This window comes from Leptodactylus fuscus, chromosome 6, assembly GCF_031893055.1.
Source record: "Leptodactylus fuscus isolate aLepFus1 chromosome 6, aLepFus1.hap2, whole genome shotgun sequence".
In the NCBI taxonomy this organism is placed as follows: Eukaryota; Metazoa; Chordata; class Amphibia; order Anura; family Leptodactylidae; genus Leptodactylus; species Leptodactylus fuscus.
In genome coordinates, this window is record NC_134270.1 from 35705864 (window position 1) to 35762238 (window position 56375).

The following is a 56375-nucleotide window of genomic DNA, read 5'->3' on the forward strand; positions in this document are numbered from 1 at the left end:
TAACATGAGGACCAGGATATAGTATTATTCCCTCACACCCCTATACATAACATGAGGACCAGGATAGAGTATTATTCCCTCACACCCCCATACATAACATGAGGACCAGGATAGAGTATTATTCCCTCACACCCCATACATAACATGAGGACCAGGATATAGTATTATTCTCTCTCACCTCTATACATAACATGAGGACCAGGATATAGTATTATTCCCTCACACTCCATACATAACATGAGGACCAGGATATAGTATTATTCCCTCACACCCCATACATAACATGAGGACCAGTATATAGTATTATTCCCTCACACCCCATACATAACATGAGGACCAGGATATAGTATTATTCCCTCACACTCCATACATAACATAAGGACCAGGATATAGTATTATTCCCTCACACCCCTATACATAACATGAGGACCAGGATATAGTATTATTCCCTCACACCCCTATACAACATGAGGACCAGGATATAGTATTATTCCCTCACACTCCATAAATAACATGAGGACCAGGATATAGTATTATTCCCTCACACCCCATACATAACATGAGGACCAGTATATAGTATTATTCCCTCACACCCCATACATAACATGAGGACCAGGATATAGTATTATTCCCTCACACTCCATACATAACATAAGGACCAGGATATAGTATTATTCCCTCACACCCCTATACATAACATGAGGACCAGGATAGAGTATTATTCCCTCACACTCCATACATAACATGAGGACCAGTATATAGTATTATTCTCTCACACCCCTATACATAACATGAGGACCAGGATATAGTATTATTCCCTCACACCCCTATACATAACATGAGGACCAGGATAGAGTATTATTCCCTCACACTCCATACATAACATAAGGACCAGGATATAGTATTATTCCCTCACACCCCTATACATAACATGAGGACCAGGATAGAGTATTATTCCCTCACACCCCTATACATAACATGAGGACCAGGATATAGTATTATTCTCTCTCACCTCTATACATAACATGAGGACCAGGATATAGTATTATTCCCTCACACTCCATACATAACATAAGGACCAGGATATAGTATTATTCCCTCACACCCCTATACATAACATGAGGACCAGTATATAGTATTATTCCCTCACACTCCATACATAACATAAGGACCAGGATATAGTATTATTCCCTCACACCCCTATACATAACATGAGGACCAGTATATAGTATTATTCCCTCACACTCCATACATAACATGAGGACCAGGATATAGTATTATTCCCTCACACCCCTATACATAACATGAGGACCAGGATATAGTATTATTCCCTCACACTCCATACATAACATGAGGACCAGGATAGAGTATTATTCCCTCACACCCCTATACAACATGAGGACCAGGATATAGTATTATTCCCTCACACCCCTATACATAACATGAGGACCAGGATATAGTATTATTCCCTCACACCCCATACATAACATGAGGACCAGGATATAGTATTATTCCCTCACACTCCATACATAACATGAGGACCAGGATAGAGTATTATTCCCTCACACCCCCATACATAACATGAGGACCAGTATATAGTATTATTCCCTCACACTCCATACATAACATGAGGACCAGGATATAGTATTATTCTCTCACACCCCATACATAACATGAGGACCAGGATATAGTATTATTCCCTCACACCCCTATACATAACATGAGGACCAGGATAGAGTATTATTCCCTCACACCCCCATACATAACATGAGGACCAGGATATAGTATTATTCCCTCACACCCCTATACATAACATGAGGACCAGGATATAGTTTTATTCCCTCACACCCCATACATAACATGAGGACCAGGATAGAGTATTATTCCCTCACACCCCTATACATAACATGAGGACCAGGATATAGTATTATTCCCTCACACCCCTATACATAACATGAGGAGGGGTCCTCCCCCAGGTTACATTACTGCAGCCCCCCACTCTCCAGCCTGCAGCCTCTCCTATGACTGTCACCCTTTCAGAGACTGCGTGACGTCATCCCTACTCCGCCCCCGTGTTGTTCCGTCACCCTCTGAGAGGCGGTGTGATGTCATCCCAGCCCCGCCCCCTTGTTGTTCTGCTCTTCCGGCTCCGCACAGCCAGTGTCTGGCCGGCAGTTCTGGGGACAGAAGAGCCTGGAGAGGAGCAGCGGGGCCGGGGAGCCGGTATCGTGCTGGAGGGGCGGATGGGAGGAGGACGGGGAGGAAGATCGCGGAGGAAGGGTGTAAGTGTTCAGACAGTGCGGCTAGTGTGGGCATTGTTGCGGCTTGTCTTGTGCCATCTGCTCTGCTTGTTTACAGCTCACACTAAGGGCAGGGTTCACACCTAGCGGTTCATCACGGATTTGTCCTGCTAATGTCCCAGCCTTCTCCCTGTGGCCACTGATGGGCGCAGATCACAATGCTTGCAGTAAATGTCCCTGAGTGTAATATATATATATATATATATATATATATATATATATATATATATATATACAGTATATGTCTATCTATCTATGGATTGAGCCCCTATTGAGCACACAATGTAAATGCATTTATATATGAGATTGCACTGCGCTTGTCCCTGCAGACCGCCATATAGTCCCTGTATAATAGTCTTGCACCCATGACTTCGGTGCTTGCACCCTCACCCAGGAACTCACAAATCTCCTTCCTTCTGGAGACACATTGTGACAAACCCTGCAGCTCTGCCCGCCCTGGTCCAAGTACATCACAAGAAAGCAACTACTAAAGGCTTAACCCAAAGTCACATGGGGATTTGAACAAGAATACCAAAATATGGCGTAACATGCAGGGCACCGTGATCTAAACCGGATCCACTCCATTATAGTCAGTGGTGGTTATCAGGGCCCTGACTACTTGGAAACATAGGTAGCATGCACACAGCAGAGCGCAGTGTGTGGCGTCTGTGCGGGTCCTGTAGTGCAGATATACTGGGGCAAAGGCTCCGTTCTCGCTGCGAGTACAGATATCAGTAGAACGTGCTATTGGTTTATAATCAATGGGGGTCACCAATCCAGAGAATACAGGGGCCCCAGTGTTGGAAAAGTGCTGCATCCCTTTAACTATTAGCCCTGCACAGCAGAGCCCCCGCCACCCATTGTGCAGCCCACCCCCATTCAGATGAATAGTTCCCTGCACAGCTGGGACAATGCAATGTATGTGAATTTTTATTTCTTTTTTCACACAGTGTAGAAGTTTTATCATCCTGACAGTTTTTGTGTTGTGTGCCAGCAGGTTTATGTCCTGTCGTGTTGCACGTCTTGTATCTCACGTTCCCTTATATCACACAGGGTATCTGCTGGTGACTCAGACATGCAGCCCTGTGATTGCCTAAGGTGTGGTGTGAAGTCCTGCTGATGTTGGAAGGTGCACAGGACGGCAGGGACTCTGCACTCCTCCACGACTCGCTGCTGGAAAATGTTCACCGCCGCCTTGGTCCTGCTTCTGGTATGGACTGTAGAGGGGCTGCAAGACTCGCTAGCCAAGGAAATCCACCAGAAGAACGCCGACTTCAACCAGGATTATAATGACACCATCAATAGTGCGATACAGAATATATACGCCTTCAATCACACCATGCTGAGGAACAAGGTAAGAGCAGCCCTGACACCATAGACGGTCTGGAGCGGGCGTATTTATTAACCGTGTGCCCAGTAAATAATCAGGGCATGCATGGTATAAATGTGGGCAATAGGTGTATAGGAAGCAGGGGCTGTTTCTTAAAGGGGTCTTCCAGAGAGAACTCTTACCCTGTTTAGACAGGATTGATATAAGTGATCATTGGGGCGTCTGCCCACGGTGGATGGAACGGTTATGCACCTGCACATGCTCTGGGACCCACACCTCCAAAACGGAGCCCACCCTGTCCCGTGAAAGTGACCACTGCATCCAGGAGGTGCATGTATGTGCAGAATTCGCCATACTGTGCGCAGCCTTGTATTTGGAGTCCCCATAGACCGAGTGAAGAGAGCCATGCATGCCTGGCCAGCTCTCCATTTACAGCAGCTGCAGGAAGGGGGTCCCCGACTTTATTTTTTTTCTTAAATAGGTGCTGATCCCAGAGATGGAGGTTTTTCACCCTGGCCATTTCTTCAGGACTGCTCCCTAGCACTATATATACAGACATCTTAGTTGCTCCAGATTTCGACGCTTGTTGGAAAACATTAACCAATTTCACTTCCAGGAACTTCTTAAGTGTCACATTTAGAAATAGGATTGTGATGCAATGTTACTCTGGTTTCAAAGGGGAAACTAAAGCCCTGTTCCCACTTGCGTAATAGATTTGTGTTATTGTAGCACCGCAGTATGGGACAACTACATGCAACGTATAGAACGTCATGTAATGATTTCAAAATTGGGAGTATTCCGCTGGACCCTATTGAGTGGCTATGGGATCTTCCTTGGTTTCTGGTATTTTTGAGGGTAAAATAGCGCAGCACACTTACCCATGGGTTGTCTTTGATATGGCATCATAGCCTCATTAAAGTGAATGTGGCTGAACTGCAGTACCACGTATAACAGGTGTGCAGGGGTGGCGCTGTGTTTGGTAGAAAGGCAAATCGATAGGGAATGCAAAGATAGTAGTCACAACTAGGCCCTGTATTCTGAGACAGTACGTCTACCTCTTAAGAACACGTGAGTATTATAAATGATGGGCCACGTTATAGATTTTTGGATTGGTCCCAGCACCTTTTGGGTGAGGAAATGTCTGTTTTGTAAATGTTAGAAATGTTGCTTTGAGAAACCAATCAGTGTTATACAACAGATTGCTCCAGGGATTAATCCTCAGGGATTAGACTACAAACATGTATTACAGGCGGGGTAATGGCTGTCCGAGCTATAGGAGGTCCATTTTATTTATTGAACGTATTAACCCCTTACAGACCGCCCCGTGTGGAGACAGTATACATATAGGTACAGTCACAGGCTGCAGATGGGAACCCTTTGGTCTCCCTCTCATACCACATCATGACATGGGGCCCATCCTGTTCAACTTTTTAGAGGTAGCTCCGATTCCGGAAATTGTGGGTGACCGCTAAGTGCTTATTCACATGGCAGGGTTTCCTGGGGCCTGAGCTAGCTTACTTGCGTTTTTTAAAAAAAAATGTCAGTGAAATCCACAGAACAACCTATCCGGATGTAAAAGGAGAGGGAAAGACTAAACAATCAAACCAAGAGCGTTGCAGCACTGTCGTAGGCTAGTGTGTTCAAGGTCAGGGGGCAGCGAGTACAGTACATTGTAAACACTCAATGTCTTCACATTATAGGCCACATATAGTGGCGTAAAGTCTTGTGGGCCTTGGTGCAATCTTTTGTCCGGGCCCCCTACCTCATCCCTACAGCGAATTCTTGATAGCGATGGTTACAGGGGCTAAGGAGTTTAATCCACCCTAGTGTGTGTTCACACGACAGAAAATGAAGAGGAATTCCTGTTCCTCCTCCTCCGCCAGCATTTTTGCAGTGAAGGGCTCGCTCCTGATTGGGCCCGAATGAAAGTGCTTCATCAGGAGAGAGTCTTGAATCCAGGGTAAGATCGAGCAGGACGCTTCTTTTTTCTGCGTCCTGCTGCGATACAGGAGGAAACTGCTCCGGATTCGGCGGCAAAATCACACCCTTAGGGTCTGTTCATACATGCTTGGAGGGCCCCCCGAATCCAATGCAGATTCCTCCTGAATCCGCCTCCCATTGTTTTCAGTGGGAAGCATGATCGCAGCAGGATGTGGGAAAAAAAAAAAGAAAAAAAGCATCCTGCTCGATCTTGCCATGGATTCAAGACTCCCTCCTGATTAGGCTCATTCATCCGCGGGATGCTGCGAGAAAAAGCCAGCGCCGTGTGAATTGACCCTTAGTGTGGTTAGGGTTATCTGTGGATCTCCTTGGCTCATGGGCCAGATGGAAGATGCAATCTGAATGCTGATACCAGTGCTTATGGGCCCCCTAAGGCTCCTGGGCCCCATTGCGACTGCACCTTCTGCACCCCCTTAAATTACACCACTGGGTTAGAGCCTGGGGCACACAAGTGATCTAATATAACCATGTACAGGTATATGCTCAGTCAGTGGCGTAACTAGGATTGGTGGGGCCCCGAGGCGAACTTTTGACATTCCCCCCCCCCCCGACCGAAGACCTTGACTGGCCCCATCCTACGCATTCCTGCGTGCTCTATTATGCCCCATAGTGGCTCCTGCACACACTATTATCCCCCATAGTGGCCCCTGCACACAGTATTATCCCCCATAGTGGCCCCTGCACACAGTATTATCCCCCATAGTGGCCCCTGCACACAGTATTATCCCCCATAGTGGCCCCTGCACACAGTATTATCCCCCATAGTGGCCCCTGCACACAGTATTATCCCCCATAGTGGCCCCTGCACACAGTATTATCCCCCATAGTGGCCCCTGCACACAGTATTATCCCCCATAGTGGCCCCTGCACACAGTATTATCCCCCATAGTGGCCCCTGCACACAGTATTATCCCCCATAGTGGCCCCTGCACACAGTATTATCCCCCATAGTGGCCCCTGCACACAGTATTATCCCCCATAGTGGCCCCTGCACACAGTATTATCCCCCATAGTGGCCCCTGCACACAGTATTATGTCCCACTGTGGACACCCATAAACAATTATTATACTCTGGGGTCTTTTCAGACCCCAGAGTATAATAATCGGAGACCCAGGGGGAGAAAAACATAAAAAAATCTCTTACTCGCCTATCTCCTGTCTCCTACGCTGTCGGCCTCTGAAGTAGTCGATCTTAAATGATGTCAGACGTCACATGGCCCGGGACGCAGGCCCGGATCGTGGAGAGGTAAGTAACAGTGTTTTTTTATGTTTCTTACCTCTCCCGGTCTGCCAATCATTATACTCGGGGGTCCGAAAAGACCCCCGAGTATAATGATAGCAGCGGTAGCAGCTGTCACCGGGCCCCTAATGTCCCGAGCCCTGTGGCAGCTGCCTCTGCTGCTATGGCGGTAGTTACGCCACTGTGCTCAGTTATAGAGGTCTGGGATACTCCTGTCCGTCTCCCGCTTATATAAGGAGTGACTATAGACTTGTCCTATAGCATGGAGCCATATATAGAGTTACTAGAGAATCACACCACGGCCACCAGACATCTGGAGACTTCCCCTGCTCTTGTATCTCACTAAATTATAGAGAAGTTTTGGAATTTACCATCTTCCTTCATATAGGCAAAGAAGGAGGGCGAGGAGCTATCCATCCTACAGCTATCGTTTTACTAGTTTACAGATTCTCGTAGACAATGACCTTACAGCCGGTAGATCTAGGACTGTACATGTATGATATGGAAAATTACTCAGCGATAGCTCGCCCATCATCCACTCCTCCTACAGGGACTTTCCAGCCACTTGTAATGTTGTATTTATGGTCTGTAAAGATACTTGGGATGGGATGTCTTCCTTCTATTTGTTTACTTAGTTGTCTTTGTGTTGGCCTTGACACCATGCAGTATAAAATAAGATTCTGCAGGCACCTGTACTAGTTTCATCCTGAACTGCCTGGTTCATGAGCAGCATGTCAAACAATGATAAGGACTGACAAACAGGGAGAGAGGAACAAGAAGGGGAATTTGACGGAAAAATCCATATAGCAGTCTTGGATCTGGGGTTTGTTATTCTGTGTCCCCCGGCATTTCAGAGCTCCTGTGTCTTTGCAGCTCCACATCAGCTCTGCCAGTGACTAAGTCACAGCGGGAGGTTGTTGTCTCTGTAACTGGAGCTCATATTGCTCCAGTAACAGTGGAAAAAGCCTAATAATAAGGAAAAATAAATAAAGTATTTCCTCCACAGCTCTCATATGACATATTAGAAAAACAACCGTTTACGTCAAGGAACAAAAAACTAATTTTTGCAGTCCAAGAAATCAAAAGTTGAGAACACAAATGTAAAAAAATAATTTAGTATCAAGACACTGGTTGTTAAGGGGTTAAAATTGCAGGTGTAATGTTGAGACTTGTGGTCATACACCTTCAGAACTGGAAGTCTTCTCTCTTGTGATCTTGCAGCATTCCCCGATAGTCACAGGCTTTACAGTAATGTCTTAGGCTACGTGCACACCTGTGCTGGGCTCTCCGTCACTCAGGTCTGCCGTGGGACCCGAACAACTGAGAGCCGGACCACCAAACGATAGAGTATAATGGGGTCTGGCGGGTGTCCATTGGCTTTCCACTGTTTATATACTGAAACTGCTGGATTCTTCTCCACCGATTTTTGTCAGTTTCTGTGGAGAGGTCTCCATTGCAGGTGTGAACCTAGCCTTTGTTTCCAATCCTTTTCATATTTGGGGCACCATTGGAAAAAAAATTTGATTTCAGTTCTGTTTGTCCTGTAGACCTAACCAGACTTAACGTCGATACTTACTGCCATCTTGCCACCAGAGTGTTGTCGTATTTGGCGGCTTTCCACAGCACCCTGTTTGAGAATAGCTACCCTGGAGCAATACTTTCCAGACATTGTAACTCCAGAGAATACCTTTATATAGATCATTGACAATGGAAGCCATCCTGCTCTCTTACTGCCTGAGGCCATGAGTTCTGTATGTTCAAACAGTAGGAAACAAAATGCTCCTGCCCTGCCCTGTGCCCGGCTCCTGCCCTGCCCTGTGCCCGGCTCCTGCCCTGCCCTGTGCCCCGCTCCTGCCCTGTGCACCGTTCCTGCCCTGTGCCCCGCTCCTGCTCCGATTTGCGCCCTGCTGTGCTCCTGCCCTGTACCCTGCTCCAACCCCGCGCGAGAAATCTAAATTACATTTATATTTGCTGTAACCAACCTTTGCCTTCCTTCAGTTCTTCTCGGTACACTCATATTTTTGAAGGAACTGGGCAGGGAGCTTGTTCCCGCCATCTTGGAGAACTAAGCACAGATCTTCTGTGGATGTTGGCTTGCTCCAATCCTTGTGTCTCTTCATGTAATCCCAGACAGACTGGATGATGTTGAGATCGGGGCTGTGTGGGGACCATATCACTTCCAGGACTGCTCCTCTAATGGGTGGTCACACCAAATATTGATGGGATTTAGACTTCTCTTTTCTTCATTTTGTTCATTTTTCGGGGGGTTATTTTAGCCGTTTTCCTGCTCTGGGCTCAATGTTTGTACATAAATCCAATAAAACTTTAATTCTTGCATCGTGGAAGAACTGGCTCATCTGGTTTCTACATTATATCCTGGTTAAGTAAGGTGTTTCTCAGGGCTGGAACTACTATACCTATCTAATGTCATGGATGTTTATAGAAAATGATGTTTTATCTTCACCAAACATGTAGGAAGCTTTGCCAGGAGAATAGATGTTATCTTAGCCAAGCAAAGGTAAATGGCCCATGTCTCCTGAATGGGAGCTGAGCTGCAGTAACCTGGCACGGCCAATACACTGTGTATAGTGCTTAAAGCTCTCCACACTATACTGCGGTGCTGCAGCTGCTTGTATACGGGTACCCAGTAGATAGATAGGCAGACATGGGTGGGCACTGTCCATTGAACTTCATATGGGACACAAAAAATGATTTAAAAAAAAAAAATAGTGGGTATAGGAAAGTTTCCAAGTACTAAGAGCTGTAGGCATTGTGTGCCACCATATGGTGCCTCCATGTAGCACTAAATTATGGAGATATTACTTTGTCCCAGAACAAGTGGCCTAACTACAGGGGTTGCACTTGCGACCAGGCCCCTAATCCAGGGGAGCCTACAAGCCGCAATTGCCTTACTACCCCTGGCTACTGTAATGAATTGTCATTCCCTTCTCCCTACAGAGCGCTGACTCTTCTTCTATTCTCCATGGCTCCTGTGCCTCCTACTCTTATTGCCACAGGTTTTTTTTAAAGTTGGAGGGCAGGGAAGCCTGGAGGAGTCTAGAAGATACACGCTGCTGTATACAATGTCCCCACTGTGCATAGCGAAGATAATTATACTATTCAATATAGCAGGCAGTGGTAGTGTATATGTCTGTGTGTGTGTGGGGGGGGGGGGGGGCGGCACTGTGTGTCAGCTGGGGGGGCAGGACAGTACATGGGATAAGGAAGGAGAGTATTACCTATGTGGTGGGGGCCTGGAAGGTGTGTAAGAGGAGAGAGAGAATCAGCTGTAGGGGAGGGAACAATGATATATTGGGGCATTATTTCTTTTTGAGGGGTACAAAAGGGTACTGTTCCATACATGGAGCACAAAGGGGCACTATTGCCTTGTGGAATAGCAAGGGAAGCAATGTTGCCTTACAAAGGGCACTATTATTTTGCTCTGGGGACAAGAGGACATTGTCACCTTGTGGAGGTCAAAAGAGGGCTCTATTCATTTGTGGTCACAATAAACTTGTGGGGGGCTTAACGGATACCCCTGGTTATTAGCGCTGTATTAATTGTTTATTTAAAGAGGACCTTTCACCACTTCAATTTCTTTGTCTAGCCCCCGCAGTTCCCGAGCAACAAGTGTTGCCTGATCTGTAATGTTAGGTGGGCGGAGTCAGGTAGGGGTTGTGATTCAGAGCTCCAATCAGAAGCAGCTAGTGTCAGAGCTCAGAATCACACCCCTTGTCTGCTCCTACCTGACACCGCCCTCCTGACAGTACAGAGACTAAATAGTATTTCAAGCACCAAAACTGACAGCTTTGATTGCTCAGGAACGGTGGGGGCTAGAGAAGAAATTCCAACTTTACCAGAATCAGAGGAGCAGAAACTATTAATTGACGTCTCTTTAAAAGACCCAGCACTGTGGCTGAAAGTTACAGATCAGTATAGTGGCATGAAATATGGATGTCTAAAGCTTTCATTTCCAGTCGCATAACATTTAGTTACCAGACACTGATGCTGGGGTCAGACGCTGTGTCTGCAGGAATGGCGATGTTCAATTACGTAGGTTGGTAGATATGTATGCATCCCATCCGTATGGGATGCAGAATATTTTTATAAACTTTGTGTGTATTATAAATTGACAATAAAATAATAGTTCATATAATGTTCTTTGGATCTGATTACAGTCTTTATATGTATTAGTTTGATATAGAACTCCCTATGACTGTGGCATCTTTTGTGTTTAGACTGAAGGAGTCAGAGTGTCCGTCAAAGTGCTGTCCGACCAGAAAGGATCACCGCTGCTCTTTGTTGTCCGGCAGAAGGAAGGTGTCATGTCCTTCCAAGTACCGCTGACTCTAAGGGGTTTGTAAGTAGTCGCCATTCTTTTGATTATTTTTGTAGCGTTATAACCACATACAGTATAACGTGCCACTGTCTTTGATGTCATGGATTGTCTCTTTGCTTTAGAGCACAATGACACGTCAGATTTGACATGGATTTTGGCAGGGTTTCTTCACTGAAATCCACAAATGATCTGCACCCCTTGGTTGAGAATGGGGTTTCCATTGGCTTCCAACATACCATGTGCCAGGTATTCATCTGTAGAAACCTTCCTACTTTCCTCAGGTACCAACGAAATTACCAATATGAAGATGTCGGACGCACACTGTGCCAGCCACCCACTCGGGCGGAGTTGAAAACGGAGTCCTTCTTTGTGGACGTTTCTACCTTGTCCGAGAAGAACGCCACCTACTACTTGCGGGTCACACACGTAGATAGCTTTGTGTTGCGGTGAGGAACAACGTCCTGTATGACTTTTCACCTCCTAGATGGCGTCTGTATCAGAGTGAACTTCATGAGTTTTTTATCTTTGTAGGACAAAAGAACGGTTCAGTTTTAATGCAACTCCTGCTCAGCCTCAGGTATAATGTGACATGAGGTGACATGTTTGGTGAGGGGTCAGTGAGGCCTATGTGTGTGTGTCTGCTCTTGTCTATAACTGTTGTATAGTGTATACGTATCTTTCGAAGAGGAAAGGCATCAAAACCGATTTCTTAGATATATGCTGAGATATTCGATATGTTACAGGCCCAAAGCCTGAGGCTGTACTATTGAGATATTGTGAGAACAAGTCCACTTCTAATTTTTGTTGGATGCAGTGTTGTCACAGAGAACTGTCCTGAGTTTTTTCCTGGGCTCATGGCGCTATATATATATGGACCAGTGATAATACACGGGAATGTGTATGAGGCCATAGAAAGTATGGGTTTGTATGCTAGCTATGAAAAACATGGCTACCACACTGACAAAGCACATATTTGTGTGCATTGAGTATTAGTCTGATGATTTTTTTTTTTTTTTTTTTCATGTGCCTTTTCCAGTGGTAAATTGTTTTGTCTTGTGTGTGTATTTATGTTTTTACAATTGTTGTAAAGGTAACTTCAAGACTGTGTCAGAGGTCATATTAGCTGTATCATAACCTGGATTTGTAGTCCGGAGAATGACCCTGGATTTCCTGCTATTTTCTCTTGGACTTTCACAGCTGTTTGTATGATATTTTACAGTTACTCCTGGCAGAATTACATTTAACAAAACCAGTAGTAGTAGTAGTAATAGATTGAGAAGGCAGATTTCTATGCTTTGTTCATTGACCCTTCCTCAGATTGACCCTTCCTTTTATTAAGGAGATCTGATTCGATCTCCGCTTATGAAGATCTTCTCCTGCTCCTTATCTTCAATATGATCTGACGGCTTGCTTACATTATCTTTCTCCTTATTCAGCCTCTCACATGCAACTCTATGGAGCAGGAAGGGGCTGAGCAGGAATCTCCTGCCGGTTGGTTAAAGGGAACCTGTCACCATGAAAACGCAGTGAAATCTGTAGGCAGCCTGTTATAGAGCAGAAGGAGCTGAGCAGATTGATGTATAGGTTTGTGGACAGAGAGTTATAGCTGTCAATCACTATTAGATCGCCCACTGGACTCAATTACTACTAAGCATAGAAAGGACAGAGAAATAATTGACAAGTTCTGCAGAACTTTTCCCACAATCCTATACATCAATCTACTCAGCCCCTCCTGCTCTATAACAGGCCGCCTGCAGATTACACTGCATTCTCATGGTGACAGGTTTCATATACAGTCCTATGAAAAAGTTTGGGCACCCCTATTAATCTTAATCATTTTTAGTTCTAAATATTTTGGTATTTGCAACAGCCATTTCAGTTTGATATATCTAATAACTGATGGACACAGTAATATTTCAGGATTGAAATGAGGTTTATTGTACTAACAGAAAATGTGCAATATGCATTAAACCAAAATTTGACCGGTGCAAAAGTATGGGCACCTCAACAGAAAAGTGACATTAATATTTAGTAGATCCTCCTTTTGCAAAGATAACATCCTCTAGTCGCTTCCTGTAGCTTTTAATCAGTTCCTGGATCCTGGATAAAGGTATTTTGGACAAACAATTCAAGTTAAGTTAGATGGTCGCCGAGCATGGACAGCCCGCTTCAAATCATCCCACAGATGTTCAATGATATTCAGGTCTGGGGACTGGGATGGCCATTCCAGAACATTGTCATTGTTCGTCTGCATGAATGCCTGAGTCGATTTGGAGTGGTGTTTTGGATCATTGTCTTGCTGAAATATCCATCCCCGGCGTAACTTCAACTTCGTCACTGATTCTTGAACATTATTCTCAAGAATCTGCTGATACTGAGTGGAATCCATGCGACCCTCAACTTTAACAAGATTCCCGGTGCCGGCATTGGCTACACAGCCCCAAAGCATGATGGAAACTCCACCAAATTTTACAGTGGGTAGCAAGAGTTTTTCTTGGAATGCTGTTTCTTTTTGGACGCCATGAATAACGCCTTTTTTTATAACCAAACAACTCAATCTTTGTTTCCAAAATGAAGTTGGCTTCTCCAAATGTGCTTTTTCATACCTCAGGCAACTCTATTTGTGGCATGCTTGCAGAAACGGCTTCTTTCTCATCACTCTCCCATACAGCTTCTCCTTGTGCAAAGTGCGCTGTATAGTTGACCGATGCACAGTGACACCATCTGCAGCAAGATGATGCTGCAGCTCTTTGGAGGTGGTCTGTGGATTGTCCTTGACTGTTCTCACCATTCTTCTTCTCTGCCTTTCTGATATTTTTCTTGGCCTGCCACTTCTGGGCTTAACAAGAACTGTCCCTGTGGTCTTCCATTTCCTTACTATGTTCCTCACAGTGGAAACTGACAGGTTAAATCTCTGAGACAACTTTTTGTATCCTTCCCCTGAACAACTATGTTGAACAATCTTTGTTTTCAGATCATTTGAGAGCGGGCTGTCCATGTTCGGCGACCATCTAACTTAACTGAACTTGAATTGTTTTGTAGAAAGAAATGGTCCAAAATACCTTCATCCAGGATCCAGGAACTGATTAAAAGCTACAGGAAGCAACTAGAGGCTGTTATCTTTGCAAAAGGAGGATGTACTAAATATTAATGTCACTTTTCTGTTGAGGTGCCCATATTTTTGCACCAGTCAAATTTTGGTTTAATGCATATTGCGCATTTTCTGTTAGTACAATAAACCTCATTTCAATCCTGAAATATTACTGTGTCCATCAGTTATTAGATATATCAAACTGAAATGGCTGTTGCAAACACCAAAATATTTAGAACTAAAAATGATTAAGATTAATAGGGGTGCCCAAACTTTTTCATAGGACTGTATTAACCTATACTATTCATGTATGGAAAGTGCATTCCCTTCCATTGGCATCCATTATGATAGAAACCTAATGGGAACAGTATGAGTAAAAATATATTAAAGGGATTGTCTTATAGATGTCATAGAGGGGGCTATGGTCTGCAACCAAAATGGAAAGCGTATCTCTCTGAGTGGTAGAGGAAATGGCGCATGGGCTCTAACCAGCGCTGGCTAAATTTAAGAAGACCGTAGAAAGGCGTCAGTCTGGACACCGTTCTGACACTTTGGACTGAGTGACTGACTGAGCGCAACAAGTGACTGCAAAAACATTCAGGAAGGGAACATATCACCTAACCAACATACCATGAAAGGCATAGTCACATAGCCGGATCATTGTGTATGGTTGGCGACGGTGTCAGATGCAATGGAAGGTGTAATGACGATTTTTGCTTTAGTCGTTCTCTAGTCATTGACCCCCAACTTGGGTCAAGTAAATGACGTCACAAGTTTATAGGCTATGATATCTGATATTCTGCTCTCTAATTCTAGGATTCTGTTTGTAAAGAATTTCAGCCGACAATAGGATTTTTGATACATCATTTATTAGTCCTTTATCTGTCCCCGGGGCCGAGCAGTTTGACTTAGGCCATGTAACAGATACTGATGGCTGCTGTAAGTGCGGCCTGTAAAGGTTATCACCAGTTGCTCCTACATTATGGATGGGTTCAGTCAGCCATAACCTTAAGCAATCTTTACCGTACAAGTCTGTACTAGAGCCAGGAATGATCCGATTGGATGAATCCCCTGTGGTGAACCTTTTATACCACCTCACCAAATGTAAGGCCTTGCCCGCGGCTAGGCCTCGTTTGTCTGGTTACCCCATTTCTTTTAAGTGTCTTTATTAACCTAACCCATAAAACAGGCTCTAACATGTTCCTTGAAAATCTCAGCTTTCTTAAGATACCAAAACCATTCTAGGTGGTATAAAACCGGAATTAGTCATTTGACGTGACCGTCTCCCTTTGGTAAATCTTCTATTCTATGTACCGTATTACATTGAGTACAGGTGTAAGGACAGAGTCTCATTGGCAGTGTTTGGTTAGAGCATTGCTAATGGGAACTTTACAGCCTGTTCTCTGTTAAAAGAAAGTTTGATAGGTTAATGAAGTATATTACAAAAATGTTCACCGCTCACCGCATCACACAATAGCAACAATAAAATAGAACATAGGCTCTGATGGCCAATTTTTGACTGTATCCGAGACTATTTTATAATAAGTATTACGGATAGGACCGAGGATAGTTTGTTGGGTGTTAATTTATGTGGCCTATGTCTTAGATACTGACCACTTAAAGAGATTGTCCAGGCTTAATGTTTTTAATAGCCTGTACTCAGGATAAGCCATAAATCGGGTTGAGCGATCGTGTTCGGAAAAGATCGGATTCCAATTGGCGATCGAGAAAATTTCATGATCGCAATCTTTTTAGGTGGGATCGAGATCGGTGATTATTTCCCACAATGCTTTGCTACTGGCCAAGCATTGTGGGAAAAGCTAACAATGTTAGCCTTCACACTGAGTATAGGCTCCGCTCCGCTCATTCTGAGTGGAGTGTATACTCGGTGTGAAGGCTCTGCTGCGGTTCCATAGGAATGAATGGATGCAGCTGGCACACAGCCTTAACCCCCTGCGTGCCGGCTGCATCCATTCCTTCTAATGGGAGACTAGCTATCATCTCTAGTAGCTACTTACCTGCACAGATGGCTGGTCCAGTGCCCAGTGTTCTCGTTCTTCTTCGCCTTGCTGCCCCCGCCTTCCAGGTTAGTGTTAAAGAGCTAAGAAGAAGATGGGACTTGTGGCTTAGGAGAGTGTGGGCAGGTGCAGGGCGTGGAGACGTGACATCTCCCTTCCCAGTACCTGCCCACACTCTCCTAACCTGGGGGGCAGCAAGGCGAAGAAGGAGAACTCCGGGCACCGGACCAGCCATCTCTGCATTTAAGTGGACACCAGGGGGGACTAAGTAGCCAGAGGATTAAAAAAAAAATCCTCTGGCTACTTAGTGATTAAAAAAAATCACTACACAGCGTGGATTCTAACAATTAAAGCGTTCAATTATTAGATTCCATGCTGTATAGTGAATAGGATTGCTTTTAAAATCCAATCTCCGATTAGTAAAAAAAAATCCCATTGACTTGCATTGGGATTGGAATTGGGATCAAGATCGGGATCGAATGAATAATGATCGGAAATCGGATTTCAAAATCGATCCTGAAAAGTCAAGATCGGCTCAACCCTAGCCATAAATATATGATTGATATGGGGCCAACACCCAATCCCTGTATAGAGCCGCTTCTGGCGCTCTCCAATACACAATACAGGGCCGGAAGCAGAAATCTCAGTCTGTTGTCTAGCGGCCGGGCACCTTTATTGCAGCTCAGTTCCCAATGAAGTCTGTGAGCTGAGCTGCAGTGAAGGCGTTGGCCCGCTGTGGAACGGACAGAGCTTTCTGCTTCCAGATCCGTATTTTGTGCAGAAGTGGCTCTGCACAGATGATCGGTCCAAGGGTTGTGTGTCGGGCCCCTATCGATCAGGTATTTGAAAAAAAAATAGCCTGGACAACCTCTTTAATACTTTTTTTTTTTTTTATAGTAAACATGCTTCTAGACAGGTCTGTGGCGTCAGTAGGCCTCAGAACCAACTATGACTCCTTCACAGATATCTGAGAAACTTGATCAGTCAGAATCCGAACAAAAAAAAGCTGTTGATTGAAATCCTATGAAAGTAAATAAAGTAGTATATAATAAAGTATGGATCTAATTAACTATACAATATTCATAATATAATTTAACATATTATTGAGATGCCAGAATATGGATCAGTAACTTTTTTCCCAACTCAAACACTAGTCCTGACTCCAACTCCGACGCCATGGCCCTGCTTATAGATGACCGGGGCAAAAAAAATTTCTGATCCCATTAAATTATGACATTGAACATCAAGAAACTCTCTAGTAACAGTTGTGACATGGCTGTGTTCTTGCTATTTTTTGCACCAGCAACATTCATTCTACTTATTGGTCAGCGTCCTAGTAGTGACACCCACTGACTATCAATGACCTATCCGAAAAATTGAGCATCAGTGTAAGATCCCATAAATCTGATGCCTCTATGATACTTACTGGATGGTATAAAGATGTGAGACAGTATATGAATGTAAACTGTGAACGCGTGTTGGTGCAGAGTGCAAGTTATATGTCACTAGCTCATTCATTGCAAACTTGTCTTCAGTCTTTTATACTGTATTTCTTATTGTGTGTTTGCAGTACTTTAAGTATGTTTTTCCACCGGAGGTAGACTCTGTGATTGTTAAAGTCACTTCTCCGACTGCATTTCCTTGCTCCGTCATCTCAATACAAGATATCCAGGTATGTAGGATCACACGTGGTATATCCTCAAAGGTATACTATGATATTTCTAAATGTAATGAATATGTGGATATACGGTAATTGAATTTGATATTTTACCTTCACCATGTCAGTATGACGTCAATGGTGGTAATACATGGTCTGCTCACCAGCAGGGAATAGAACCTGCAGCTTATAATGTGGCATGTGACTCTGTGCCCCTGTGAGAATTGGGGTTCACAAGGGTATGGGTGGGAGCCCTCCATGTGAAAGGTCTGAGTACATTTATTTTAGACTGTGCAGCCATAGCCGTAACCTTCACAGGATTGGGTAGAGGCCACACGTTCTTAAGGTTTTGATAATGTTGTTTGAAGAATTGGTCAATGAATTCCATTGTGTTTGCCAGGAATATCCCATTCTCTTTTGTTTTTTTTTCTTCTTTCAGTGCCCAGTATACGACCTTGATAATAATGTCGCCTTTATTGGCATGTATCAGACTATGACCAAGCAGGCCGCCATCACGGTTCAGGTACGTTGGGTCTCCTCTGATACAACCATACTCTATCAGAGGGTCAGGGTATTACTCTTATTTGGTTTGTCTCCCCTGCATGACTCCATTCTTTCTATATGTCTTCTTATGGCCTATAGAAATCATAGACTAACACTTCTTGTCACCCGTCCAATCTAACATGTTCCGCCCATTCATGTACTACATGGTTGGTCATGGGTTTTAATGGGCGGCTTGGAATTGCATTTTTGTATCTTGCTTTTTATACTTTGGTTCCCTTTTAGGTTATTATTTTACCTTTGTACATACATTATAGTATCCAGGTGGAGGAGAGATCCATTTTATTAGGTCAAACACCTAATAGAAAATATCACTAGACGGCTCTCGTGGTTAGTGGGATATGCTGTATAGGGGAAAAAGACAATCTAGAACCATGGTTGTGTGTCTATGTAACTTTTCATTCATACTTTTTATGATTACTATCCTATCTTATAGACTCTTTTCTCCGTTTTATATCTCATATATTCTTTTAATTCCAGAGAAAAGATTTCAACAAAGGTGGCTTCTATGTTGTGGTTGTAGTGAAGACGGAAGATGAGGCGTGTGGTGGGGGGCTGCCTTATTACCCATTGAATCCAGGTAACCTGTTGTGTTCTTGCTTTCGGCTTCTGCTTTTGTCCAGATCACTCTTGTAATACTTGCACGTTCTATTACAGATACCCCGGTGGAACATGGAAACCGTCAAAAGACTTTGGACGTCTTGGTCAGCCCTGCCACAAGCAGTGAGTAGTGTATGGATACAGTCTGGTTTGGCTCTTCAGCCATTATAGTTTATATTTTCTGTGCTGAATGCTTTGGAAAAGGTTTTTCTGATCTTCTAATTCCAAAAATCGAAAAAAAAAAAATCGAAAATATTCTTAAGACAGGATCTAATTCTGTCTGTACGTTTAGTTAAATGGCTCTCACTTAGCCATTTGGGTCTATTTTCACTTGGCAGATGGGTTGCAGGAATTTCCGTGCCAACAATGTTAACACGTCCAGGGATTTACGACGGGCGTTCATTAAACATATCACCTGACCCACTTCCTGTGGACTGAGAGCAATGAAACTTGGCACAGTTATTAGTCTTTCTCTACATAGGAGCCACCTAGGGGGACACACTTCTCCCATCCCTTTAAGCAACTGTAAATACCTCGCTTGTAGTAGTCAACAGGTTGGTCCAAAAGCCACGTTGTGACTTCAGAAATCAGAGTCTGGAAAAGGCTTGCCCTTCAAAAATGACTTGATTGTTGGAAAGATTTGGAAGTCTGATGGTGCGAGGTCAGGTGAATAAGGGGGATGCGGTACAATTTCAAAGCCACAGGAGCATGCTTCCATTTGGGCAACATGTCAGTTGTGAACTGGTGCACTGTCTTGCAGAAAGCGGACACCTTTGGTGAGCATGCCACGTCTTCTGGTTTTGATGGCCTCCCACAATTTCTGCAGCAGTGAAGCATAGTATGCCTCAGTGATCATGGTACCCTTTTTCTAGGAAATCTATCAATACTACTCCATACTGGTCCCAAAATACTGTGAGCATGACCTTGCCTGCTGAGGGTTGGGCATGTGCCGCCTTTGGTGGCGGTGAGTGATGAGGCTTCCATTGCATCGACTGCACTTTAGTCTCAGGATCGTAGTAACGGACCCTGCTTTCATCCTGTATGATCAGTCTGTTAAAAAAGTCCTCCAGGTTTCCATGCCACATCGCCAATAAAGCATGAGAGCATTCGACTGCTTCTGGAAAGGTGTGAGCAGCCAGGGAACCCAAAGAGCAGATACCATGTGAAGATGGGCTTGGATGATTTTTTTTTTTTTTTTCCACGGACCCCACACTAATCTTGACATTTTGGGCTAGGTGGCAAATGGTTGTGTGGCAATTTTGCAAAATGGCGACCTCCACTTGCTGGATGTTGTGTTTATCAATAGGAGAGTGGGGTCGCCCTGGAATTGGAGTGGTTTCCACCAAAGTCTGACCAGATTTGAATTGACCGTTCTTGACTACATCATATGATGGGAATCCTCACCATAGACCTCTTTCATCTCATCGAACATCTCCTTTGGTGTGCGGCCTTTCAAGTAAAGGAACTTGATGACTGCTCTGTATTCTACTGGGTCCATTATCAAACCTCACACTAATTCAGCACCTATAAAATCAAGACCGTTATCAGTTCTGAGTTGTAACCTGTAGAGACTGTCAGGGTCTGGGGTGGTTAGGTGGGGTGGCATAGACACATAAGTCCAGTTTCTTTAGTCCAATACAAAGATAGTTTTATTTTCACTCAAAAATACAGTGCAGCAACAAAAGGAAACAATACAAAAATAAATCCCTGCCCGGCTAGGCTCTAACTAAACATAGAATAGGTTACCTCACCTAGAATCACAGAAATCCAAAAGCCAGTAGAATCATTCAGGACACAGCTCCAAAAATATGACCTCTCTGTTGACTCTGCAGCCAAGCTCTGCCCCAGTCTGCTGCTGGAGCTGACTTCTTAAGCCTCCTTGACAAGGAGACTCTCTGCCGCTGAGTCGCTGCCGGAACATCCCCAAAGTGTGGACTGGAGGGGGGTGGAATGACAGGTCCCACTACCAACTTACCTGCCATTCCTAAAAATCCAGCCCAATACTGAGCATTTACCAAAATGCTCAGAAGCTGAAAGTTGTCTGCTGAGAACAAACCTTCCTTCTGGAGTTTTCTCATCTCACCCACCTTAGTAGTCTGCGTGAGATGTACACCCCCTCCATTACCTGACCAGCCATCGGCTTACAAGTCTTATATCATGACACATATGCCGTTTGGTAAAGAGTTGTATACTCGTTTATATTCATGTGCGCTCGTTCATACAACAGTCTACAGGTGTTCTGCATGGTTAGCCTTAAAGGGGATGCCATATACCCTATTAGTCTGTTATATACGGTTACATGTCTATTGTTATATTGTTATATGCCACTTGGGATAGAAGTAGAATAAAATGCTGGTCCCTTTTAACCATGTGCTGCCCGTGTGTTTCTTTCCTCAGAGACCACTTACGTCGGGGGGATGCTCTTCTGTTTAGGTGTCTTTCTGTCCTTTTACCTGTTTGCACTTCTTGTATACTGCTGGGAGCAGTGGAGGTAAGAAACTAAAGATGGAGTCCCCTATATAATACATTTCTATAAGTATGAATCATGACAGGCAAAAACTACTGATATTACTATTCAGTGACTTATGCAGGTATAATCTCTGTGTAATCTCTGTTTATGGACCGAACTCTTCATCTATTGAAGTGAATGGGTCAGTGGAAAAACCAGGTATCACACAGGTCTATGAAAAAAAAATGGAAGAGAGTCTCGGCCGTAACCTCATTGGTTGCTATATCCAGTGTAGGATGAATATATTACTATAAGAAGTAGCACATCTGCAGAATGTCTATATGTTATGTGTCTTCTTCAACAGAAAGAACAAGAAAGAAGCCGGCTTACTCCATTCTGTAGGAGCCTTGAATGACGAAACAGGTAATATATACAATACCCCATCCAAAATTAGAATTTACAGAATGTGCAACATTGGTGTCATAGAATTATGTGATATTTATAGCGTGTCTCCATTTTCTTTAGTTGTGACCAGTTATAATGCTGTATATTCATAGTATTCAGTTTACGGATATAACATGGTCCATGTATTACTGGTAGACCCATAAATCTTACCTGACATGTTCTTGTATTCCCCATAAAATGGCAATTCCAGAACTTCTTTACTTATAACTCTGACTTGTGCCGTTCCTCTGTTAGGGCTAGTTCATACGTAGTTATTTGGTCCGGATTTTGACACCAAATCTGCGTCAAAATCTCAGTAAAAAAAAAACGCCTTCCATTGAATTCAATGGGAGCTGGTCATTTCCTTTTTCCGCGAGCAGTAGAATAAAAAAAGCAACCTGCCCTATCTCGGCCGTAACCGCATTGGTCTACGTCAAGACAATCCTTCCGGACTAGACCCATTCATTTGGGCCTAGTCTGGAGCGGAAAGCCGTGATAGTCACGCCACGGCAGGAGCATTTTAGTCCGGATTCTGATGCGGCTTCCTGACCAAATCTGGACCAAATAACTACGTGTGAACTACCCCTTATGCCTCCAAAAAACAAACAAACCCATAAATGGACGCTTAGGTGTTTCTAGCTACGAATACAACATACAGCGTGGCATAGTCCAGTCACTGCTGAGAGTGATAGACTGTCAAAAAGGTGTGGGAATGGTAACCTCCAGCTGTCAATTTAGTCATACACTTCCAGGAGGAATAACAGAGGAACGGCACAAGATAAAGCTCTAAAAAAAAAAAAGGCACTTCAGAATTCTATTATGGCTAATATATTTATTAAGTAAAGCACAATTGTCCGGTGCCCGGGCCTCTTTATTGACGATGTCTCATTGCGTTTCGCCATTATTCAGTACGTACATTTTTATATGACCTCTCTTGTATGTAGAAGTGCATTGGCTTGTTGTACTGCTATAGGTTAATGATGTATTTTTCTGCTTTTACCATTTACCGCTTCCAGCATCTCTGCTCGGTAAGAGATTTTTGGGGGGCGTCTCTAGTCTATGGGTAGAACTGCATGCAGTGTGCTAGGCTTGGCACAGTCCCATGCCAGGTTACCCGTGTGGCCATAACGTATTTCTGTGTAAGGGGAATTTTCTGTTGTCATTTGTGCTGATATTTTTCCTCGGTTTAGCTCTTGATCCGCTTAAATTGGACTTTGTTTAATATACTAACAAACAAAAAACCTCTAGCTCAGGGCTGCACGACCGACCCCGGTCCAAGGGCCTCATGGTTGGACTGAATCATTCCCAAGGGCCTCATTAAAACACAAAGGGATATTATTATAAGAGATATATCTGACATATCAAATGTTTAATGCATGTTGGTTCCACTTCCATGGCTACTACCTTGTCCTTCAGGAGGATGGGGGGTCACTTGTCCGTCAGGAGGATGGGGGGTCACTTGTCCGTCAGGAGGATGGGGGTCACTTGTCTGTCAGGAGGATGGGGTCACTTGTCCCCCAGTCACCATGTGGCTCTCTCCATTGTACTTCCTGTATGTTCACATAGAGGAACTTTGAGGTGGATTGTGCCTCAAAATTACCTCTAAATTGTGCCTGATATCAGCCTCCATTCATTTCAGTGGGAGACGGACCCTGATTTTTTTAATTTTTTTTTTCAGCTGGTGAATAAAACAAGTGTCAGTGGATGTTTACCTTAGGACTGCCATTGAAATGAATGGGAGGCGGAAATTTACTGCCTGGCCTGTGCAGACTTTGATTCGAAATTTGCAAACTCTGCAGCACAGTCTGCGGTGATTTTGGTAAAGCAGAAGAATTCTGCTTCTGGATTTTTCAAGTTCAATGGGTGAACTTCCCCTAAAATACAGTGAAGATAGCCACATACTAGCATTAGCTCCTCTCCACCTCATCTACTCTTCTCTGGATTGTCCCTCAGGGTCAGGAGACCCCCTATACTGCCAATGTATGACTCCCAAAGATGGCACCATTAGGCTGAGTTCACAAGGGGTATTTTGGGCAGGATTTTTAGGCCTCAAAATCTTGACCAAAAAAACGGTGGGAGCTGGTCAGTTCTTTTTTCCAGGAGCGGTTTGTTCCGGCTCCCGGAAAAAAGAAGCAACATGCTCGTTCTTCAGGCAGATTCACCTCACAACCTTCATCTTAAAAGACCTCCTTTCCGACTAGGCCCATTCATTTGGGCCTAATCCGGAGCAGAGTGTCGCGACTGGATGCCGGTGCACTGCATCAGCATCCAGTTGCGGCTACCCGTGTTTTGGACTGGAATCTGAGGCAGCCTCTGCGTCAAAATTCCAGTCCAAAATACCTCGTGTGAACCCGGCCTTAATTCTTATCCACCCGACTCCTGTTTGGCGGCCACTGATCTTGTCTCTGACATGGAAAATACATCAGTACGGTCCCGCACGGGCAGGCAGGTCAGAGACCAGATGGTTAAGAGCTGTGCAAAATGCCATTACAGGCCACATGTATCCACCGGGCACAGGTTGTGCATTCCTGATCCAAGTTCATGCATGGTTTGCTCACATTATTTTCAGTAAAACGAAATCTAACCGTGGTACGTGCCACATCCAGAACTTACCTCTAGTGGTGACGGGTCTGGCCTTTGTGTCTGGATGACTTCCAGTAGTCTGACATGCTGGAGATTACTATAGTGTGGACTACTGAAAGTTTCCCCGTTTAGTCTTCTGCATTTTCCGCTGCTGGATTTTTTTCTACAGTCTTAGAAATGCTACAAAAGCTGCAGGAAATATAAAGTGACTACAGATATTATGGAGGCCATTCACAGAGCTGGTTATTATGGCAGGAGTCTGGTCCTTTATAGATTGGCTTCTGTGCAGTCTCGGCCGATCTTACTAGATAATGGAGCTGTACTTATACATTACGGGACTGTTTCCTACTAAACATAGTCGTGCAGATTGGGGAAATGTCAGCTGATATTATCGGGATCGTCCGACTATCTGTATTGATGTCCTCACGCCTTCCTGACGTTGGGGAAAAGATGGCTCGCACTCTTAGCTAAGATAGAGGAACTGGGGTGTCAGCTGTCCCTTAGCACTTATATAACGTTTAGGGCATTTCTTAGACTGTGGATAACAATCCAGAAATCCTACTGGGGACGTTCATTAAGACCGGCGCTTTGTACACCGATATTAATGCGTCTGCTGTGCCACGGTTATAAGGCACAGGTCTCTTAATATTTGTGGCTCCTCTCGGGAAGTATTCGGGCCTAAGTAATGTCTTGAGCCATACATGCTGTAGATTGCCTCACTCTTGTCTCTTTTTAGGGAAGCCTTCTATCGATCAGAGATATGATGGTTGTGGCTATGGCTCCATAGGTAAGTGGACCTCACTGCTACATGGGAACAATCTACTGTATATACTCGAGTATAAGCCGAATTTTTCAGTACAGTTTTTGTGCTGAAAAAGCCCCCCTCGGCTTATATTCGAGTCAAGCAAAAAAAAAAAAAAAAGATATATAATATATATATATATATATATATATATATATATATATATATATATATATATATATACAATTTTTTTTAATAGTAATGTATAGAATCTCTCATAGAATAGTGAAAAAAAAAATAAAGTAAATAAAAGTTCATACATACAAAAGTAGAAAATGACTGTGAAACACATACACATTAGGTATCCCTGTGTCTGACAGTTCCCGGTCTACTGAATATAGGGGATCTGCAGTGCTCCTGTTCCATCGGAAAGGGGTTAATAGGAGCACTGCAGATCCCCTATATACAGCCAGACTGAATTCCAAGTGGGGGGAAAAAAACTCAGTCCTCAAGCTCAGGGAAGGGGCAGACAGACAACCAAAACACCCCCTCCCCTTCCCCTTTCCCAGCAACTACTGTACCCAAAAACTCCGACCATTTTAATTTTTGAAATTTTCCAGTAGTTGCTGCATTCCCCCCCCCCCCCCCTCGGCTTATACTCGAGTCAATTAATTTTCCACGTTTTTTGTGGTAAAATTAGGGGCCTCGGCTTATATTCGGGTCGCCTTTTACTCGAGTATATACGGTAATTGATATATTGCTGTATTGTATTTATAGGGTTAGTGACATCACTTATACGGTAACACCGTCAATCCAGTGACGTAATAAAACTGGTATATGATGGATGTTGTTCTTGTCCTTTGTTTGCAGACTGCTTTATGCAATTGCTGCTAATGCATTTCCCTACAATAGAAGTATTATGTTTTAAGGAAATGCTTACAACACTTCATTTTGGTTAAACTTGCATTACGCTTTATTTCGGAAATCTACTTTACGTCCTGGAATCCTACCATAGATTTTTTTTTTTTTTTGCTGATGCTCTGGTTTATCTTGCAGCAGAGAACAGTTCTGTTGCGAGTCCAGATGGTACGGAAAGTCTGATGTCCTCAGCAGAGGCCTCGTACAGTTATACAGGTAATCTACAAGGAGCTGCAGCAATCTGCCAGTTTTATTTCTTTGATCCATATTATAAGTGTCTTTGTTTCACTTTTTATAAATCAATAGTATAGACAAGTATTACAAACTTGGTAATATATCTTACAAAAAATGGCCTTATCTGACTCTTTTCTTCCTCCCACTCCTTGTAAATCATTCACTCAACCTAAACTCATTGCTGAATCTGTCTTGGGAGATGAGATGGACTCTCATCTCACTAAAGAATCAGCTTACACTTTTCTTAGAAGTATATGAGCGGGAGGTGTGAGAGACACCATAAGCGAGAATTAGAGAGGCTCGTGGACTCCAAAATTTTCATCTCATTTCATCTCTGCATGGAATGGAAGGCTATGTGTAGTAAGAAAAAAAACAAACCTATACCATAAAGTATACTTTCTTTGGATGTCCACCTATGGGGGATGGATACCACTTAGTGGCATTTAACATATGTTCCTGAGCTTTTCCAGCACATGCATTAAACAGACACATATGATGCAGTGTCGAAGTAAATATCTTATTGTGCCGAGTAGAATCTCCTGTTATCTCAATGTACTAGCTATGGCTGGGGTGGGCAATTAATTTTTCACATGGGGCCACATGAGATATTGAAATGGTTCTAGAGGGCTATGTGGACTGTAGCAAATTTAGCTCCACCCACTTCCACAATGACTCCGCCCATTCTCGTCTGTTTTTCCATGTGCCCCCACACAGTATACTTTATGGTATGCTCCTACAGTCACCCTAACATTATATGCCCCCACATTATAGTGTTCCACTCCAATTGCCCCACAGTATTGAGTCCCCAGTTTAATGTCACCCTCTATCAGTTTCCATTACCAGCAGCTTGTTCTTTCTGTGTAACTGTCTGACTTTGTGTCCAGCCGGAAAAAAAACGGTTTTCCCATGGAGAGACCGCAGGCGGACAACGGCGGTCACCTTTACAAGCCCTTTCAAGTTAATGGGTTTTTAAGTCCCTCCTGTCCAGTTTCGCTGGGGCTGAGGACGGAAACCCGGTGGAATGCACACACCGGACACGGAACACAAGTGTGAACGCCCCCTCACGCTCCTGCGTATCGCAGTAGGTTTACCAGCCGTTCTGAGTATAACATGTAGCTATCAGGATACCGTGTGACAAGCTCTCCTCCAGCCATTGTTTTATGATGATTAACCATTTTATTCAGGACTACTTTTTTGTCAGGTTGTTCTGTAAACCAAGGCCGTATCTGCCAGTCCTGTATACACAAGGATTACCTTGTCCCGGTCTAAGGGGATCCTCCAGATTCTCTCAATTTATATTAAAGATATAATGGGAAGATTTTCTCCTCCATGTTTATCTAACACATCGTTTCTCATTTTTAAGGTCAGGAGCAGTTCAAGCGCCGCTACCTGTTTGCTCTCCAGCGGCCTATGAACACATTATGTGGTATTACTAAAGGATTACAGAAAACTTCCTTACATAATAAAAACTGTTATCGTCTCAATCTCTAAAAAAAAGTCAGAGGCAGTCTGGGTTTAGAGAGTCAGTCGAGAGGTTACTGAGCGCCCACTGTGGTCTTGTAACACTGGTAAGATATTATATAGCTGTCATGTTAAAGGAGCGCTCCACTTGTCAAGAAGTTTCATATATTAAGGATTCAGATAAACTACCTATTGTCGTCTTTTCTGATCTTTGCAGTTTTTTTTCTCTCCAATTCCCAGTCCTGTCTTCATTTCTGTAAAAGCCATAAGACTTCTCTGTGCATACAGTGTGTTGGTAGTCTGCGGCACTCCCCCTGCCCTTGGCTGGACCATTGTGTTAGACTAGCAATGCCCAGTGAGCATAGAGAAGTGTGGGGTCCATTTTACATAAGTTAATTGGGCACTGAGAATCAGACAGATTAAAAAAAAAAGTGGTGTAAAAAAAATAGTTTCCTGAATCAGATTTTTTTCAGCCTACTAAAACCTTCCCTTAAAGAGGACCTTTCACCACCTCCACCAATTCAACTTCTTTGCATCTGTTAATAGCTGCTGCTTCACAGATTCCAGCACAGTTGCAATTTTCTCTCTAGCTCCCACCATTCCTGAGCAATCCATGCACTTAGTTTTGATGTGTGATGTGCTATTTAATCTCTGTAATGTCAGGTGGGCGGTGTCAGGCAGGGGGTGTGACTAGGAGCACCAATTGGAGGCAGACAGTGTCAGAGCTTAGAATCGCACCCCTTGTCTGCTCCTGCCTGACACCGCCTACCTGACAGTACAGAACCTAAATAATATATCAGGGACTATAACTAACAAGCATTGATTGCTTGGGAACCGTGGGGGCTACAGAGAAAATTCCAACTATTTCAGAATCATTGGAACAAGACCTAAGATACTAAGAACTAGAGGTGTTGAAAGGTCCTGTCCTATGTTAGGAAATAGTTTTTTTTTTATTTTATAAAGCAGTAATATAGGTGGGGCTGTAGTTTGACAAGTGTGGCGATGAAGTGACTGCCTCTGCTGTTCTTTAGAGATTGTCCAATCAGTCATGTTCTGCAGCAATCGCATTAATAGGGAGTCATTTGTAAAAACTAGGACAAAGGAAGAGGCCGAGTCCTGCCCACCTCAAGCAATGCTGCCATGTGCACCCTGTATACCCGATGGGCACTACCACTCTTCCTTTGGGCTAGTTTTGTGAATACTCCTGTCTCATGAGCGTGGCAAAGTGTCCATCACAGAATTACATCACATTATCCAGAAGTAGAAAAGGACAATGATTAGTTACAGTAAACCAACATATGGCGGGCACTGAATTTATTGGATTTCCATGCCGCCTGTATCCATGTAGCACAGTCTATTATTTTTGGGATAGCTACTACGAGAATATTTCCCCCTTCCTCCATAGGAATGACATAGTGGATCACTCATGCCACATCGCATCCTCTTAGTAATGGGTTGCAGAATTATTAGTAATAGGAGGGGAGTGTGGTGGTCAGCGAGTGATCGGTCTATGGCCAGGTGTAGCCGGAGTGCGGTAACCGTGACATTACTAGGTGTGAGACACTCTTGCCACAAGTCTCAGGACAATCAAAAATCAATTTGACTCATTCTGTAATTATTGGTAATTGGATAATCTTCATTGTAATATTTGCTGATGGTGTGAATTGCCAGATATGATATATTGTACAGTATTATGCGTAGTTATACAGACCTGATACCAGGCTACACCGTGCAGTGACTACGAGATGCCATGTGATGTAGCGCTACACAGCGACTTGTGACTGATCAACATTAAGATCACAACATTTGCCCTGTCCCTTCCAACTAATGATAGTGAATGGAGTCAGATTTCCCGCCAAGGTCGTAAGACCGTCACAATTACTTGTGGGCTGCAGTGACATGACCACATTTACTATCATTAGTTGCAATACGACAGTGCAACATTGCAGTCGCCATATAGCCCTAGCCGTATAAAGCAATGGCTGTACAGCAATATTATATATTGTGCAGTATTTCATTAGACTACATTCAGATTGCAGTAATAGGGCCATATTATACGCTTTGTATTATGGCCACAAATCCTGATCTTGGGTCTAATGACCGGAATCATAGATCCTTATAAGATAATCCTTTAATAGTCCCACCATGGGGATATTCTCTAGTTCAGGTCATTAGACCTACGGTCAGGACAGGATTGCGGCTGTAATATGGACCATATACTTGGGCAGATCGCAGCCATCTGAATTAGTCTTTACTGTGTTAGGAGTAAATTTTTACATGTGTTTATTTTTATTCCCTGCAGACAAATCTCTTGAGAATTTTGTGCCTCGTCCGCGGTTGGAGTCTTTGAGCTCTGTAGAAGAAGATGATTATGATACACTGACCGACATTGAGTCCGATAAGAATGTTATTAGGACAAAGGTGAGCGAGAAGTAATAACTAGAGATGAGCGAACACTGTTAGGATCAGCCGATCCGAACAGCACGCTCCCATAGAAATGAATGGAAGCACCTGTGACGCTGACTTTGCCGGTGGCCGGCCGGCGTCACAGGTGATTCCATTCATTTCTATGGGAGTGTGCTGTTCGGATCGGCTGATCCGAACAGTGTTCGCTCATCTCTAGTAATAACCTCAGGTATAGTGATAGCATACAGATCCGGTGTCCTCTTAACTGAATACCGTCTTGTGTTTTTCAGAAATACTTGTGTGTCGCTGACCTGGCAAGAAAAGACAAGCGTGTGATGAGAAAAAAGTACCAAATCTATTTTTGGTGAGGATATGCTTATTTATCTGCATACCGTATGTTCTGTACTTCATCTTCATCACAAAACACATCACTTTTGGGGGGGTTTATACAGCATTTTTTTTTTTTTTGCACGTAGTATTTATACTATGGATCATTTTGTGCATTTGTGTCTCCATGTTTACAAGACTGCAAACAAACCCTTTATAGTCTGATCCTGAATCCTACCACCGTCTGTCCCTACCTCATTCTAACCTACTCCTAAACTACTTCTTATGCTTTGTACATCCCTTAAGGACTCTCTATATTCTCTTGTATCTCCTCTGCAGGAATATCTCCACTATAGCGGTGTTCTATGCTTTGCCGGTCGTGCAGCTTGTTATAACTTACCAGACGGTGAGATACGAGAAGTATGAAAGTTATTTAAGCCACCGACCTTGCTTTGTATACATCTGAATGTAATGTATTCACTCTCTTCTCTGTAGGTGGTGAATGTAACTGGGAATCAGGATATTTGCTATTATAACTTCCTATGTGCTCATCCCCTTGGATCTCTGAGGTATGTGTATATATGTGTGTGTGTATATATAAATATATATATATATATATATATATATAGCAGCAGTTTAGCTGGTGTTTATGAGGCTATTGCATTGTGAAAATCAAGAATAATAAATTTATAATTTCTTAATAATAGTTTTGCTAATAATCCAGTAGTATTCATGAACTGATCAATCATCAAGTAACCTCATATATGCAAACATACCTTCATCCCTTGAATACATATGGAGGTGGAATTATAGGGATTTTGTGGGGTTAAAGCCTGATGGCATTGTCTTAGACTGGTCTGATCATTTCTGACAGCATCACTCTAGTCCATGGGATGTGCCTAGCGCTACAGCTCAGCCTTATTCTGCCCAAAATTGTGGCAGATAGCCTATATTATACACTTTATATACTTGTATTCTGCTTTTGTAGACTGTTATTGATAGGTATGTTGTGCCGTCTCAGCTGAGCGCACCCATGCACTTTAGACTTTACTGTGGCAGGTTTATTTATGGCTATGCAGTCTCCATCAGAAATTGCAAGATCAAAAAGTCCTGTTTTCCATGGGACAGCGCAGATGTGAACATAGCGTATTGTTTATTTGTGGTTGGTTGATTCCTGCAAATGTTGGAATGAAAGAATTGGGCGTGCTGGGTCCTTAATTCTCAGTAAAATGAGATCTGGCAGCGGGTTATTCCTCTATTCACATTTGAAACACTTAAAAAAAAATAAAAAAAAATATATATATATATATATATATATATATATATATATATACTCACCGGCCACTTTATTAGGTACACCATGCTAGTAACGGGTTGGACCCCCTTTTGCCTTCAGAACTGCCTCAATTCTTCGTGGCATAGATTCAACAAGGTGCTGGAAGCATTCCTCAGAGATTTTGGTCCATATTGACATGATGGCATCACACAGTTGCCGCAGATTTGTCGGCTGCACATCCATGATGCGAATCTCCCGTTCCACCACATCCCAAAGATGCTCTATTGGATTGAGATCTGGTGACTGTGGAGGCCATTGGAGTACAGTGAACTCATTGTCATGTTCAAGAAACCAGTCTGAGATGATTCCAGCTTTATGACATGGCATTGCATTATCCTGCTGAAAGTAGCCATCAGATGTTGGGTACATTGTGGTCATAAAGGGATGGACATGGTCAGCAACAATACTTAGGTAGGCTTTGGCGTTGCAACGATGCTCAATTGGTACCAAGGGGCCCAAAGAGTGCCAAGAAAATATTCCCCACACCATGACACCACCACCACCAGCCTGAACCGTTGATACAAGGCAGGATGGATCCATGCTTTCATGTTGTTGACGCCAAATTCTGACCCTACCATCCGAATGTCGCAGCAGAAATCGAGACTCATCAGACCAGGCAACGTTTTTCCAATCTTCAATTGTCCAATTTCGATGAGCTTGTGCAAATTGTAGCCTCAGTTTCCTGTTCTTAGCTGAAAGGAGTGGCACCCGGTGTGGTCTTCTGCTGCTGTAGCCCATCTGCCTCAAAGTTCGACATACTGTGCGTTCAGAGATGCTCTTCTGGCTACCTTGGTTGTAACGGGTGGCTATTTGAGTCACTGTTGCCTTTCTATCAGCTCGAACCAGTCTGGCCATTCTCCTCTGACCTCTGGCATCAACAACGCATTTCCGCCCACAGAACTGCCGCTCACTGGATGTTTTTTCTTTTTCGGACCATTCTCTGTAAACCCTAGAGATGGTTGTGCGTGAAAATCCCAGTAGATCAGCAGTTTCTGAAATACTCAGACCAGCCCTTCTGGCACCAACAACCATGCCACGTTCAAAGGCACTCAAATCACCTTTCTTCCCCATACTGATGCTCGGTTTGAACTGCAGGAGATTGTCTTGACCATGTCTACATGCCTAAATGCACTGAGTTGCCGCCATGTGATTGGCTGATTAGAAATTAAGTGTTTACGAGCAGTTGGACAGGTGTACCTAATAAAGTGGCCGGTGAGTGTATATATATATATATATATAATTTTGGCTAACTGTGTGTAGGGAAGGTCAGGAGAAATAGCTGACTATTGTTGAGGGTGTATGGCCACCTTAACAGATCACGTCTTGAAAAGACGGTGCTAAACCTTCCAAGACTCTTGAATCTGCTTCATGTTTACATACATTCCTATAGACTTATACCTGTAATAAAAGATAGATATTATTTAGACTTTACATTTATATCTTATGTATGTTATGTTTTTTCCCTAGTGCTTTTAACAACATTCTCAGCAACCTAGGATACATCATGCTGGGGTTGCTTTTCCTCATCATTGTACTACAGAGAGAACTCCGGCACAACCACATCCGTATATACACTAAGGGGCAGATGATGGAGGTAAGGACAAGTCACACTAAAGCTACATTCATTTGCAAATTTATTAATGAAGGAACCATTCAGCAGTAAGGCTCCTGCTGCTATTTTGGGCTCTTAGGAATCTACGTGACAAGCCATGTGCTAGTTGTACTAAAAGCCATACTAGTTGCTCAGTGTCTCAGTGGTTGCCTCTATTGCCTCGCAGTCCAAGGTTTGAATCAAGCCAAGGACATCTGCAAGGAGTTTGTATGTTCTTCCCCCTATTTGCATGGGTTTCCTCCGGGTACTCCGGTTTCTCCCTACATTCCAAAGACGTACTGATAGGAATGTAGATTGTGCCCCCTATATGGAGAGTGACTGACAAAATATATATATAATATGTATTGTTTTTAATAAATATCTTTTATGCCCTCAGGAATGTGGGATACCCAAACACTTTGGTCTATTCTACGCCATGGGCACTGCCCTGATGATGGAAGGTCTACTCAGTGCGTGTTACCATGTGTGTCCAAACTACACCAACTTCCAGTTTGGTTAGTATAGTAGCCAATCCATGCTATCTCGTTTCATACATCCCTCTATTCATCACGCCCCTTACTTACCATTTTTTCCCATATAGATACTTCCTTCATGTATATGATTGCCGGACTCTGCATGTTGAAGTTGTATCAGAAGAGACACCCGGATATTAATGCCAGTGCTTACAGTGCCTATGCTTGTCTAGCCATTGTCATCTTCTTCTCCGTCATTGGTGTAGTAAGTAAATTAGATGGGATATTCTTATGTTACTTATATGGAGTAGTTTTGTAGGAAGATCTACCTCAGCCTGTATGATCCTACACCGCTCATGGTATAGACAGTTATGTATTCACTTCCATACCTAAAGTGTCCATCTGCACCTTAAGATGACCACACTTACTCTATGTAGTTAAACCTATTTTAGCAAGATCATAAGACATCTAGACATGTGGGACCTCTTGACGCCACTGTGGGCAAATCTCGGGGGACAGAATATTTAGACATGTTGGAATTTAATATGGCGGATTCTTTATCACAGGATATAAGCTTTCACCAGAGATGTCTGGCAGTGGCTCAATCCCCTCTCCTCATTGAGAACACAAGTGTACTCAAGCAGGGCACAGCCCAACCCCTCTGCCCCCATCTACGTCCCTGCCTACAGCTGTGCCAACCGTGTACATCCTCATATGTCTTATAGTGCCCATACACTTTCAATAGCAATGGGCCAAACCTGGCTAGCTATCTCCAAATACACTCAAATGAACAAAGTGTGCATGTATTCTGAATGAGGAGAGCAGAATATCCAATTCAGACACTTGTGGTGGTGGATTATCTTCCACAAAAAGAAAGGATCAGACATGTTGAAATTCAGTACTCCTGATCCTTCTTATTGATGACGTCATCAGTCAAGGAAGCGTTGGCACACCCCATACACATAGGATAGTTGGCCTGTCCCATCAGAATTGCATGGCCTCTTATTGTCTAAGAATACTTTATTAACCATTTGTTTTCTTGTCTGCAGGTGTTTGGGAAAGGAAACACCATTTTCTGGATAGTTTTCTCTGTGATTCATATCGTGTTTACTCTAGTTCTGAGCACCCAGCTCTATTATATGGGCCGCTGGAGATTAGGTAATGGTCAAGCTGCTTATGAATATAGATCGTTTTACCTATCGCCCCTTATCAGTGTTTTCCTGATGACTTGCTTGTTCTGTCTCCAGACTCGGGGATCTTACGCCGTATCCTGCAGGTTCTATACACAGACTGTGTGCGGCAGTGTAGCCCCCCTATGTATGTGGTGAGTAGTATCCTGTTCTCTATTCCATTTGTATACATGGAGGTGTCTCATCATATTTCTTTTCTCTCTATATGTCTGTATATGTATTTTATAATCTGGGATGTGAAGGTAATTGACTGGGAGATCTGACACATGCATGTCCAGGGCAGATGTGTATTCTCTACGCCTCCTTTCTACAATATTCTGCCTTCTATCGGCCATAATGCCAGGGCAGAAGAGAAATTCTACCTCTGGGAAAATGGGACAGTAAATGCGTTTCAAGGATGCCCAACTCTTCCCTGATGGCAGATGATAGAAGCACCAGGCAGTTGGATTTCAACATGCCCGATCCTAATGTTTCAGTGATGATGAGCTACTTCTAGAGGAGTCTGTCAGCAGGTTACTCCCCTGTCCCTTCTGAGAACACGCACACACTTGGCCTAACCAACCAGTGTGAATGCATAGGATGGTCAGGAAGAATAGCTGTTGGCTGAACAAGCATTCGACTGACAGCTTTCTGTAGGGTTTAACTTTCATTCTGTCTTCATACATTCCCTGTTGCATATTAGACTCTAACATTTATCCATATTTTTTCAGGACCGTATGGTGCTGCTTGTGATGGGGAACATCATAAACTGGTCTCTGTAAGTATTTTTCTATAAAGTAAAATTCAAGGCCCAGCACACACATTGCATCTCGATGCAGATTTTAGAAGTCTTATCCATTATAGTAGAAATCTGTATTAAAAAATCGATTACTGGAAGTAAAATTAACCCAAATTGTAATATTATTCCTTAGTAATTCCTTACCGTTCCCATATCTGATAGTCCTTGCCGCTCCTCAGACACAATGCACAATGATTTGACATCCTCCAATGAAGGAGGCCACAATGATGTTCGGCCCATGTCGTCACTTTATATAGTGGTATCATGATCATGGATCATCGTAAAGATGTCACCTATAGTAAGTTGTGTAATGGAATTACTAAAGAATGTATAGTACATGAAAAGAAGGGGGTGGGGGAGAAAGAAAAGGCAACTCTCCAGACCGGGGTGCATATCAAGTTATGGTCACGGTTGGTGCAGGTTCCACTTTCTCCACGAGGAGAAAAGCCGTAGCGTTGGTGTGAATGCAAGGGGTTAACCATTTCTTAACCTTGTCTCACATGGTCATTATACTGTATAATCATGTATGGCCTCTTTCTTCAGGGCAGCGTATGGCCTCATTGTACGACCTAATGATTTTGCCTCTTACCTTCTCGCCATTGGAATCTGCAACTTGTTGCTTTACTTTGCTTTCTACATCATCATGAAGGTGAGATGTGAAAGATTCTGAGATGTTTTCTGACCCTTTTATCCTCCACAACTTACAATGTCTGTTTCCCATCTGTACCATAAGCTTCGCAGTGGAGAAAGGATCCTTCCCCTCCCTTTACTATGTATCGCCTGCACATCTGTGGTTTGGGGATTCGCGCTGTTCTTCTTCTTCCAAGGACTCAGTACCTGGCAGGTAAGACTAGCAGAAATCTGAAGTAGAATCTCCTTAATTGGGAAGTGAGTGGGAGTTGCAGTATCAGGCATGGCCATTGGTAAATGGGGGGGAGTTGTACCTATAAACCATGAAGAGGAAATAGTCCTTGCTGCAGTTCCTCGGTCCCTTCAGTCTTCTGGATAGTGGAGTTGTCAGGTTCAGACCTCATCAATCTCAATCCGAGGGAATCTCTTTGAACATGTTACGGGAATCATTTAACATGTTCCCATGTATCTCCCATAATATGTGCACATTATGGGAGATATAGGAGCAAGCACACATAAGGTTTACCAGGCAAATGATATTAATAATCTATAGCAATGTGCTCATCGCGTCTTCTCGCCTCCAGAGATGACATCGGGGACCATAAGTCATGTGGCATAATGATGCTACGATGCCTGATGTCATCTGTGAGGAGCACAGGGAGCAGCACTGGAGCCCAGGGGAGGTGAGTAATACTGTTTGTTTATTCACCTTCCCTGGGCCTTCTCTAATCATGCACTGAGGGTCTGAAGAAATCTCAGAGTATAGTAGTAGTTTGTGGTTGGCAAACCCATAACATTTCAGGTTTGGCCAAACCTGAAATTGTTTGAAAATCCTTATGTATGTGGGATTTTTTTTAATTTATATTAATGTAGGGGCCACTCAGGGACATTATATTGTGTGGAGGGCCATCATGGGACATTAAAATTCCTGTAGGACTGATAAGTAATCGTTACTTTGGGGATACTTGGTTGAGACGTTTTCTTACTAGGGGGCACTTCGTTTGACATGCTCTATGGAGTAACTCCAGCCGGTAACGGCCTATTAGTTAAAAAAAAAGACGCAGCGGTAGCAGCTGTTACCGGGCCCCTAATGTCCTGGGCCCTGTGGCAGCTGCTACCCCGGGAGTTACGCCCCTGACTGACATTTATCTATTACTTCTCTTTCGTATGCAGAAAACCCCAGCCGAATCTCGAGAGCACAACAGAGATTGTATCCTGCTTGGATTCTTCGATGACCATGACATTTGGCATTTCCTCTCCTCCATCGCCATGTTTGGTTCATTTCTCGTAAGTTCCCTTAGTACTGAATGACTGTAAGGTCTATCTCTTCTGTGTAGAGCGGCGTCACATCCGCATTGTATATGGCTTATTTTGCACGTCTCTTTCCTTCCTAGGTTCTGTTGTGTCTGGATGACGATCTGGATGATGTACAGAGAGACAAGATTTACGTTTTTTGAAACCTGGATGTTACTAGTGAATAGTAAAGGTCTGAGCTGTCACCTCTGCGCTGTCATGGGGTAACAGAGCTTAATCCACCCTGGAGAAAGACTGTCCGTCCAGTTACCCATACTTGAAGATGACTTCCGTGGAAACTTGTAGCTCAGATAAGGGGATGTGCCACCACTTTATGCCAGGACATAGAGGCTGCCTTTTTGGCCTAACATTGTACTTTGCACACTGGCCACATGGTGACAGTGTTGCGTTTTCTGTTGCCAAAACTTGAGCCTATTGTGGGCCCAGCCTCTCGGCCATTATATGGCTCTATGCTGCAGTGCTGAAATCATGGCGAAGAACGGATAGCTGGCCTCCTGCTGGTTATCTGACTAGGGGGAGAATTGCTATGCGCTCTTACAACAGAGGTAGTGGATGGCGGGATCTTGTGGATCAAGCCAGTTCTTCTCATTGCCAACTTTTATGTAACGGGTTTGTGTCCTTGTCGCTGCATTTACTTGCTAAAGTTCAATACTGCCCAAAGGAGTTACTAGGAATATTGCTCTTATTAATACTGATCTCCACTGCTTCTGTTGGAACATGTACAGAGTAGCGTGCATTCTGCAGATGGTCGCACGTTCTGTCCACTGACCCTGTTGGGTCCATAGATATAAGGATCGGCCTTTATTGTTGCTTATCCTCGCCAATGTCCACTCTCAAAGCCCATGGAAGTCGCCTGATACTGTACAATGTAGAGAAGCCCCTGTTGCCAATATAAGGTTATAATATTCCAAATACTGTCCTGTGGCTGTTTGAGATGTAGGTGATGTCAGCGTCGTGCGCATAGGCTTAATATCCTAAATTGTAAATGCAGTGAGATGGCAGATTATGGTAAAATAACACAGGGTCACGTGTCTATTAGGTTTAGGCTACGAGTTAAGTCACACGTTTTTATGGCGCAATCGTGCTGCGAGATGCATGCGATTTTTGGATTTGCAACACAAGACAGTAAAAAAGAAGTGTTACATTTACATGTGACTTACAGTAGGGCCTATACTGGCAAAGTTGCACGAAATCTGTAGCCAAAGATTTTTTGCAATATGTTCAGTGGTTGTGTTACAAGATGGATGATGTCACAGTGAAGGATTGCAATCTTCATGTTGCACAACCAAAATTGCCATGTAGCTCTAGCCTTAATGGTATTGTGCCTGCTCTGTGTTGGTATTGGTGTATAGATATCCAACTACCTGTTGTCTTCTCAAAGAGTGCGTCCAAGATTGGAAAAGAGGATCCAACAACAGCACCACTCTGCATGTCTGATATTGTCGCTACCTCCTATTCACTTCAATGGGGTGAACTACAATACCCGGCAAAGTCCTTAAACAAGAGCATTGGTGTTCCTGGAAAAACGCTCCAGCAAGAACAATTCCTTTCTTTTCTGTTGTCTTGATGTTGCAGAGATAACCCTTAATAATGTATCTTGTAGGATTGCTGACACTAGATGTTACTTCGAGACCCTGAGACCATATGATATTACCCAGTTACTAGCACAGACCTCTTTACGCTAAAGTCACATGTGATGGTTACGGATTTATCACCAAAAATTCCCGGCTGGATAATTTTCGGTTGTAACTTATTGTTAACAATGTCCATTCTATAAAATAAATATCTGTATAAAATGTAATAGTTTACCTGCCTGGAAGACACCAATGAATGGTTAAGATGATCTGTCAAGCACATTTTACTTTTACTGTACATTATGTATTATATGTAAAGGCGTTATGTAGATGTATATAGGGGTTCCTATATGGCCTGGTCGTCCTGGTGACAAGAGCCCTAACCCTCTATAGCATTTTGCACACTTTCAAGCTCCACAGAGGATACAGTATCATTGTGTCTTTACAAACTACAGGCTCAAATGGAGGAGGAGTCCTACCTTCTGCTAAAATCTTATGTGCCCTAGTCCATTGGAACAGGGATATTATCTGCCCTAGACCACCAGAAATGTTATGGGATATTATGAGTAACATTTAGATCACTATGGATATTATCATTGACCTCTAGACCACCAGGGATATTTTCAGTAAACTATATGCTTCTCTAGACCACCAGGGATGTTATCAGTAAACTCTACACTACTTTAGGCCACCAGGTATGTTCTCTATTACCTCTAGACTACCAGGGATGTTATCAGTAAACGCTATACTACTCTAGGCCACAAAGGATGTTATCCATCACCTCTAGAAGACTACCATGGATATATCAGTAACTTGTACATTGCCTTAGACTACCAGATATCCTATCCATAAGCTCTAGACCACCAGGGATATTATTAGTAATCTATAAACTGTCCTAGACCACCAGATATCCTATCCATAAGCTCTAGACCACCAAGGATGTTATCAGTAAACTCTATACTACTCTAAGGCACCAAGGATGTTATCCATCACCTCTAGAAGACTACCAGGAATATTATCAGTAACCTGTACACTGCCCTAGACCACGAGGTATGCTGTCCATAAGCTCTAGACCACCAGGGATGATATTAGTAACCTATACACTGCCCTTGACTACCAAGGATGATGTCGGTAATCTTTAGACCACCAGGGATGGTATCCGTAACCTATGCATTGTACTAGACCACCAAGGATGTAACTGTAAACTCTTTCCTGATGTTTCAAATGTCTGCACGTAAAAAATAAATTTACAGATGTTATTTTATATATAAGACAATGTCGTTTGCAGATAGCCCGGCTGACACAACCCGCACGGTTCTTGCACAGCTGCCCTGTGGTGTCTTGGTCAATCCTTAGTGCAAAATAATGTACTAACTAGGGATAACTTCCTAACAGGAGACCAAAGCTCTGTAGAAACTCCGTTTTTAGTTTGTATGAAAGTAAATAAACTTTATAGAAGATAAATGTAGTAAGGGCCTTGCTGACTGTTTCCATTTAAAGGGCTATTCAAATCTGAAGATTTTATTACCACCTATCTATATAAATGGCAATGAATAGCAAGTTGTGTGGGACACCCACCAGCTCACAGAATGAGGGACCCCGATCACATGTTCCCTCAAGCCATAAGATGGCAGCTAGCTAGGAGGAGTTTGAGTGAAGCATCAAAGCACATGTATGACTCTCACTCCATTCAGAGGGTATAACACTGAGGAAAATGGGCATTTGTATCCCTAGGTCCTTTGTTCAAGGGATCGTGGGGGTGCTAAAGATAAGACCCTGATGATCTACCATTGGATAACTGAGTGGTAAAAGTTTTAGGCAGGAATAACCCTTTAATTCAAGCTGGCCAAAGATATATGGAGGATGGATACTTGCATATACAGTAGTTATACATATTGGGGTCAACAATTGGGCTTTCTAATATAGTAGTGTGACTCCAAGATATAGCTATAAGGGGTGCAAAGGTAGCAATTCCGAATGGGCCCAGGAGCCTCGAGGGGCCAAAGGCCTGAGAAGACATCAGTATTTTAGATAGCACATGGTAAGTGAGCCGGGGAATTTCAGACTTGACTCTCGGAGTGGGCAGGGGGCTTCATGCTACACTCTTTCTGCACTTGGGTAGAAGTCGGATGGGCAAAGTGAATGTGACTAGTCAAACTGAACAGAATTGGCCAAGTTACTCGTAACCAATTGCAGCGCGTCTTCTGCATTTCAATAGGAGTTAAGGTTAGAGCTACACCGCGATATTGGCCACAACACACATCACTCACTTGGTCATGGTCGCAGTGTAACCCTAACCTAAGAAACTCCAACTCTGATTAGTTGCTTTGGGTAAGTAGGACATTTTGTGACTGGATAGTGGTGATCAATGAGGGTAAATTAAGGGTAAGGGTTTTTTGGACCGGAACCTGAGGCGGAGGCCGCCTCAGGTTCCGGACCAAAAGCCTGGTAGCCGCAACTGAAAGTCAGTGCACTGCACCGGCATCCAGCCGCGCACTACGCTCCGGATTAGGCCCAACGACTGAGCCTAGTCGGGAGGAGGGGGTGTCTTCAGGCCAAATCGTGAGGTGACCGTAGAATGAGCACCTTGCTTCTTTTTTCTGGGAGCCGGAAGAAAGTCCTGAGCAGCGGATACGGCCTCAAAATTCTGACCAAAAATATCCATGTGAATTTACCCTAATACATTATGCTACCCAAAGCAACCAATCACAGCACAGCTTTTATTTTCCCAAAGCACTATAAAAAAATAAAAGCTGCATTGTGATTGGCTCCTGTGGGCAACAAAGAGCTTTACACTTGCACAACCAAAGATTGCCATGTTGTCCTACAACATCTGAAGTAATGTAATTGTCACAATAAAGAAAATTATATACATGTGGGCCATTAGAATTTGCAGAAGACTTCCCTCAACTTCTCACTAGTAAATGTCTGACCATGGCCATACAGGTTGAGGCAGGGTATTACAACTTTAAGTATTTTTGCTGTAGTGTTTGATGCCAGTACCAGAAGTGAATTAAAAAAATAAATAAAAATACATACCCTAAAGTGAAGGCCACATGTAGCAAAACTGCGGAAAAAAAACACTGAAAAAAACTTGCTTGTGTTTTTAATTTTTGGCTCCCTTTCTAGAAGTCCATGGGAAAATGCTGAATTTTCCACTGCATTTTTTCCCCGAAATGTGTGAGTGAAAAATCTGCTTTTTTTTTGGTTCAGGTTTTGCTGCATTTTTTTGAGCCATGAATGACTTGAAAAGGAATGGACTTTAGCTTAAAAAAAGAAAACTTTTCCACGATGTGTCCAAAATGTGTTTAGTTAATTTCCCTCAGGTTCCGATCCAAAAGTCGGGTAGCCGCTACTGAAAGCCGATGCACTGCACTGCCATCCAGCCACGCACTCTGCTTCGGATTAGGCCCAATGAATGAGCCTAGTCCGGAGGAGGGAGTGTCTTCAGCTCGAATCGCGAGGTGACTCGATGAATGAGCACCTGAGCGGCTCCCATTGATTTCAATGGGAGCCATCTTTTTGGTCAGGGTTTTGAGGCTCCATAAACCATCGATGGCCAGTGACAGAATGATTTTGAAGCGCCATAAATATCATGGAAAGTGACAGGATCACTTGCGGCACAAACAGGAGAATGTGTATTTTACTTTCTTGGAATATTTTGGATTTATATTACTCGTTCCCAATATATTTAATAACAGAGACATGGAAATGACTTTTTCTTTATTTTTTTTTCTTTCCTCTACTAAGAAGGTGAGTAGTCGCTTATTCACATGATGGACTTACGTCCACTAAATTCACCGGTTTTGCAGAGCTTGAAGCAAACTTAAATTCAGGCTAAGTGTATTAGGGGAATTCTCTGACTACAAGGCATCCACCGGACATCTGTCCCCGCTCTTCTAAGCACATGAACCTCCTTCTGGTACCTTCCTATTCTCCCTGACGCTATTATTGTCCATTGTTGTTTTAACCGTTTATTTCCATGTTGATATTATACTGCTGAAATGAGAAGGCAAATATATATATATATATATATATATATATATATATATATATATATATATATATACAGTCCTATGAAAAAGTTTGGGCACCCCTATTAATCTTAATCATTTTTAGTTCTAAATATTTTGGTGTTTACCGCAGCCATTTCAGTTTGATATATCTAATAACCAATGGACACAGTAATATTTCAGGATTGAAATGAGGTTTATTGTACTAACAGAAAATGTGCAATATGCATTAAACCAAAATTTGACCTGTGCAAAAGTATGGGCACCTCAACAGAAAAGTGACATTAATATTTAGTAGATCCTCCTTTTGCAAAGATAACAGCCTCTAGTCGCTTCCTGTAGCTTTTAATCAGTTCCTGGATCCTGGATAAAGGTATTTTGGACCATTCCTCTTTACAAAACAATTCAAGTCCAGTTAAGTTTGATGGTGGCCGAGCATGGACAGCCCGCTTCAAATCATCCCACAGATGTTCAATGATATTCAGGTCTGGGGACTGGGATGGCCATTCCAGAACATTGTAATTGTTCCTCTGCATGAATGCCTGAGTCGATTTGGAGCGGTGTTTTAGATCATTGTCTTGCTGAAATATCCATCCCCGGCGTAACTTCAACTTCGTCACTGATTGAACATTACTCTCAAGAATCTGTTGTGACCCTCAACTTTAACAAGATTCCCGGTGCCGGCATTGGCCAAACAGCCCCAAAGCATGATGGAACCTCCACCAAATTTTACAGTGGGTAGCATGTGTTTTTCTTGGAATGCTGTTTTTTTAGGACGCCATGCATAACGCCTTTTTGTATGACCAAACAACTCAATCTTTGTTTCATCAGTCCACAGGACCTTCTTCCAAAATGAAGCTGCCTTGTCCAAATGTGCCTTTGCATACCTCAGGCGACTCTGTTTGTGGTGTGGTTGCAGAAACGGCTTCTTTCTCATCACTCTCCCATACAGCTTCTCCTTGTGCAAAGTGCGCTGTATAGTTGACCGATGCACAGTGACACCATCTGCAGCAAGATGATGCTGCAGCTCTTTGGAGGTGGTCTGTGGATTGTCCTTGACTGTTCTCACCATTATTCTTCTCTGCCTTTCCGATATTTTTCTTGGCCTGCCACTTCTGGGCTTAACAAGAACTGTCCCTGTGGTCTTCCATTACCTTACTATGTTCCTCACAGTGGAAACTGACAGGTTAAATCTCTGAGACAACTTTTTGTATCTTTCCCCTGAACAACTATGTTGAACAATCTTTGTTTTCAGATCATTTGAGAGCAGACTGTCCATGCTCGGCGACCATCAAACTTAACTGAACTTGTATTGTTTTGTAAAGAGGAATGGTCCAAAATACCTTCATCCAGGATCCAGGAACTGATTAGAAGCTACAGGAAGCGACTAGAGGCTGTTATCTGTGCAAAAGGAGGATGTACTAAATATTAATGTCACTTTTCTGTTGAGGTGCTCATACTTTTGCACTGGTCATATTTTGGTTTAATGCATATTGCACATTTTCTATTAATACAATAAACCTCATTTCAATCCTGAAATATTACTGTGTCCATCAGTTATTAGATATAGCAAACTGAAATGGCTGTTGCAAACACCAAAATATTTAGAACTAAAAATGATTAAGATTAATAGGGGTGCCCAAACTTTTTCATAGGACTGTATATATATATATATATATATATATATATATATATGTATGTATGTATATATATATATATATATATATATATATATATATATAGTGGTCAGTACTCATTGACTGTCTTTATTTGTCAAGTAGGATAAGGAGTGGTAGAGCAGAGTCTAAGCCCACATTCACACGACGGAGTTTCATCCATAAAGTGCATACTCTGAGACGTGCATTGTGTACTGTGACTTTTATAAAGACCTTCTATTGATTCTATCATCATTTGGAAGCGCAGTCCCTTGTCGATTCCAGGTGAATCCCTCCCTGTCCATGGTGCATCCCAGAAGTCTCATCATGCACCCTCTGCTCTTCTGTCCTATGTATGTGTACAGCACAGGCTGCTGCTGATGATGATGATGACTTCCTGCTTGCACACACAGATAGTAGAGAATAACAGAGAGGAGGCTGCTGGGAACTTCCTGTGCTGGCTGGAAGCTAATTAGCATATGAATAAAAACTGACTTATTCAAAAACAACTGAGGCAATTTACATACAAAAGCTACGTGTGGAATAGCCTTTCTAAAGGCTATGCAAGGATGTGATTAGTTAAAAATGACTTTTCCCAATGATAGAGCCCCTTTAAAACTCTCTTATTCTGCATAACTGTAGCCACCACTAGAGGCCGCTTACTGCATACAGATTTACACAACTCTTATCCATAGATCTATATACTGTACAGTAAATTCCACTGCTCAACCTTGTAGTAGCCAAAATATTACTACTTTATCTCTAGGATTGTGTGAGGGAAAGTAAAGAAATAAATACCAGATAAACTAAAATTTACCAAAGATGACAGAGTGTGAAATTATGTATAAGTAATCCCGGATATACTGAATGAAATCTACATAACAATATATATTAGATAATCCCATGGATTTAATCCAGTAAGGCTAAATTTACACTACCGTTATTAGCATCTGTTGCTTCCATTCATCATAGGGCGACATCAACAGATATTAACTGTACCTATACCTTTACAGATCAATCTGATCCAGCATAGTGCAGCAGTCTCAAGAATAGGGATCCCAAGGAGCAGCTGGCATGTGTGAGCACTCAATTCACTTCTATGGGACTGCCAAAAATGTGCTTGGGTGTCTCCTACAGTCCCATTAAAAAAAAAAAAAAAATGGAGTGTCAGAAAATATTTTTTAACCTGTAGCTCTATTCTAATTCAGATACCCCTTTACCTCGACAGGGTAAGATATACCAGTCTAATAGATGCAGGTACCACCTGTAATATCTGTTTGAAGGGCGGCCCCATTCATTTCAATGGGAGTGCCAGAGATGGTTGAAATACACTACTCTGCTATTTCGGTAACTCCATGTTAAACTAATGGAGCAATGTCAGTGCTGCTTTTCCTGATCAGTGGGGGTCTCAGTGCAAGATATACCTTATTGTGTGGATAGGGTATTATTTGCCTAAATGGTTAGACCCCTTTAATGTATGTATTCTTAGTGTATGGACTGTATATTTCATACAATTTATAGAATTCTAAATATTTAAAATGGGCCTCTTAAAGGGGCATTCTGGTAATATCCAGTCTGCAGGATAGGGAAGTAACTTGATGAACGGTGAGGTTCTGACTGCTGAGATCCCTTCTCCCCCCCACCAATCTCAAGTATTATTACCCCCAAAGAAATGGAGTCCCTTCTTAGGGAAGACAGTGGTAGACAGCACAGTCAACCCATCTCTCTATTCAGATACGGCTGTAACTCCAGAGGATATGGTATATCTGTCTAATAGATGCAGTTTCCATAGCTAGGACCTACGTGGAGGATTGTTCCATTCAATACAATGCGAGTGCCAGACATAGATAAACAGCAATGCTCAGATAACTCCCAGTTAAAGGTAAGTGTCACTTTCCTTTGACATTCACTTCCAGTTTCGACAAAAACGGCACCGTGTGTCTATAGCCAAGATTCTCTCATTTTCCATTGGATGTTTTTAATTGGCGTTAATTAAATAAAATTGGTTTTCATACAATTTATTTTGCCTCTTTGACTTTTTTTTTTTTTTTTTTGTCGTATTATCCGAACACGTTGCTATCAGATTATAAATACAGAAAAGAGATAAAAGACAACCACAAAGTCTCAGTTAAGACCTCACAACCAGACAATGTAATATCCATGAAAGGGAATGCTAAGGAAAGGAGCAATAAAAAGCCAAAGTAAATCTTTGGTAATCTGGAAACATAGCAGTCATTCTACTAAAAAATGTGGCTCTCGAAGACTGAAACCAGTATAAGGGATTATATATGACATAACAGGGTTAAGTGTCATAAGTGGGTACAGCTAAATATACTCATACCCTATATTATAACAATGTATAATAACATATACGTTATAATATAGTATTTTTTTTATATATATATACTAGCTGGTACCCGCGACTTCGTCTGCGGTGATTGTAGAAGTGGGTATATACAGGCGCGGGTAAGGTTTTCGTAGTGTGTATAAGGTATGGGATATGAAATGTAACTTTGTATCTTGTTGTTTCTGTAATTCAGAGAATACGTGAGACTTTTGTGTTGAAGTTACTTTGTATTTGAGCTGTTATACGGTGTTGTGAGAAACTTTACATAGTGACTTTGGGGCAGAAGTATTTGAAGTTAACCCTTTCCCACCGATGGCATTTTTGTGATTGTGGTTTTAAGTTTTTGACTCCCCTCCTTCTAAACCCCATAACTTTTTTATTTCTCCGCTCTCAGAGCCATACGAAGTCTTAATTTTTCTGGGACAAATTTTTCTTCATGATGCCACTATTATTTATTCTATATAATGTACTGGGAAGCAGGGAAAAAATTCAGAATGGGGTGGATTTGAAGAAAAAATGTATTTCTGCGACTTTCTTACGGGCTTTGGTTTAACAGCGTTCACTGTGCAGCCAAAATGACATGTCCCCTGTATTCTGTGTTTCGTTATGATTCCGGGGATACCAAATTTATATGGTTTTATTTACATTTTGACCCCTTAAAAAAATCCAAAACTATGTTAAAAAATTTTTTTTTGAAAAGTCGCCATATTCACACAGCCGTAACTTTTTTATACGTCCGTGTATGGGGATGCATAGGACGTCTTTTTTTGCGGGGTCGGGTGTACTTTGTAGTTCTACCATTTTCGGGAAATGTTATTGCTTTGATCACTTTTTATTCAAATTTTTATCAGAATCAAAACAGTGAAAAAACGGCAGTTTGGCACTTTTGACCATTTTTCCCGCTACGGCGTTTACCGAACAGGAAAAATATTTTTATAGCTTTGTAGAGCGGGCGATTTCGGACGCGGGGATACCTAACATGTATGTGTTTCACAGTTTTTAACTACTTTTATATGTGTTCTAGGGAAAGGGGGGTGATTTGAATTTTTAATCCTTTTTATTTGTTTTTATATTTTTTTTACTTTTTTTAAAAAAAATTTTTTTTGCATTTATTAGACCACCTAGGGGTATTGACATGGGTGGGCAGTGTCGCAGATTGTCAGAGCGGTGGGGGTCGGCAAACATGGCTGCTCCAGAGCGTTATAGAGCGCCTCCTGGAGTATCGTTAAGGTGAGGGGCAGAGTGGTAAAGTATATGTATATGTGATTGTGTGGGGTTAGGGGCGAGGCTGGAGAGGGCAATATGAATTTTGTGGCTTGCTATGGTCCAAAGTGTGTTAGATTGCAGAGATGGTGGTGTGAGTTTGGGTTTTGTGGGGGTCCTGGCACGTATGTGCGCTATTGTGATGAAAAGTAGCCTATTGCGCAATCGGGTGTATTAACTATGTTTGTGGAAAATTTCAGCCAAATCGGTCGAGCGGGTTTTGCGTGATTGAGGAACAAACATCCGAACATCCAAACTCACAAACCCACAAACTTTCACATTTATAATATTAATAGGATATATATATATATATATATATATATATATATATATATATATGTATATAATCCTGTTAATTTTATATACAGTACATAAATATATAAAGTATACTTATTATATTAAGTAAATCAAAGGGGCGTCCCCCACTTATGTAAAAGTTCTGTCCTCAAAATTGAAACAGAGTTGAACACAATGGAGATACAGGGAGCGATCACCCCGTGTCACATTATACTGTCTGGGGGACACCTAGGGGGTATTATACTATGTGATACACAGAAAAGGACACTATAAGGGTAAATTCACACGTTCACAGTCCCGCGTGGGTTTCGACACAGAGAGAGACGCGGCGAGCTGTGTCTCTCTCTGGTCAAAACCCACCTGCCGCGACCATCGCAGTCGCGGCTTTCCCGTCCTATGTCGGCTCAAATGAATGAGCTGACACAGGAGGGTGCTGCCGCTAGGCGGAAGCCGGAGGAGGGGGCGGGGCCGTGTGGAAGGGGGCGGAGTGGTGCCATGCTAAGGAGGCGGGGCCACGCGTAGGGGGCGGGGCCGAGTGGAGAGAGCATCTTTAGCAGGCAGAGAACAGGCACGGACAGAACCTGCTCTCTGCCTGAGCGTGAGGGGCGGCCTTTGGAGCGGCCTTCCCAATCCACCGCTCAGTGACGATGACCCTAAGCCAGTCCAGGACAGCTTGTCCTGGACTGGCTTAGGTCAGCAAAAATGCCGCCCTCCCCGGGGCCCTGGCATAGCGCCGCCTGGAGCGGTCGCTTCAGGTCGCCTCATGGCAGGTGCGGTGCTGGATGGTGGACCCAAAGGAGAGGGACGCATGAATACATTTGCTCATCAATAATTGGGCTCATGAGTAAACTATGGAGGGATGTAGTATAGGGAGTCTGCAATTTTGGAGAGTATGATAAAAAGAAGTAGGAGATTTCTATCAAAATTATATGTAAAAATATTTCATCTTGTTCCTTAGATTTCGTGGAGCAAAGAAGAAGATATGTGCAGGGGAGAATGGCTCCAAATCAGAATCTCATATTGATGATATATCCATAAGATAGATATGATCTGGCTGTCAAACCCAGAATAGATCACTTGTTCTAGCAACCTCCGAGTGCTCAAGGATGGGCGGTGCTAATCAGAGCGGTGTAGCAATCCTGTCCACTGGAAATTTCAATTTGGAGCCAGACAACCCCTTTAAGGGCAATTAACATGGACCACTCAAACAGCGGACACCAACAGTGCCCGACGGACCTCAATGACTACTGTTGGGGGCTACAAGGGATCCCGAGATATTGTTGAGTTTCTAATCAGGTAATCAATATGAGCTCGGGGAAGGTACATACACATGTGTTGTGTATATGATGAATTCTGTTTTTCTGAGAAGTGTCAGGGTATGTTTATAGGAAAATAATGGCTTTATGCCACAAAATACAGCATGTAATTCAATTGGCCAAGACTAAATGGGAGTTCATACATGGACAGCATGTGGACATCACATAAACTTCTGGTATCCGCCATCTTAGATGTTTAATAAAGCATCTGTATTAGCTCATCCTGGTGAGTAGACCTTAGAAGTCTCATAAAATTTGACAACATGGAGTCAAGTGATACAAGATGGTGTATTAACTCTAACACTGCCGTCAAAATGTCAAACTTGCATCACAGAGACTTTGGAGCAGATGTGAACCCAGCCTTACTCCGAACAGATCTTATAACCCCCTGCTTGTCTCCTCCACTTCTTCAAAAACTTCAAAATGAGTCAATACAGGCTCCCTACAAGACTGGATGGTATATATCAGCCATGGAAACTGTTCAGAATATATACATCTTACAGAGCAGACCAGGAGATACACAAAAGCCACTTAGAAAGCTAATATCAGAATTTAGAGGATCCATGTTAGCGCGTTATGTCATGATTTCTTTCACATGCTTCTTTTCTTTAACCTATTAATTTATCTAGCGTGTTATTATATCGCAGCTTATAGTGGGCTGTCAGGGAAGCGGCTCTGCTTCATAGCACCAGAGAAACTCCATGACGCTGTTCACCATGTTTTCTGGAACTAAAATGCCTGATATTGTTTATAAGAAATGTGACTAATGTCATCCATCAATGTCATATTCCTAATATAGAATAAACCTGTCCACATTGTGGTGGTGCGACCACCCTCACAGTATAATAGGAAGCCTTCTCTGTTATAGACTCTTATAAGGAGAGACGAATGTCATAGAGTGCCCCAAACCAAATCAGTAATATATCCCATTTACAGCGATGTTACAAGAAACCATAGCGCCCCCATAGCAAAACCAGTAGTGAGATCCCACTCTACCATGAGCACCAAGCAGCAAACCCCTTAATTTTCAAAGGACAGAAAGAGGGATAAAATGTCCCGTGCGCTAAGAGCGCCACAGCAAATTTAGCTCCACCCACTTCTACGTTGACTCCGCCCATTCTCATCTATTTTTCCATGTGCCTTCACACACTATAATGCTCCTACAGTCACCTTAACATTATATGCCCCCACATTATAATGTTCCCCTCCAATTGCCCCACAGTATTAAGTCCCTCTCCTCGTGTCCCAGTATAAACTGGTGGAAACTAGAGGGGACATTAAACTATGGGGCAGCTGGAGGATGACATTAAGCATTGAGGGTAGTTGGAGGGGGACATTAAACTGGGGCAACTAAAAGCAGACATGTCCCCCCTCCAACTACCCCCATGGTTTAATGTTCTCCTCCAGTTGCCCCCAGTTTAATGTCACCCTTCAGTTTAATGTTCACTCTTCGATCTGTCCCCAGTTTAATGTCCCCCCTCCATCTGTCCCCATTTTAATATCCTCCTCCATCTGCCACCAGCTTAATGTCCCCCCTTTATCTGCTAAAAAATTAATGTCCCCCTTCATCTGCCCCAATTTAATTGCCCCCTCCATCTACCACCAGCTTAATTGCCCCGGTCATCTGCCTACAGTTTACTTGCCCCCTACATCTGCCCCCAGTTACCCCCTCTTGCTCTCCTCCTTATCTTCCCTCAGTCTTCATTCCCATCAGCTTCCTCTTTTGTGTAACACCACACAAGAGTCTGATCACATGGTCATGGCGTCATCAAAGGTCCTTTTGCCCACTACGATTTAGCATCTACTTTTGCCCTACCGTTTCGCGTTTACCCTACCCTAACAAAAGGTATTAACAGCAAAACACTTCAGGGGCATGGCGGGACAAACCGTAAGCTATCCGGGACGGTGGGAAAGCAGTGTCAAATTGGGTCTGTCCTGCTAGATCTGGGACGGTTGGGAGCTATGGTACAGTGATAATGCTAATGACATGTCAATCACTAGTTAGGACCGCCCACAGGACTCCTGAGCACAGAATGAGCAGAGAATAATAAAATGACAGGTTATAATGAATCTTTTCCCACAAGACCATATAACGTTTAGCTTTATTACTTGCTGTCTGCAAACTCGATGACAATTTCAATGGATATATAATCTCTTTGGTAGAAAAGCCAAGCCAAAATAACTCCTTCAAAAGGAAACGGCTCTCATCCACAGACAGCTGTTTCGAGGTTATTGCCTTTCATCACTGCACCGCAGGGTACTGGCTGACTCTATGTGGGGCCTAAGATGTGAGACAGAGGGGTACTATGTCTTAATAACAGTGGCTTATTTGCATATTCCTTACGCAGGATTCTTATTCTTATAAGTCTGTGTACTGTCTCTCCCTAATGAGAGACTGTTCCCCTTCTCCCCTACACTTTCAATGTGACAGGTTCCCTTTAAGGGGCCAATAATGGGGCTGCATCTCTTGCATCTGTCTTGGGCACCTAAAGAGCATATCTCTGTCTGCACAATGTCAGTGCTGAGGGGATGAAGCTCCAGAGCCATGAGGGTGGATCTGCTCCGCTTGTCTCTGGTTTCCAGCAGAGCGGGGATTGTAAAACTTTTTTAGTACAAACAAAACCATAAAAAACCAAAGGACTCAGCACTGGGAACAGAGAAAAGCAGTTATATATCCAGTACTGGTCGGTACTACAGTGGTTGTAGGAGCTTTGTTAGGGTATGTTCACACAGAGGAAGTTGGAGTTAACTTTGAGGCCAGTGGCGTAACTAGGAATGGCGGGGCCCCGAGGCGAACTTTTGACATGCCCCCCCCCCCGACCGACACCGAAGACCTCGACCGACCCCTTCCTACGTATTCCTGCGCGCTCTATTATGCCCCATAGTGGCCCCTGCACACAGTATTATCCCCATAGTGGCTCCTGCACACAGTATTATCCCCCCCTAGTGGCCCCTGCACACAGTATTATGTCCCACTGTGGACACCCATAAACAACTATTATATTCTGGGGTCTTTTCAGACCCCAGAGTATAATAATCGGAGACCCAGGGTGAGGAAAACATAAAAAAAACTCTGTTACTCACCTATCTCCCGTCTCCTACACTGTCGGCCTCCGAAGTAGTCGATCTTCAATGATGTCAGACGTCACATGACCCGGGACGCAGGCTGGGGTTATGAGACGTCAGACGACTAGGCCGAAGTCTGCACGGATTGTGGAGAGGTAAGTAACAGTATTTTTTATGTTCCCTTACCTCTCCCGGTCTGCCAATCATTATACTCGGGGGTCCGAAAAGACCCCCGAGTATAATGATAGCAGCAGTAGCGGCTGTTGCCGGGCCCCTAATGTCCCGGGCCCTGTGGCAGCTGCCTCTGCTGCTATGGCTGTAGTTACGCCACTGTTTGAGGCATATTCAGCCTCCTGCCTCAGTTCTAAATTTTGTCTGAAATCTTCTCTCCATTGTTTGCGATGGGAAGCAGTGTTGGACGTTTCTTTTTTGGGCGTATTTAAAAAAAAAAAAAAGAAGAACGCCGCTTGATCTTGTCTTGGTTCCCACAGCTGAACCACCACAGAAACCACGGTGCAAGGTTCCAACTTGATTTTCCCCCTTGAGGCTAGTCCACAGGCAAACCCACAGCGGAAGGCCAAGGCTCGGCTTAAACTTTCTTGCGCAGGTTCCTCAAGGCCGGTTGATGGAGAAAAATTTGGGGAGGAAAATTCGAACCCCTCAGTGTGAGCTTCACATTAGGGGCAGTAAATTGCACAGCCTAGGTTCACACCTGCATTTCTCTCACGTTTTTTGGGCGGAAACCCTACGGTGCCGAATATAGTCTATGGGTTTCCATGGGTAACCACTTTTTAAGTGGATTGGGTTTCCAGTATTTGGGTCCCCAAGCAGACCCAAAGAACGGTAACCTGAACGCAAGTGCGAACCTAGAATACATGGCATCCAAACAAGCACCAGTGTGATACATACTTATTTACCAAAATTACAAGTTAATATATACAATATACATAAAATCCTATTTACTGGCATGAAATGTAGGGAGTCAAATCATAATGCTGGATTTTGCCCTCCATTTTGGAAGGGAACGATACATGGCCCACTTCCATATTCATTTACTTCCTAGCCGTTGTTCTGCAGAGATCTTGCGATCCATTAGCAAAGAAGATGGGGTTAAGTAGCTTTCTTCTAGGACCCTAAATCAGCCCGGCCTAGCTGTAGGGTTAGGCCTGTGCAACATACACCACTGTCCCTGCCATGATGTATTTTTAACAGCACCCTCTTCCACCATTATCCATTTTCATTTCATGTCCGTCCCCTGGTAGATGGGTAATCTACCATCATGTCCTGGTTTAACCACCTTTTGGACTGAACATTAAGACAGATTTATTATTCCTATCTAATACAGTGCATCCTAAAACTAGACAATCTTACAATGGTTGATGTAGAGGCACAGCGTAGCTATAGGGGGCCCAGAGGAAGCAGATGCTACAAGGCCCTGGCCAGCAAAGACTCACAGGACACATGAAATATCCCACTATTCTAGGTTTGGACCCCATTACAGGGCCCATGAGATTGAAGCTATGCCCCTGATACTGAATGATCAGTCTGCTGTATCTTTAGACTTACCTATGAGTTGTCTTAGTTGCCAACATGTGCCATGTGGATTTGATCTTTTGCAATCTTGACTTCACCTCGACCTAATCTTTACTGTAGGAATACAGTATTCTCTCACCTTCCCGGGAAAGTCCAATGTCTAAATCTAAATCTTTTTCCCTTCCTCTCCCCCCAACCTGTTTTACTTATATGCCATTGTCATGACCAATACTGACTATATTTATATCTTACATTATTCCAGATATGCCTTGGTCTCACCTTATTGAATTGATTTTCCTATATCAATATATTTTTTTTTACCAAATAGCCTTATGACATCCTGTTTTCCTTTTTTTTTCCAAAAAATCCACATATTTGTTAGAATTCAATAAAAACAGTGTTGAAGAAAAATGTAAAAAAGTTATCAGTCCTGTAAGGGTATATGGACATCACGTCCACTAGCTGGAATGACACGCGTTTGAGCTAAAATATATAGCCATTGTATGTGACTAACATGAAGGTCCCCATATAATATTACAGGGAAGTTGAGTTGGCAGAGTCAATTTTCCCAGTAATAGGAGTTAGAAGAGCCACATCCACCAGTCCATCTTCTTTTTACTGACAACCCCTTTAATGAGCACTACAGTCCCTTCATTGTGGCGTCCGCAGTCCCTGCAGATCAGACAGTGATTGTATATCCTAAATATACAGTATATTGTCCAGACATTTGTCTGTTCATAGTTATTTCTTCTTTAGCAACACAACCCCCAGTGTCTGTAATCCTACTATTATAAAGTGAAAGCTTGGATGTTTGCGTATTTGGATGTTTGTTCCTCAATCATGCAAAAACAGCTGAACGAATTTGAATGAAATTTGGCACATAGATAGATTGTAACCTCCATTAAAATATAGGCTACTATTTGTCCCGGTAAATGACATGGCTTCACAACTGTTATGAATTTATGTTCACATACTATATTAAACTTGCAGCAGCCTTATCTCAGCCATGGCTGTTATCTCTCTATGTAAACACTCAGCTACCCCTCCATGGATTGTGTACATGCATTTGTATATTATCTGATCTGCTCCAGGAAACATGCTGACACACTGACATGGGAAAACATCTTTAATCCAAATTGGTATTTTGCGACTTTTAAACATACCGGGAAAAAGAAAATCTAAAACAACGAGAGCTATGAATGTAGCCAGAAGTCAACAGAGTTCTCCTCAAGCGGAGCTGAGGGGAATCATCGACGCCAAGAACACACTCATTATATGGTGTCCCAGTGAGCTGCTGA

At 43.0% G+C, this 56375-nt stretch overlaps 1 protein-coding gene across 3 annotated transcripts; it reads left to right on the plus strand.

Moving 5' to 3' along the window:
- Nucleotides 1-2138: 2138 nt before the first annotated feature.
- SIDT2 (SID1 transmembrane family member 2) lies at nucleotides 2139-39869 on the plus strand. Of its 3 annotated transcripts, XM_075279705.1 has the most exons (29): nucleotides 2139-2282; nucleotides 3354-3654; nucleotides 11110-11231; nucleotides 11492-11656; nucleotides 11742-11787; nucleotides 17890-17991; nucleotides 18416-18499; nucleotides 19018-19117; nucleotides 19195-19260; nucleotides 21535-21628; nucleotides 21951-22009; nucleotides 23047-23058; nucleotides 25350-25400; nucleotides 26412-26489; nucleotides 27871-27933; nucleotides 30271-30389; nucleotides 30665-30738; nucleotides 31041-31107; nucleotides 31197-31270; nucleotides 33505-33631; nucleotides 34026-34143; nucleotides 34230-34366; nucleotides 35151-35259; nucleotides 35349-35425; nucleotides 36002-36048; nucleotides 36613-36718; nucleotides 36803-36913; nucleotides 37873-37986; nucleotides 38094-39869. In XM_075279705.1, exons 2-29 carry the CDS (start codon nucleotides 3481-3483, stop codon nucleotides 38154-38156), a joined length of 2559 nt encoding a protein of 852 aa, XP_075135806.1. In that variant the 5' UTR covers nucleotides 2139-2282; nucleotides 3354-3480; the 3' UTR covers nucleotides 38157-39869. The 3 variants fall into 3 exon arrangements, with proteins under 3 accessions (XP_075135806.1, XP_075135804.1, XP_075135805.1); XM_075279703.1 differs by lacking the exon at nucleotides 27871-27933; XM_075279704.1 differs by lacking the exons at nucleotides 23047-23058; nucleotides 27871-27933.
- Nucleotides 39870-56375: the final 16506 nt, after the last annotated feature.

Coding starts and splice junctions, on each gene's coding strand:
- SIDT2 (XM_075279705.1), top strand. CDS start 3,481: ATGTTCACCGCCGCCTTGGTCCTGCTTCTGGTATGGACTGTAGAGGGG. Junction 19,118..19,194: donor TTATTACCCATTGAATCCAG/GTAACCTGTTGT, acceptor GTTCTATTACAG/ATACCCCGGTGGAACATGGA. Junction 35,260..35,348: donor TATGGGCCGCTGGAGATTAG/GTAATGGTCAAG, acceptor TTCTGTCTCCAG/ACTCGGGGATCTTACGCCGT.